Raw genomic sequence first — 72,089 nt, forward strand, 5'->3', positions numbered from 1 at the left:
TAGTTCAAAGAAAAACGATATTTAGAATACTCACCGAAACTAGAAAAACTAAGATGATATCAACAGAGCAATATACACGATCTTGATTGTCCAAGATGACAAGAAGAGAAACGATGTTATCGAAGATAATGGATATCAGAGCGAATGTTGTCGAAAATTACAAAAAATAACTCAAAATAGCTCGAATGATCTAGATGAAAGATATATAAAAGACGAGATGAATAACTTGAAAACGACGATCGTGAAAAATCGAGAAAAAGAAGAAAATCAGATTTGAAAGATCGTTATAAAAGATTAAGGACAAATAAGGAATTCTGAAAAAATAATTTGTCTTAATGGACTTGTTACACGAACCGTAAATAGTTTAGGGTAATTATAATAGGTAGCAATTTTTAGAATAATTATTAAGTATGTAACAATATTTTTAAAAAATTGCAAATATAACAAAGTCTATCGGTGATAGAGTTCTATCAATGATAGAACTCTTAAGGTTTATAAGTGATAGACCAACATTTGTTACATGGTCTATCAGTGATAGACTTTTATCATCGATAGATTTTGACAGATTTTGCTATATTTACAATTTTTTTAAAATGTTGCTATATACTTCATTATTGTGGATATAGTTACTATATTTGCAACTACCCCAATAGTTTACAGTTTTGTTATATTTATGTAAGTTTCCCCAAATAGAATACCAAAATTTTGAATTTTATTTTATTGATAGTTACCGAGCAAAAACATATCAAAATTGGATTCTACTAGTTTTTTTTTTCTTTAATCGATGTTGTTATAGATAAAAACCATGGTACAGTCAATAGGACCAATTAAATCATTAAAATATTTTTAAAATATGGTGGATTCCATGTAATTTTCAAAAGTAATTTGATTTATCACATTTAAACAGTCAATCAGATTACAATATTTGATTACAGATTTTATAGTAGGACTCACATTTATTACAAAATTGTAAACAATAACAAAGGTATAGAACACATTTTTAAGTTGCGGCCAAGGAATTACATTACATTATGCAAATGAGACCTAAGAGTATATTTGAAATAAATGGCAAAAAATTTTATGGTTTTCATACTTTAGTCATATGGCCAAAAGAAGTATAACTCAACTTGTGTGAATGTGTGCGGACGATTCGAATCTCTATCCCTACTGTACTAAAAGAGAAGGAAAAGAAAAGTTTGAATTCATGATTGGTCTCAAAGAAGACGACTTTTTAAGAAATATAAAACTGTAGTTATTTGGAGCTAACCATGAAAATAAGAAAAATATTATCTAGGATTAGTAGAACTAAAATGTACGAATAGTGTAACAAGTGGGACCCCTCTTGCCCTAATTACAAGGTAAAAAATTTAAGACATGATCATTAGGCCAATTAACAAGAAATGATCTAAATAATCACAACATCCTCTCGAAGAAAGAAGAAGAAAAAAAATAACACCATGATTTCAACTTTTCCTTGCCATTCAAAACATTAACAAAAAGAGGAAAAAGAAACGAGTAATAGTTCATTAATGATGGAACATATCCTTCAGAAGGTAGCAAATCATCATTTATCACTTATTTGTAGACACTGAATTAAAATGACATGTTATCAATTTAAGCTTTGATAAGTGGTCCACTATATCACTGGCAAAGAAAAAGGAAAAAGAAGCAAATTATAGGCACATGGAAACCATCAAAATACAACACTGCAAAAGATGAAAAAGGGACCCAAATGACGAAGACAATCTTTACTATTACAAGTTTTGGATACAAAAATCTCAAATATGGGAAGAGAACAAATATAACATATCAAATAGTAAAGCCAAGCTAGCTTTCTTTCACTCTAGACTAAGGAAATGAAATGGCCAACAACCAGAACACAGTATACCATCCCACCGGGGATGGGCAGGTGATAAATCCCGCTAAGTTGCCTAGAGGATACTTGAATGACAGCCAGCCTCCTGATGAAGGGGGATCCAAGGCAGAGTATGTCTGTTATAAAGCTACCATCATTGATTTCGGGTAAATGAGACTCACAGTTACTGACCTCCTAGGTCAATTACAGCCTTACAGGACATTCTTTCTATACATCATTTGAAACCCTGTAACTAACTATAAGAAAACTTGAGGAGGGGGCAGCAAGCTCCTAAAGCGACAAAGATTCAGATAGAAAGCAGCCTATAAGTCGGGTATGATGTAAATCAAGCAAAGGTTTCTGATAGCTTTGAAAAACCGAGTTTTCTGAGACGACTTGATAGAGGGCGGCTAGCCCAAGCTCTATCAGGGTTATTGCACTTTACATCCACAATTGCAACTGCTCTAAGTCCTTTCCTTTCTGGTTTCTCTCTATAGCTATTTCCATCAGTATAAACATCATTAGAGCTAAGCATTGGCATTCGATGGACATCCCTCGAACCAGTTTTAGTAGCATTATGAGAGTTCCCAAAGCTTCTGTTATTAACACTATTATATCTTCTATCGCTTACCTCTACAAACGATTTACTTTGACCTAGTCTCTTAGGAATGGAAGTAGCAGAAGAAACAGTGATAGTAGTAGTAGTAGCAGATGAAGATTTGTTTTTCGAAGTTACCGGCTTCTTGGAGGCTGATCTCATTGACTCTAATTCCCTCATCATTAGAGAGCTAATAGTTCCGGTGGCTCCAACCTTAATGGATCCTCCACCACCTTTGATGGGTTGCAATTTCTGAACCATGTTTTTTGTCAGATAAGCAAGTTTCTCCAAAGAAGGAAGAGGAAGATCTTCAATACTTGCCGCTGAATAAAAGGAAAAAAAATCAAGAAATCTAACAGTTCGTTATCATATCATCACCTGACAAAAGTAGAAAATTAGAATTGATTGTAATACGGGGTGCCGGCAGATTGGAGTAGATTATTTTTAGTGGATAAATTAATATTATTATTATTATTTTGGTAAGAAGCGGATAAATAAATATTAAAAACTAAGCATGAATCCTGTCCTCTTTTTGAAAATCTGAAATATCAATTTCATAATCAATCTACCCAGAATCATACGGGGAGAAGGAGACTCTTGAACGAGTTCATGTGACAGAATGGAATGGTTAAACTGTTTCCTGAAAAGCAAATTACTAACATGAAACAAAATGTAGGAGCCTTAAAAAAATATACAACTAACAATAATTACAGGAAGGGGCTCCAATAGCTTATAAGGAAGAAATGAAAAATCTCAAGAAAGAAAATTTGGGACCAAAAGTTAAACTGGGAACAATTGCAAAACTCTTCAAGTTATTAAAAACAAAATATAGCCATATTTCCCAAACTTAGTTAAATCCTTATTCTCACATTTACATACAACAAACACAAAAAAGGAAAGATCACTAGATAACATTGTAGCTATTAATCCACCCCCCGAGGATATGCCAAGCAAAGAACTTTTGCCTACTTATGAATGAAAATTTTCCTTAGTTTTGTGAACAAGGGAGAAGAATAATGGAACGGGTGGTGTGCAACTGACCGGATAAAGATTTGACAAGGAAAAAATTCACAAAAGACCAGACAAGCTTATGCTTGAAAGATAGATCTGAACAGACTCCCTGAATGGAAGACAATAGAATAAAGCTTAAATAGCTTACGATCAAATAAGGTCCTTTCTTTTAACAAAAACAAGGTCCTTTCTAAAATGGATATCATGTGAGCAAAGGCATCCTATGTATTGATGAAATCGGAAATGAGGGAGTTCTTTTGCAAGGAAATATGGTAGAAGTCAGAAAAGCATTCACCAAGGGTCTATTTCTAATTCATTGAATCTCTATAGATAAATATGAGCCATGTCTCCTTCGAGAAACTCAAAAGATTAAAAAATTTAAGAAAATGGTGCAAATAATGGGGGATAATTTTTTACAAATTTCTGAACTTCCTAACCACAATCTTATACCACAAAGCGCCAGTTTCAAGGAACATCACTATAGCTTGAATTCTGAAAGGACGGTGTTATTGCTTACTCTCATGTTTCCTATATCTTCACCCCCTACCCCACACAGTTGATAAGATTCAGTTTAGATTAGAAGTTATCCACAAACATTGTAAAGCAAACAAAAGGAAATCCCACTTCAATTATAAATCTCAAAAGGCATTCAAATCAACATTAAAAAATATATCTGCTTCAACATCACATCAACAACAAGAGTAAGTCACCTCCAATCAAAGAAGACATAATCAAAAAGGGTACTCAAAGGCACTCAAACGATGTGCCAAAGAAGAAAGAAGCAAATCATCAATCACTTCAGACGAGCTAAAGAAATTCCAAAAGAACCCACCAAAAGCAAAAAATGAAAACCCAAAAAGAACCATCATTCATTGATCAACAGAAGATGAAAAATCAAAAGACAAAACAACTGACTAATCAAGAGAGTGAGAGAGAAATAGATCATACCCACAAGAGAAAATCAACAAAATCTGCAGCCAAGAAGGGACGAGAAACGAAGCGACCCACAAAAGAGGGAAGATCAAAAGGGGAAAATGGGGTTTCAAATTTGGGAATCCTTCAGTGAGTGGATTGAATGGAAACAAAATCTGAAGCTCCAAAGAAGAAGTTTGAATGAAAGGTAAAATTAGATCTCAAGTTGTAAATTTCCTGTCTTATTGACAATCTCCAGCAGACAATCAAACGTGAACCTCACTGCAATTTTCGCCTCCAAAAAAGTTCGGCCATCGCCCTCTTCTCATCAATCACACTATACTTTCACTGACAAATTTTATTTCGCCAAATCCATTTCATTTTTAATATTTTTTTTCAAGTCAAACTTAATAAAATGCTATTTTGCTTCCAATTTATTTTTTCACGTCTAATTTTACTTAATATATTTTTTCCTGTGATTTTTTGATTTAATTTTGTTATCAAAAGTTAACCAAGATATTTATAAATATAATAAAATATTACATATCTTTCTAAAAATATAAAAAAGCAGAAAAATATTTATAAATATAATAAAATATTAGGGATCTTTTCAAAAATATAAAAAAACGGCAAAATATTTACATTTCGAAAACGAAAAAGATCTAGATGCTCATTGTGTAAAATACCAAAAATGTCTCGTGAACAACGCACGCCTAATATATTTGTGATCGTTTAGATTTGGTTATTGTTTGGTACGCGATCGTTTAGATTTGATTATTATTTGGTACACGATTGATTGTTTAGATATGACTACAATGTATCTTTTCAAATCCATCATTTAATTTTGTTACACGTTCGTTTAATTTGTTTACGTTTAAATTTGATTACACAATCATTTATATTTCTATAAACGATGATTTATTTTTTTTACACAATCGCTTACTTTTTTTACACAATCGTTTACATTGGCTGCTCCAATCCAAATGAATTTCTCCAATCCAAATGAATTTCTCTAATCCAAATGAATTTTTTCAATATTCTTTATACACGATCTTTTATTTTTTACATGATCTTTTACTTTTTAAAAAGATTGTTTACTTTTTATAGGATAGGTTACATTTGGCTACTCCAATTTTTTTTTTCAAGATTCTTTATACACGATCTTTTTGATTTTTTTTTACACAGTTATTTAGATTTGGTTAACCAAATGTAAACGACGTAAAAAAGGAAAACAAGAAAGATGATAGAAAGAAATCGCAGCGAAAAAGAGAGGAAAAGTAGAAAGAAAAAATAAGAGGAAAATAAGGAAAACAGATTAAACGACGTAAATAAAGAATTGAAAAATAAGAAATATGATGGAAATAAATCACAGAAAAAAAATGAAGGAAAAAGGACGACGAAAGAACTCGCAGGAGCAGTAAGATGAAAGAAATGGCACGAGGATGATGATTTCATCGCGAGTAAAAGAAAAAAGAGGAAGGAAGAAGGACGACGAAAAAAATGGCATGAGCAATATGAAAGAAATGGCACGAGGAGGATGATTTCATCGCGAGGAAAAGAACAAAGATGGAAGGGCGAACCCAGAATATTTAAAAAATGACTAATTTTATGGGTTTTGTTAGATGGGCAATAAATAATTTGGTATTTTCTTACATTTACGAAAGTTTCCCAAAATATTATTGATAGATACTTGTAGATATTGATAGACTAATGAGTCTTTCAAAAAATATTAAAATATTTACGATCTATAAAACAATTTCGAAAATAGAAGAAAACAATCCACCACAAGAAATACAAACGATAGTTTAGATTTGACTATATGTTTAACACAATTGTTTAGATTTGAGACTACGATGATCTTGAGCAATATGTAAAAATGGAGATGTTATCAACTGCTATTTTTTTCCAAAAAAATTTGTCATATAATACCATTTTTCTTAAATAAAATTAAATTGTTTAAATTTTGTTATATCTATATATTTTTAAGGGACTTTTGCAAATATGACAATTATAGTATCATAAATTAGGCCCATAGCAAATCATTTTTACATTTACAAAAATAGCAGAACTGAAGCTCAGCCCGCATTTTAAAATTACGAAATTACGAAGTTACCCTTCAGTCATTACTGATACACCAATATATACGGTTGATACACCAATATATACGGTTGATACACCAATATATACGGTTGATACACCAATATATACGGTTGATACACCAATATATACCGTTGATACACCAATATATACCGTTGATACACCTGATTTGATGTACTGCTTGTACATTTTTTTTTACTCTCTAATACTTCACTGATACATATTATTAGTTTCAAACAATTGATATGTTGTTGATACACTTGAAACACTAAGAATGATACACTTTATATATCGTTGATACACTTGTTATTGTTTCCTGATAAACTCGATAGATTTAATACACTTAATCACTTGCTAAACTTTATTGATACATATTATTAGTTTGATACACTTGATATGCAGTTGCTCAACTGTTGATATATTCAATAAATTAAATACACTTTGATGCACTAAAAATGATACACTTTATATATCATTGATACACGTTATATATCGTTGATAAACTTGTTATTGTTTGCTGATACACTTGATAGATTTAATACACTTAATCACTTGCTAAACTTTGTTGATACATATTATTAGTTTGAAACACTTGATATGTTGTTGATACACTTGCTTAACTATTGATACACTTAATCAATTAAATACACTTGATGCGCTAAGAATGATACACTTTATATATCGTTGATACACTTGTTTGTTTGCTAATACATTTGATAGATGTAATACACTTAATCACTTGCAAAACTTCATTGATACATATTATTAGTTTGAAACACTTGATATATTGTTGATACACTTGCGAAACTGTTGATACACTCAATTAATTAAATACACCTGATGCACTAAGCATGATACACTTTATGTATTGTCGATAGTTGTTATGGTATGTTTACAATCTTAATAACATGTTGAACATCTTTATCGCCTATAGTCAACAAATTAAAATTGAAAGTTCAATACATGACTCAACCTGAATTTCAGTATGAATCAAGTTCACAAAAGAATCAAATGATGATATCGCTCCATCAACCAAAACACAATTTGTTTTGTAATCCACGTAGTAATGTTGCTCATCCCATTGACCACTTTGAAAAACAATTACTGCCAATTTAACCATAACTACAATGAACTGCAACAATTTTAGAAAAATAAAAACCACGTAGTAAGTATATCAGTCAACTAATACATATAATATAAATATATCATACTGTTGATATAAAAAACTGATACAAATTAAAAAAAAAAAGAACCGAACGTAACTAAATAAAACCAAACTTATCTACAAAGTTCCTTTCGATAAAAGATATTATGAACAAATAAAAGAGATGAGGAAGAACTAATCGTGACCCTAATTTTAATAAATAATATATGAGCAATTTACAGAAATAATATTAGGGCTTCAAAAAAGGGGAAGAAATACATACATAATTCTTGTTTTCCCTGAAGAAAAAATGAGGAGAATAGGAGAAGGAGACGAGGAGAATATGATAAAAAAAAAAAAGAGAAGCCGACAAAGAGGGAGAAATCTAAAAGAACGAAACTGAAGAGAGAAGAGAAGGACGGTGGAGAAGAACGTTGGAGAAGAGGCAGAAGAAGACGAGGAGAAGAGAAGTAGGTGAATATGAGAAATGGTGAAGAAGAATGATAGAGGAGAAGAAGAAAACGAAAAATGAAGGAGAGCAATAAAAAAAACGAAAGAGGAAGAGAAAGTATCAAAGAAAGACAATTTTGGAATAATAACAAGAATAAAATAAGAAATATCAACCAAAATTAAAAAGTTGCTATATTTGCAAAATTAAAAATGTTAGTGCTAATATTGCTAAATTGGATTTTTATTGTGCCACCCAATACGATTTCCCTATTTTTAATAGTTTTATCCTCTAAAGTCATTTTTTTTAATTAATTTTCTTTTATCAAAATTATAAAATAATAACGGTAAAAAACCAGTGTGTGTCAATATCTTTTTACAAAATCTATAGCGAAAATGAGAGTAGATACAATTCCTTTTAAAAACAAAAGAAAATCAATGATAAACTTGTAATGAAGAATTGATTTAGGATTTATTGTAAATACAAAAACTAAAATTAAACAATTAAAAATATAAAAACTGAAATCAAAACAAACCTTAGATACGAAAATAATTTTTAACCTAAAAGAATTATTTTTCTTCTTTAGTATATAAAATATTTTCTGTCAATTTAGAACTGATTTAAAACTTATATCTAAGTTAAATTTTTATATTATACTTGTTTGTTTGCATCTTTGATTGTATTCATTTTTGCGTAGCTAACGAAATTTTCAAAACCATAATTTATCATATGTAAAATTATTGTTATTTTATTTTTAAAATATAATTTAAAAATTCATTTAATACAATCTCTATGGCTTATGATCTCTTACCTTTCTTCTTCCAAGAAAGTAACATTTGTCGATACAAATACTTTATCCTCTTTAAGATCATAAAAAAGACCACCTCTTTTTTTATTTGGAATAGCCTACAAATAAGCACACTCTTAAACGTGACTTCAACTTCTTTGGATTTTTGTTCAACACGTGTATTGGACATCTCCAAACCAAATGTTGTAAACTAATGTTATGACATTTTCAAAGTTCAAGAAGTGTTTTAGAAACAATGTTTTAAGAAACAACGTTCAAAATGTAAACATCAACCTGTATAGCATATTTCCAAAAAAAAAAGAGAAAAACACTTGGTAGTGGAGCATAACTCAACATTGGCCTAACCATGTTCTATTTCTCCTTTCTAATATACCCTTTTATTGCATTGTATCAATTGTTGAGAGTTGAAATGAGATTCCATGTTCTATCAAATAATCTTGGAATCTCACAACCTTATCATCTTACTTAACAAGTTTTCAACTTCATTCTTATTGGCTCCTTAAACTTTTCAAGAGCTTCATACTTATATTGCATTAGTAAAGATAATTATACCTTAAATAAACATCTATAAAAGAGATGAAATATTCATATCCTCTATCTTTAGCATTCATCATACCACAAAGGTTTGAATGTATAAATTCTAGAGTTTCTTTAGCTCTATAACATTTTTCAGTAAAATGTCTTGTTGACCTTTTGACCCTTAATTACAAATTAATTCATTAACAAGTGTTTTGATGACAAAAAACTTGAATTAATTCAATAATATTTTTTAGTGTTTTAAAATGTCCATGTATAGTCTCAAAATTACAAACCGAACACAATTTTAGTTGCCCAAATATGAGCTCAAACGAAAAAGTTATAGTCGAAACAAACTTGAAAAAGCAACGATGTGACGACTTAATTCATCAAATTTTAAAGAGGGAAACTTTAGATTGATATTGTTGTTTTAGAAACTACTTATAAAAATATGGTTAATTCACATATATGTAACAAAATAAAAAAATATTTACGGTCCGTGTAACAAAAAATAAAAACCCATGAAATCAGTAAAATATTTTCATAATTTTTAGATTTGTCCTTGAATATTACGGACAATTTGCCACTCCTCTTCCTTCTTCTTTTTTGCAATTTATTCATCTTCTGTTTTATATTTCTTCATCTTCTCTTCCAGATTTTCTTTCTTAAAATGATTTATTCTTCTGTTAAAATCTTCTATTTCATCTTCACCATTTTCGGCAAGATTCTATGAAGCTACTTCATTTTCCTCATCAAGATCGTTTAAATATCATTTTGATATGATCTAAATGATCGTTTGTTCTTGTCAACACAATCATTTAAATTTAAAGCCTTTTATCCAACATTTAAAATGAACTACACGATCGTGTTGACATGATCTAAATGATCGCTTACCATAGTTAACACAATTGTTTGATTTGAAGTTTTTAATGATCATTTATATTGGACTATACAATCTTTTACCATAATCAACACGATCAACATGATCATTTTGGTCAACACGATCGTTTACACTTGAAACATTTTTCCCCATCGTTAATAAGAACTACACTATCATGTATCTTGACCTAAACAATATTATAGATCATTCGTTTAGACTGTAGTACTCGATCGTTTAGAAAAAGATTACCAGCGCATGTGTGGCGATTAATCGTGTGTCGATTGATGTATTTTTGATATTTTCCACTGTATGTTTGTAGATTTTTTCCATTATCAGAATTGTTTGATATAGTGTAAATATTTTACCAGTTTTTTATATTTTCTAGAAAAACCCCAAAAGTATTGTGATTGTAAAAGTATCTATAGAAATGATTGGAATAAGTAATTTCTTTTTCCAATTTTTAGATGACAAATTTGTTTTTTGGTTTTTTTTTATTTTTAAATGGTCGAACGCCAATCACCAACTTGTTTTTTTTTTTTTTCAGTCACATTTTTAGATGCATCAAACCAATTTGTTGATAATCTAACAACTATCTAAATGACTTTAAATATTCAAATGTCTATTCATATGGCATTTAGATATTTTTGTTCATGAATATGAACAACATCTATTAATGAGAGATATAATTTGAATGGATACATTCTCGAGCCTCTCTCGCAATATAAGGAGCAAACAAAAAAGAAGTTAAATCAACCCAAACACCCCATTGACATTCGATACACTACTACTCGCTAAAAAATGAGAAATTGAATTACAAGACCGGGAAATAAATTAGATTCCTTTAAAATGAATAACTTTAAGCTACTCACTGTCACACCTGTTCGAGATAACGTAGAGTGACCAATTTTTAAAACAAAATATGAGTTGTCGCCAATCTTTTTTTTTTTGTGTGATTGAGTGCTAAAATAAAATAGAAAATAAAGAAATTTTAAATTTTTATTAAAAAGAAGATGGTTTACGAAAAATAGAATTGAGTTCGAGAGTTATTTGCGGAAGGGGAAGCTATTAGCACCCCTTAACACTCGTTAAAAATGATGATCAATTTTTTCTTTCTTTTTTCCTTCAAAACTTAATTTGAAAATGTCATTTAAAAAAATTACAGTTTCTTAAACACAATGTCTTGCTTTATCCTCATTACTTTAATATTCGAAGCAACGATCCCCTAAAATAAGTGGAAGAAAATCATCAATTAGACTATGCTAAGAAAGCATTTTTTTCTCACCTCAAGAAAACAAGAAATTTGTGCAATTTCTCAAAATCAATAGTCTTCTAATAAATTTTTTCGAGATCAAATCTCGGACTCCAAAAAATTTGATCCCTAACCTTAAGAGTTCTAGAAAATTGAACTCTTAAATTTTCTAGATTCCGTCGTAAGATTTTGTTTAAGAAAACAAGTATAGATTATTAGAAAATATTGATTATGAAACTTTATGAAATCATAAATAAAAAAATTATAACTTAAAAAGAAAAATTTTCTATATGATTTAAAGAAAAAAGAGTTTTGTGAAAGTTTTAAAACTTAGAAAAATTTAAATATGAAAGAATTTTAAAATATTGAAAATTTTAATTAGAAAGATTTATAAACTTTAAATAGAAATCAAAATGGGGCTTAATAGAAAAATTAGATAAGTAAAAACAAGAGTAAAAAAATATCATAATAAATTAAGCAAACATAAAATAACATATTGAGATTTTAATAACAATCTCGAACTTCTAAAGAATCGATTTCCTCACCTCAAGAATTCTAGAAAATGGAACTCTCAAATTTTCTAGATTTCGCTCTAGAATGTTTTTTTAAGAAAATTAATTGAAAATATTAAAAAAAAAACAAACCATTATTAGCAAGAATATATTAAATGGACAATAAGGAAACACACAAACATTTAAATAAACATATATACAAGGATAAAAATGTAAAATAAACAGTAAAATAAAATCGAAACAAAAAAATTACTAGAAACAAGAAAGTAAGAACAAATAATCATTAAAAAAAATGACAAATAAGATATGAAACAATACATTTGTTTCATAACAAAAAAATTATTAAAAAAGTAAGAGAAAATGTGGAAATAAAATAATAAAGAAATAATTATAAGAGAAGAAAAATGGAGAACTAAAAACAAGAAAAATAAAGAAATATAAAGAAAAATTATATTAAATAACATATAAAAATAAAAACATACTAAAAAAACAATAATCAATGGTATGAAAAGAAAAAAAGAATTAAATAAAAATTCTAATTATAAAGAAATTAAGAATAAATATATAAAGAATAGAGTTTAAAAATAAATTAACAAAGGAAATAAATAATAATAATAAAAAAGATAAAGTACCGTAACGCTTAAAGCACCGCAACACTAGGAAAGTTCCTTGTGCCCCATTGATGCGCAACACATGTTTCAGCATGGGAGATGGACCTTCAAGTGAAGAGCGCTTTGACACTTCCGTAGAGCGTCATGATGCTTGCTTTCTTTGAAATATTGTTGAAAATTTCTTTTTGGACAAGTTTGATTTCTCTATTTATATGGATGCTCTTAAACCCTCAACATTTGAAGTTCACCACACAATTCAAACCTAAAAAGAGTGTGTTCTTGCCCTAAAAATTTAGAGATTGTGAGGATTATTTTGATGGAATGTTGTTCGAGTGGAGATTGATGTGTCCCATCAAAGAAGGAGCGTACGAGAGTGTCTTATATGTTTCTTACTTTTCTTTTAGCTTTATGATTTCAATTTTATATGAAAATATGTCTTCGAACGTCATGAGTTGCTAGACTCATTAGTTTTTAGGGTGTTGGTTGAATTCCTTATAAATTTAGGTTGATGTTTAGTTTTATTAATGGATAAGATTGTAGAACTTTATAATTGAATATGCTTTATCCTTATTAATTGACTCTAAGTACGTTTTGGGGTAGAAAAGATAGGATAGTTTTAGGGTGTGGTTGAATTTCAAGATTGTTTTTCAGTACATATGTCCCTAAACTACTTTTTTAACTCATATTTGGACGTAAGAAAAACCAAACCTTATACTTGAATAATTTTTGTTAGTGGTCGAATTCAAAATATCAATCCATCCATTTAACCTTGTAGCTCATGAGGCTAGGAGCCTAGATCCTCCACTTTCATTCCCTCGAAGTCTAATTGTTGTAAATAGATTATTATCCAAAGAATTGTACGAAGTTTGTACAAATATTTAGGAACATGAACGTGGTGTCCACTTTCTAAGTGATTCCATTGTGCTTCTTCTTTCTCAATTAACACCCTCATTATTCACAACTCCATTTCTCAAGGAAGGAACAATGCTATGACTTCTTATGGCTATAATGGGCCTCGTAGAATTATCCAAATTCCTAGAAACAAAATCCTGGAATCTTGCAGAATAAAAAGGGATGGAGAAACAGTTAAAACAGTCATACAGGTCTCGTTTTGCTTTCAATTCGCAAAAAGCTTCGTGATTTTAGCCCTCATTTCAACTTTGATTGCTGACCCACAAGACTTGTTTCTTACTTCTTCCCCACCCTCCTTCCATTTCTGTCTCTCTCAAGCTTTCCACCTTCCTTCTTCAGCTGCATTTTTGTTCCTTGACCTTCATTGAAGCTCTGAATCCTGTCTCCGCCGTTGGGTTTGTCCAGAATGAGTTCTCAAGCACCCAAATCGTCGAGACCTTCAAAACCCCCAAATCAATCGCCACCCACATCCAGATCCTCGGCTTCTTCTCTATCTTCCCATCTCGCCATGGTTGAACTCAAACAAAGGATTCTTACCGCTCTCTCTAAGCTTGCCGATCGAGACACCCAACAGATCGCCATTGACGACCTGGAGAAAATTATCCAGTCCATTTCCCCGGAAGCCATTCCTATGCTCCTCAATTGCCTCTACGACTCCTCTGCTGACCCAAAACCCGCTGTGAAGAAAGAGTCATTGCGGCTTCTAACTGTTGTTTGTGCTTCCCATAGTGATTCTACTTCAACCCATTTAACTAAAATTATAGCCCACATCATAAGAAGGGTTAAGGATTCTGATTCTGGGGTGAAGGATTCGTGTAGAGATGCCATTGGTGCATTGTCGGCGCAGTACTTGAAAGGGGATAATTCTGGCGGTGGTGACAATGGAGGTCTTGGGTCTGTGGTAGCATTGTTTGTTAAGCCACTGTTTGAGGCAATGGGAGAACAGAACAAGGGCGTTCAATCTGGGGCTGCATTGTGTATGGCTAAGATGGTGGAGTGTGCGGCCAGCCCACCCATCATGGCCTTTCAGAAGCTTTGTCCCAGGATCTGTAAGTTGCTCAACAATCCAAACTTTTTGGCAAAGGCTTCACTCCTCCCTGTGGTATCCAATTTATCACAGGTTCGTTTTACTCTGTGTTTGTTCTTGCTATTTCAATTTATTTTTCATCATGGTATGGCTATGGAATGTAAGTTTAGATCCACGAATAACTAATGACATTTAGCGGATTATGAAACACTCGAAGGATCTCTGAAATCCAGCATTTCTTCCGAAATCCTCGGTGTTGAAGAGAGAGCATGAAAACTTCGTTATTAGGCCTTTTTTTTTTTTTTTTTTTTTTTTTTTTTTTTTTATCTTCTTTAGATTTCAGGCGAGTCTTTTTTATGGTAAGAACTGTACTCAAAGCCCATAGTTATCTTGTTTGGCTGAAGATGATAGGTGCAAAAGGAAGTTGTCTAGGTGAAGCGAGTTCTACTATAAAATTTTGAGAAGTATAATTGTATATTGTAATTATAAAAACATGATATAGAAATTTGGGTGTAAATCTGCCTCTTTCTGTGACAATGTAGGAAGAATAAGAGGATGGTTTGGTCGAATGCCCAGTTGCTTACTTGAATACATAAAAAGACTGTGGGACAGATAACAAATTGGTGAATTGCTCTTTAGAAACCAAGTTGAGTTCAGTATCAACATCTGATACATCGTTGTGAACAGACGATCAAACTATCAATATGTTTAAGAGAGAAAAAGAAAAGATGAAAATATTTTCAAGAATAGAAGAAGACAATGCCAATCCTCTAACTAAAGAGGCATAATAAAATTACTTGAAAAGATGTACATATGACAGATTGTTTAGTTTTCATTTGAAACCAATAACAATTTATAACCAGACCAAGATTCGTGGAACTTGTTTTAGGTTGGTGCTATTGGACAACAGAGTTTGGAAAATTTGCTACCAAGTATTCATGAGTTACTTGGGAGCAGTGACTGGGGAACACGCAAGGCAGCAGCTGATGCACTAAGTGCATTAGCATTGCATTCAAGCAATTTCATCACAGATGGAGGTGCTTCCACTTTGGCAGTACTCGAGGCTTGCCGTTTTGACAAGGTAGTCTTTTGCTTTCATATTTCCTTTACGAAGCATCTCATTTGCCCTGCTCCTGTTTTTGTCTATGTGTGTGTTTCCTAGCAGCACATTCGAGAACTTAGATAAGAATCTTGGTGCAAGATGAATTACCGACTTTTTACTTATAAACTTGCTAGGCTACTTGCCCACTTCAAACAGTTGGCCTTCAATGGTAATGCCATTGCCATCTGTGTACGTTTAATCAAACTAGCAGAGGAGAATCTAAGATTGAACTAGGTGAATGTAAAGGGTTTAAGGAAATTCAGGTATCAATGAATAGAAGAAAGAAGGTTTATGAAACCGTTTCTAACATACTATAATGGATTAAATTTCTTTTTTTCTTTTGGATGAGAAACAGGAATATATATATATCTATATATATATAAATATATCTATATATATATATATTTATATATATATATATATTCATATAATCAACAAAAGAGGACAGCCTGAGAGCGAGGTTGAGACAACCCCCCACAATCACAACTATAAGAGATCCTTCCAGTTGTTTAAAATCACTGAAAAGCTGTAATTACAAAAGAATTTGGTGTAATTGTTGCACCACCACGAAGCTGTATGCTGAGCACGGTCCAAAAAGAATCAAAGGAAAAGGTTTATCTTCAATATTTCTACTATTTCTTTCTTTCCAAATGCACCACAAAAGGCCCGCGAGGCACATTTCCAAATAATATTTCCTCCGGCACCAAAGAATTCCCATTAATCCAACTCAGCATCCAGCCATCGATTTTTCTTTGAAATGTGGCAATCAATCCCAAGGATACCAAATAAGAGAGATCACCCTTTATAAGCAAATTCGCAATGAAGGAAATTATGCTACCAAATGGAGAACTAAGAATAAGAAAAGGGTTTCAAAACTCTAGTCTTGGAAGTCTAAAAGAATTTTATTGGTTTCTTCGTGCAACATAGCAGCCTTGTTGGTTTTTTTTTTTAAAATGGAAACAAGCCTTTTTTTTGTTATTAATAAATGAGACTTAGGCTCAAAGTACAAGAGTGTTAGATTTAGAGCAAGAGAATGAAAAAGAATTTAGTCAACGACTACAACAAAAGCTAAAGTTAGGAAAAAAAAAAAGAAATGACAAGCTAATAAGTGAATACCAACCGAAAAATTTAAGCTAATTAGAACCGGACCAAAGTAATCGAAATACAAAGCAAAACGAAGATCTCTCTTATAAGGAACCTATTGAAAGCGATAAACCAACGAAACACCAACTTATGTGGAAACCCAAGTACCAAGAGAAAAACCACAATATTTTTGTTCTTATTATTTTATAATAATTACAATAGGTACAAGAGGGGAGAATAAATAGAATAACACAATGAGATAAGAAAGGAAAGATATTTAGGTAAATCTCCCATAATCTCCCTGTGGGCCAAGCCCACTAACTCTAACACTCCCCCTCAAGTTGAGATGTAAATATCAGTGAGGCCCAACTTAAGAAGCCCCATGGTGAGAACATCAACAACCGTTGGCTTGAAAGAATGTACGGAATGCATATGCTCCTATTGTCAAGTCTTCCTTTGATGAAATGTCGATCTATCTCAACATGTTTGGTTCTATCATGTTGAACTGGATTGTTAGCAATGCTAATGATGGCTTTGTTATCACATAATAGCTTCGTTGGTGTCTCACACTCATGATGAGGATTAGACAAGACTTTTTGGAGCCAAATTTTCTCACATATCCTCAAACTCATAGCCCAGTATTCGGCCTCAGCACTGCTTCTAGCCATGAAACTTTGTTTCTTACTTCTCCAAGTTACAAGAATGCTCCATACAAAAGCACAGGAAGCAGAGGTAGATTTCCTGTCAACAATAGATCCTGCCAAGTTTGAGTTAGAATAGGCCTCAATGATTTTTATGTCTGTCTTTCTGAACATTAACCCTTTACCAAGTGTCGTTTTCAAGTATCTTAGGATTCTATCGACAACTTCCATGTGCTCCTCATTGGGAGCCTGTATAAACTGGCTGACAACACTAACAACAAAGGAAATATCAAGACAAGTATTAGATAAGTAAATCAATTTAACCACATGGTGTTGATATTGTTCTTTATCAACTAGAGCTTGATCACCAGAGTTTCTTGAATTCAATAGGAGTATCAGCAGGACGACATCCCAACATACCTGTCTCGGTCAGCAAATCAAGGGTGTATTTTCTTTGAGATATGGAGATGTCTTCTTTAGATTTGACCACTCCCCTTCCTAGGAAATATATTTCCTTAATCCTTGATTTCAAATTCATCACCCATTTCCTACTTTAGTTGATCGATTTCTGCCTGATCTTCTCTAGATAAAACAATGTCATCAACATACACTATCAAAACTGCAATTTTTCCAATCTTGGAAACCTTTGTAAACAAAGTATGATCAGAATGCCCTTGACTGTACCATTGGGAGTTGACAAAGGTAGTGAACTTGTCAAACCATGCTTTAGGCGACTGTTTCAGACCATATTAGGATTCTGAAGTTTGCATACCTGTTGACCAAATTGGGCTTCAAATCTAGGCGAGGGCTCATATAGACTTCCTCCGCAAGGTCTCCATTTAGACAAGCATTCTTAACATCTAGCTAGTATAGAGGTCAATCTTTGTTTACAGCAACATATAACAGGACTCTAACAGTATTCAACTTAGCAACTGGAGAAAAAGTTTATAAATATTCAATCCCCATATGTTTGAGTAAATTCTTTTGCAATTAACCTTGCCTTGTGTTTGTCAAGTGTTCCATATGCTTTGTATTTGAGAGTGAACACCCATTTGCATCCCATAATTTTATGTCCCTTGGGACAAGTTTTATTCTTTTCAAGTGCTTTCAACTCTTCCATGACAACATTCTTTCATTCAGAACACTTTAAATTAGTGTGTATATTTTTCAGTATGATGGTAGAATCAAAGTTTGCTGTGAAAGCTCTGGACTGTGAAGAGAAATTATCATAGGAGACATAGTTACAAATAGAATATTTAGCACAAGACTTGGTACCTTTCCTCAGCACTTCCTCATTGCTAATGCTGAAAGGAGAGTCGAAAGAAGACTTGCCCTTCTTGCTGGAGTGAATGAGAGGGGTTTTGCTTGGAGAGCTCCTAAAAAATTTTACCTTCGAATTAGGCATAAAGAATTAAGAGTACTTAAGCTGGATAGGTGAGGATGATGAGAAGCTGACTTAGATGAATAGGCTAGGGCTTGAGTTTGGGTGCAACTTACTTTCAATAAATCTGGATTAGCTTCTAAAGACAGCTTGTAGCTACTGGAATGTGCTGATGATTGAGAATGGGTACGTTTTTTCTCTAGCAAATCAGGTACTTGATCTTCAATTACTGGGCTTTTAAGGATCGCTTTGCTGAAATCTTCATTTGGTTTTTTCTTTCGGATGAGTGAGGGAAGAACTTAGGACATTTCTTTCTTTTCGAATTTTCTTTGGAATATGACTTTGCTGAGGAATAAAGAGAAGAAGAGAGGAAATTGAAGATGAAGGGTTGAGATGATTTTGTTGAGGATTTGCCGTTGACAAGGGGAGTAAAAATTCTCGCTTTAAAAAAATACCAGGCGAATTAGTTTGAGAGATTAACTTTTTGTTCAAAGGGTTTGAGGAGAGTGGATCATCAAAAGGACAGGTTGGTTGAAGTGACTTTCTAGCTAGAAAAGAAGGCACAGGTGAAAGTTTCTCTTTCTTCATTAAAAGATCCTCTTCAAATTCCTCTGTCTTGTTCCTTTCAAAACTGAAATTCTTAATCTCTCTCCTCCTTAAATGTGGCTCTTCATATCCCGTAGACGTGTTCACACTACTTTCCTTGGATTCCAAATTTAAATTTACCGTTGCTTCAATGGAGGTAATCGATACTGGTGCTTGCAAGGCAAAATTCTGGCGAGCACCTTGTTTCAAAGATTTAAAGAGGTTTCTTGTACATGAAGGAAGTTTTTGGATTGATCTTAGATATTCCACCCCCTTTGGGAAGAATGAATATTCAACGTCTCCTTCATCTTTCAAAGCTTGATTTAATCTCATCAAGTCAAGTGGGTTTAAAGAATCCTCTAATGATAAACGACCCTTGGTTAATGGAGGGGGCTCGATCATTTCAAAATCACCAAAGTCTAGGAAAAAAATCCCTCGGTTGAAGTCTGTTATTTCAAATGTTGCTGGTATGAAGCCACAATGGTTTCTTTTTACTTGAATCTTTGCTTCGGAAACATCTCTAAATTGAGCGTTTCAGTAGCAATATTTTCCAGACCTCCAAAATGATCTCCTATAACTTTGAACGTTTGGTTGCTCCAATAATCATGAGGGAGGTTTTTTATTTTAATCCATTCTCTGTAGCCTTCATTAATAGATGGTCAGCTGTGTTTACTTTTGCTCCATGTCTCAAAATTTAAATGAAAAGTACCCATTACTTGCCATAACTTTTCTTTTTCAAGGAACTCTTCTAGAGAACCTTCATCCAATTTAATCAAAGTATTCTCTGTGAACAATGGATTGATGATTATTTTTGAATGAAAAGGATCTTCCAAGGTTTTTCTAATTTCCTTCCAATCATCAAACGCAAATAATCTTGAAATAATCTATAGATTATTGAAGTCTTCTTTTAAAAACTTCCGATTTTTTATCACCCAATACTGAGTTGCACTCTAAAATTCTGAGGTCGGAACAGAAGAAGGATTGTTCTGTTTAACCAACTTCTAGGTAGAGGATCCATTAAGCTTCACCATTTTAGCATAACTTGCCCTTAGTGACTCAAAGGGAAGCTGCGAGGAGGTTTGGAGATGTTTTCTGTACCAAATCAAATAATCATTCTTCATCAAGAAACTTTCCAACATTTTGTGAAAGTATTTCCATCCCCGTCGAGAGGTCCCTGAAAAAATATGGATGAAGGACTGTTCTCTGTTCCTCTTCCAGGCTTCACATCTCATCACCTAACCTGCTTTTGACAAAAAATTTAAGAGCCTTGTACTTCCAAACTCATCAAAACCATTTCGAAAAAGAAAACCATTCTCAGGGCCATGCAAGAATTAAAAAATAGCCTTCAAGAACCATCTAAGTTGAGTGTTTGACAACGTCAAGATCTTCCGGGATTCCACGTCTTCAATATGAAAATATTCCTAGTTGAACCCAATATGAAAATATTCCTTGTTGAACCAAATACAGTAAAGGGCATTCACTACTTTGCAGCCTTCTACTTCCATTATTTCCAAAACCAAACTGCCACTTAAGCAGGGATGGAGGAGAAAAACAGGCTCTAGGGGCACACTGGAGAAGAAGAATAGAATGCCGGAAGAGAAAAAGGGCCAGAGTGTGGTTAGGGACTAAAGGAAGGAAGGAAGGAAGGGGAGAGGAGAGAGAAGATAGAATTTTCATTCCTGATTTTCTGTCTCGATTATATCTTCTTTAGCTGCCTTGTTAGGTTAAGCTTTGACTTTAAGACTTCCCTTTTTAGACGGGATACTTGAAGTTCATTTTCTCCTGCTGTAAGCTTTATATGAGTTCATGTCAAACCTTTCTGGCTGATGAGAGAATTGAAGCAGTTGAAGCTCTTGAGCATCTGTTAGTGGCTGCTTGATTGCTGTTTATAAAGATAAAGTTGAATTATTTGGATGGGAAATTGTATTGCATAGCAAATTAAATATAGGATTTAGCATCCATGTCATCACCTTTTCAAATATTGCAAATATGACTATTTTGAGAACTCAAACCACGTTGCTTATATATATAAAAAATCGAGTCTTTAATTTTTTCTTATTCCAAACTTACCCCTCAACTAAATTTAGGGTTTATTCTCCTCATTTTCTTCTTCCTCACTCATCCTCATCACTTTGGCCCTTTTTCTTTTCAACTACGTGGACCTTGACGTTACAACGCCCAACAAATTAGACAACGCCTATTACTCTAACCTCCCAAAAAAGATGGGTCTTTTGTCCTTTAATTCGACTCTCTACACCGATTCAAGAACTTCCCAAATTGTCAAAGCATTGGCCTACGAACCCTCCATTTTCTGCTTTCATGGCTAAGCTGGAAAACGTTCAAATTGTTACTGACCTTTTGGAAGGCGAGATTTGAACCAAATGCAATTGTAGAAAATTCTCCTTGATATGCATATTTATTGTTTGCTCTGTTCAATTTCTTTTTTTGTTTTCGGTTGTTGGTAAATTGTTACATTAATATATATTGTGTTTTCTGTAATTTCATGTTAAGGATTGGTATATTATTTGCAGTGTTCTGGTTTTTTGGAATCAGATACCTTTTATTGATGGGCTTTATGATGTTTATTATGAAGTTGTAATAAGAGTTCTAGTCTTCTGTTAGGTTTCCCAAAAGAACACTAAAATAACCCAACTTATTGGCAGAAAAACAGAGTATCCTCTGTAGGTTTATTTATTTATATTGCCAAATACAGTCATAAGCTTAAAACAAGAAAGAACTTCAAGGAAAAGAAATAACAAATAGCATACCAACATGTAGCCTACCCTAGGGTAACTTTGGCTACAGCAGCCGCCCTCCCAAGTTTATACCAAAATAAAACCTACCTCCCCAATCCCCAAAAGATGCTATATATAAGTATTTTCTAACATTCTCTCTCCCTGGGTCCCACACGCACGATCCCTCATTTTTTTCCTTTTTCCTCATTCCTGTCCAGCTGAATTACTTTTCTGTCCCTCCTCTTATATGTATGCAATATGGGAGGTCTTACAATACCCCTTGGTTCCACATTCACCTTGTCCTCAAGGTGGAAAGAAGGGAATTGTTGATTCATTTGATAAACCGATTCCTACGTAGCATCACTCTCCTGTAGGCCTTGCCATTTGATTAACCACTCGTTAGCCCCTAACTCCTTATTCCAACGGATTCCAAGGACATTTTCTGGCTGTAGCTGTAATTCAAAGTTTTCTGTCAACATGGGGTGCTGGTGCTGGACTACTTGCTGTGCCCCCAGCTTTGGTTTGAGCTGCGAAATGTGGAATACATTGTGTATTGCTGCCTCTGGGGGAAGGTCCAGCCGGTAAGCCACAGCTCCAATTTCTTCAATGATCTTATAAGGCCCATAATATCTAGGAGCCAATTTTTCTGATTTCTTCCGTGTCAAGGAGCGTTGTCTATAAGGTTTAAGTTTGAGATATACCTCCTCTCCCACCTTTAGCTTAAGTTCCCTTCTCTTTAGATCAGCAAACTTCTTCATGCGGTTTTGAGCTAATGTCAAATTTTCCTTTAAGGCATTAAGAGCTGAATCACGTTCTTTCAGCATTAATTCCACTTCATTGTTAGTGGTTTTCTTGTCCCCGTAGGATAGCAAAGGGGGTGGGGAACGACCATAAACTGCCTCAAAAGGAGTAGTTTTTGTAGATGCGTGGAAGGTAGTGTTGTACCATAATTCTGCCCACGGTATGAACTGATCCCACTTGTGTGGCTGCTCATTGCAAAAGCATCTCAAGTAAGTCTCTAAGCATTGATTCACTCTTTCAGTTCGTCCATCCGTCTGTGGGTGGAATGCTGTACTTCTTTTCAGTAAGGTCCCCATGGATGCGAATAGTTCCCTCCAAAAATTGCTGAGGAAGATCTTGTCTCTATCAGATATGATAGAATTTGGAGTCCCATGGCGCCTAACTATCTTGTCAATGAAGGTTAGGGCTACCTGTTTCGCCGAGAAGGGGTGTTTAAGAGTGATGAAGTAGGCATACTTAGTTAGACGATCCACCACTACCATAATTACATTCATGCCTCCTGCCTTAGGTAATCCTTCAATAAAGTCCATCGTCCAATCTTCCAGGATTTTGTCCGGAATAGGTAGGGGTTGAAGAACACCAGCCGGTTTAGTAGCTTCATATTTGTTCCGCTGACATACTTCACACTGATCCACATATTTTTTGATATCATTCTTCATCCCCTGCCAATAAAGTTCCCCACTCATCCTCTTGTACGTTCGTAGGAACCCCGAATGGCCTCCTAGCACTGAATCATGGAAGGTGTGCAGCAATCTTGGAATAAGGGAGGAAGTTCGGGGTAGTACAAGTCTTCCTTTGTAGAGTACTCTACCATTCTTCCACTCGAATTTTCCTCCCACTTCTTGTTCCTTCTTCAGCTTTGCCACAATTTTCTGTAGCTCTTCATCCTTGTCAACTTCCTCACACACAACACTGATGTCGACAATACCCGAAGTTGTCATCTCATGAAGCTCTATCCTTGGTTCCACTCTTGAGAGAGCATCTGTTGCTTTGTTGAGTTGGCCCGGTTGATAGAGTATTTCAAAATCATACCCTAGGAGTTTGGTTAGCCATTTCTGGAATTGGGGCTGCACTTCCCTCTGTTCTAGCAGAAACTTCAAAGCCTTCTGGTCTGAGAGGATAGAAAACTTCCTTCCCAATAGGTAATGCCTCCACCTTTGTACAGATAATACCACAGCCATCAATTCTCTTTCATATATCGACTTTGCCTGGGCTCTTTGCGAGAGCTTCTGACTATAAAAGGCTATGGGATGCCCTCTTTGCGATAAAACTGCTCCCAAGCCGCTGCCTGAAGCGTCAGTTTCTATGGTAAAGGGCAGACTCCAATCGGGTAGTGCTAAGACTGGTATAGTTGTCATCGCCACCTTCAGCCTGACGAATGCTGTTTCAGCTTCTTCATTCCATTTAAAGGCATTTTTCTGGAGTAGCTTAGTGAAGGGGGTCGCAATGTTGCTGTAACCCTTAACAAACCTTCGGTAATAACCAGTCAGCCCCAGGAATCCTCTTAGTTCAGTGACATCTGAAGGTCTTGGCCAATTTACCATACTTCTAATTTTGTCTTCATCTGCCTCTACCCCTGTCTTGGATATTTGGTGTCCCAAATATTGGATTCTAGAATGAGCAAACACACATTTCTTGTGATTGGCATAGAGTTGATTATCCCTTAACACAGCAAAAACCATTCCTAGGTGTTTCTCATGTTCAGTGATGTCACTGCTATATACTAAAATATCATCAAAAAATACCAACACGCAACGTCTAAGAAAAGGCTTGAAAACCTGATTCATCAGTGATTGAAACGTTGCTGGTGCGTTTGTGAGACCGAAAGGCATCACTAGGAATTCATAATGGCCTTCATGGGTGCGAAACGCTGTCTTCTCTATATCTTCTTCCTTCATTCTAATTTGGTAGTAACCCGATTTGAGGTCCAGTTTAGAGAAAACCGTAGCTCCATATAGCTCATCCAATAGTTCTTCAATCACCGGGATAGGAAACTTATCTGAGATTGTAGCTTGATTCAACTTCCGGTAATCAACACAAAACCGCCACCCCCCATCTTTCTTTTTAACCAGGAGAACAGGGCTGGAATATGGGCTTCGGCTTGGGTGGATGATACCATCTTGCAGCATTTCAGCCACTAACTTCTCTATCTCCCCTTTTTGGATATGTCCATATTTATATGGTCTTACATTGATCGGCTTTTGGTTGGGCAGTGTCAAGATCCTGTGGTCGATATCTCTCTTTGGAGGGAGACCCTTTGGTGTGGTAAAGATATCTATGTACTGTTGTAGTAAGAACCGAATCATAGGGATATCAGCTTCATCTCCTTCCTCTTTCTCATCAGTCTTGTAGGTATCATCAGTTTCTACTTCCATGTTTGCCCATTCCAATAGAAATCCTTGATCCTCCTCTTGCCATGTCTTTTCCAGTGTCCTTAGTGAACATTCGGCCCTGATGAGGGAAGGATCTCCTTTCAATATGATCTGTCTACCTCCGTTCCAAAAGCTCATCGTCAAGGAAGGCCAGTGGATCTTCATAGTACCTGTGGTGTCCAGCCACTGCATCCCTAAGACAGCATCGACCGAGCCCAGTTCTACCGCTAGGAAATCTGCTATGATGGTAATTTCGTCAAGTTTCACTTCCACTCTTCGACATATCCCCTTTCCCTTACAGCGTGTTCCATTTCCTATGGTGTAACCGAACTGAGTGTGTGGTTCCATTCCCAGCTTTAAATCTACTGCCAAGGATTGATGGATGAAATTATGGGTTGCCCCGCTATCAATTAGTATCACTATCTCCTTCTGCCTTATCCATCCCTTAAGTTTCATCGTTCCCTTTGAGGAAAAACGAGTCATGGTCTTCAGTTCAATTGCAGCCTCTTCGGTAAGTTCCAAAGTCTTCAGCTCTACGGTTCCCTCGATTACTTCCTCGTGGCTGTCTCCTTCTTCATCCTCTTCTTCTTCATTCATGATGAAGAACATCAGTTCTCTTTTCTCCTTGGTTTTGCATCGGTGACCAGGAGAATACTTGTCATTGCATCTGAAGCACAATCCACGGTCTAGTCTTGCTCTAAATTCTGCATCCGAGAGCCTCTTCACCGGTGGTTCCCCTTTCTTGAAGTTACCTTTAATAGGTATGGTGATCTGTTTCATTTGGAAATCGGTCTTCCTTGGTGGTGGCTTGTCCACATCTCCCAGCTTCTTGACTTTAGATGATCCTCCTTCCTCCCACTCTGTCATTCCTAACTCCATCTTGGACAACTTTAAAGCTAAATTTCGATCATTTACTAGCTGTGCTTCCCTCATACAATCCTCAAGTGTTTGGGATGTCTATTGATTACCTCGGCTTGTAGGGAAGGTTCCAAACCAGTGACAAACGCATCAACCAACACACTTTCTGCCATGTAGGGTAGTGGGGCTGAATAGGTCACGAATTTTTTGACATACTCATTATAGGATCCGTCTTGTTGAATCCTAATCAATCTTGCCCCTAAACTCTTTTGTCCCGAGTCTCGAAAAAACTCAAACATCCTACTCTTCAGATCTTCCCATGACTCCACCTTCTTCCTGTTGTGACTCCAACGGTACCAATCCACCTCGTCCTGGCCAAAACTTACCACAGCTACCTTGACTTTTTCACTCTCAGGCAGGTTGTTTATCTCAAAAAAATGTTCAGCCCTGTACACCCATGACTCAGGGTTTTCTCCAAGGAACATCGACATCTCCAATTTTTTGTACTTGCTCCGGTCAGTTACTGTTCCATTGATCTCTGTTATCGGCTCGGTTTCATCCATCTTCCCCTTTAACTTCATCACTGAACCGTCTGATGTGGTACCTGATTCTTCTTTTTTTTTGTAACTACGATTTTCCTTCATTTCGTCAGCCAATCGATCTACCGCCTTCTTCATTTCCAGCAGCATCTCTTTCATACTCAGGAGTTCCTTTTCAGTACCCTCGACTCTTTCTTCCATCTGTCTTTGAGCCATTTGTCTCGTGATCACCCCCAGTTTCTAGAGGCTCTGATACCAAATGTTAGGTTTCCCAAAAGAACACTAAAATAACCCAACTTATTGGCAGAAAAACAGAGTATCCTCTGTAGGTTTATTTATTTATATTGCCAAATACAGTCATAAGCTTAAAACAAGAAAGAACTTCAAGGAAAAGAAATAACAAATAGCATACCAACATGTAGCCTACCCTAGGGTAACTTTGGCTACAGCAGCCGCCCTCCCAAGTTTATACCAAAATAAAACCTACCTCCCCAATCCCCAAAAGATGCTATATATAAGTATTTTCCAACATTCTCTCTCCCTGGGTCCCACACGCACGATCCCTCATTTTTTTCCTTTTTCCTCCTTCCTGTCCAGCTGAATTACTTTTCTGTCCCTCCTCTTATATGTATGCAATATGGGAGGTCTTACATCTTCATAGAAAGTACTGCCGACTATGTCATAATGAATACAAGGTAATTGGATGACAGTGAGTAGTACAAATAAAATAACAGGAAAAATTCTAATCGTCAAAACAACTAAATATTTTTTATAAAAAAATTAAGAATATCAAAAGGGTAAAACTATTTGATTTAAATTGCACATATTTACTTTGCCATTGATCCTTTCACAACCCAAAGGTAGCAGAAGCAAAAGCAACAAGCCGAAGGTATGTGCAAGGAGAGATGTTATCAAAAGTGAAACTTTGTGATTTTGATTTTGATTTTGATTGTCATGTGATTGCTATCCAATTTCTATTTGATTGGCATGTGATTTTATTTGATGGCATGATATCAAGTATGTTGTGATTTTTTTCTGATTGCTATTTGATTTTTCATGTTATTTTCATTAGATATTAGGTATTGGACTTATGGTTTAGGGTTTAGGTATTTTGAAGTACTTTGTCATATAATTATCTTTCTGTTTGATGGTCATGTGGTTTTTATTAGATATTTTGAATTACTTTGTGATTTCTATCTTATTGTTATGGGATTGATACTTTATTTTGTAATTTTTATTAAAAACTATAAGTGATGAAAAAAATATAAAATAATTATATGACAATAAGAAATGAGTTTTTAAGTGATGAAAAAAATATAAAATAATTATATGACAATAAGAAATGACTATCTATTATAGTAAGTAAACATGAAGATTTTACACTTAAAATATCCAATTTTCAAGTCAAACCTTAAGAATGGTGATTTGTTATTCGGTGTTGGTAAAAGAAAACTGAAGTCACATGAAGTTAAGGAAACAGATAAATATATATATGATCTATATCAAATAGCAAGCAGACAACCATTAGATAACAAATAAATATACAATAGCAATTAGATAATGTTAGAAATAGTGGGTTTGGGTCATCTTGAAAGCCTAAGGATAGTTTAGATTTACTTTGCCGTAATTTTTTGTTGTTTTAACTAGACTCGTGTTGCCTATAAATATTTTTATACCTTTATTTTCATTAGAAAATAATGAGAAATATTAGCATTATAGTTTTTCTCCCTGTACTAGGGTTTCCACGTAAATTTGTGTTTGTTCTACGTCTCTACTTTTAATAGATAACAATCAATATCAATAGCAATTAGACATGTCAAAGAATAGAAACTAATTAGATGGCAATCAGAAGACAATCCCACAATATAAAAAATTACTCTAACAAAAAAATGCAATCAAGCAACGATTAAAAAGTACTCAAATGAGTAATATCTCAAAAAGCTAACTAAAATTGAAAAAAAATGTAGGAGATAATCAGATGACAATCAAATGATTGTCTTAGAAGGCTAACTAAAATAATCAGAAGTTAATTAAATGACTACTATTTAGGCTAACTAAAATTGAAAAAAAAAAGTAGAAGGTAATCATATGATAATCATAAAGTAAATAAATGACTATCTATCAAGATCAACTAAAATTGAAAAAAAAAGTAGATCATATTGTAACCATATGACAATCATATTATCAACGAGCAATAAATTTCATGTGCAAGTCCATGTAGACCTTTTAGTTTCAATTGCTTTTAAAGTAGGTTGGGCGGCCGTTTTGCTATTTTTGCAAAAAATTAAACATTGGGCCCTGGCCTAATTTTTTCAAATATTTTTTACAATCAAATTGCCTCTATTTGGATTGTATCATGGCCTGTCTTTTAGGGTGTTTGAAAGCATGACTATTATGATAGAACTCATTGTTTGTAAAAGAATTATTTACAGATCTCTTTAGGTTTCACGTTTTGGATGGTTTTTTGCCATGGCAGTGGTTGTAGGAACTTGAAATATTTCAAGGTTTTGGTTTTGAGTCTCAAGTCAAAAACCTTAACTAATAATATTATTATTTAAAAAACAAAGAGAGAGGGAAAAAAAAAAACACCCTGAAAAGAATCCCCATGCAGTTGTAAGGTTGGGTCTGATACCACCACGGATAAGAAATTGAAAAAAAATTATCATGCAGAATTGAAAGCCAAACATATCTTGCACTCTAGCATGAGCATGACGTATGCTACGTTGAGTCATTTGTTCTAATGGTGTTGGGTCATTATCTTCTCAATGAAATGTGGACCAGTGCAAATGGAGCTGGATTCGGACTCTGCAGTGATGTTCACATTTTGATGTTACCGATTTCAATAATTAGTTTGAAGCTTACTTTCTTCTTTAATGTTTAAGCTTGAAAATGATATGATGGATAATATTAATAGGACAAGGTTTGTGATCTTCATTGGACGGATGGCTTTTCCTGAATCTCATTGATTTATGTACAAGTGAAGAGAAATGACGGATTTGCATTTGCAGATTAGAGTATTTATCATGTTATATTAATGGCGTTTTACAGATAAAACCCGTTCGTGACAGCATGACAGAGGCACTACAACTATGGAAAAAACTTGCTGGTAAAACAGATGGTGCTGCAGAAAGTCAAAATGCATCTCAAGGTCTAGTGGGTTGTCTTTCCCCTTTTACTTTCTTCTAGAGGTTGGAGGATTACCTCAATTTATTCTGCTGCCAACTCCTGTTCCATTTCAATATGATGTTCTTGCTTTATATGTTTCAGACGGTGAAAACCATGAACCAGCGGAGTTGTCTCAAACGTCTGACTTGACAAGTGCAAATTCCCCTCAGGGAGGGAGGTCACTAGACAAAGATAAATCCGAGGAACCTATCCCTGTATTGAATTCAGCTTCAAAAACCAAATGTGGTAGTATTTCAGATAAAGCAGCTGTAATATTGAAGAAGAAAGTACCTGCTTTAACTGACAAAGAGTTGAACCCGGAATTCTTTCAGAAACTCGAAACTAGGGGGTCTGGGGATTTGCCTGTGGAGGTGGTTCTTCCTCGCAGACATGCCAGTTCTTCAAACACGAACGATGAGAAATCAGAGCCAGATAATTCAAATGCTGGGGGAAGATCAACTCGTGTTGAAAACACCAACACAGATGATTTTCAAAGAGCATTCAATAAGTTTCGAGACTCCGAAAGAGGTCAAATGGCTAAGATGCGGGATAATGATGATTTTGAGCGAGATAAATGGCACGAGGGGAAAATAAATGGAAGAGACTCCCGAACAAGAGCATACAATGTGAATGAGCAAAATGACATATCTCAGCGGGAATCTTCTGGTGCTCGTTCGGACTTCTCCAAAATGGATGCCCAATCGGAAAGTGCCTTCATAAATAACAAAGGAAGTTGGTCCGCTATCCAGAGGCAGCTATTGCAGTTGGAGAGGCAACAGGCGCATTTGATGAACATGTTGCAGGTACATGCTCATTATATGCTGTGTGGGGTTCTCGCGATTTAATTTTAAAATGTAATTTCGTACTTCCTATGTCTCAGGATTTCATGGGAGGCTCTCATGATAGCATGATAACTTTGGAAAACAGAGTCCGTGGACTCGAGAGAGTTGTTGAAGACATGGCACGTGATTTATCCGTGTCATCAGGTAGGAGAGGGAACTTTCCTCTAGGATTTGAAGGATCGTCTAATAGGCATCTAGGCAAGTATAGCGGATTTTCAGACTATCCGGTTGCCAAGTTTGGACGAAACAATGATGGAAGAGTTTCTTTTGGAGAGAGGTTTGTTCAATCAGAAGGAATTGGTGCAAACATGAGAGGAAGGAGTGCTGCATGGAGGCCTGATATGAATGAATCATGGGATTATCCTGCTTACATGTCGAGAAATGGGCAGATGGGATCTAAGAGATCTCTAGATGCCAGCATGGACAATAGGTCATCTAAATCAGAACAGGAAAGCGACCAAGGTGGTAACAGAAGAGCATGGGATAAGGGTGCTGGACCTTTAAGACTTGGTGAGGGGCCATCTGCAAGAAGTGTTTGGCAAGCATCAAAAGACGAAGCAACCTTAGAAGCCATTCGGGTAGCTGGGGAAGACAACGGAATATCTAGGACTCCGAAAGTGGCCATTCCTGAATTGACTGCGGAAGCATTGGTAGAGGACAATGCTGGTCAAGAACGGGATCCAGTATGGACTTCTTGGACTAATGCAATGGATGCCCTTCAGGCAGGTGATATGGACACGGCTTATGCTGAAGTTCTTTCTACTGGAGATGACATCTTGCTCATAAAGCTAATGGAAAGAACTGGTCCTGCAGTCGACCAGCTCTCAAATGAGATAGTCATTGAGATTTTCCGTGCTGTGGGACAATTTCTACTCGAACAGAACTTGTTTGACATATGTTTATCTTGGATTCAACAGGTATGGCTTTTACTCGACTGCAATAGCTGTTATTCAACACTCTTCACCCTCTTTTTTATGACCTGTATATATTTAGAATGCTGAACTGAAACTATGGAAACCTGGTTTGTTCTTAATTAGTCCAATTTGTTTGTGAGATCATATGGGAAATGCCTTCTGATTTGTAACGCTTGAAATGGTGTTTCAGTTGGTAGAAATTGTTTTGGACAATGGACCTGACTGTGTGGGGATTCCTATGGAAGTGAAGAAAGAACTATTGATAAATTTTCATGAAGCTTCTTCAACAATGGATCCACCTGATGATTGGGAAGGTGCTTCACCTGACCAACTTTTGTCACAGTTGGCCTCTGCTTGGAGAATTGATATTGGACAACTCCAATAGATATTATTTATAAACTCTTTTGCTGAATGGATGAACTAAATTCTTTTGTATAAGCAATAGTTTTCTTCCCATTCAAATGAATTGAAAATGGGATATATATTGGTTTGTTTAGGAAATGGTTCACATTTTTCTTCTCTTGGGTTTTCTGTTTTTTTGCTCAATCCTTTTAAGTTTAATAGAAGCAGAGGGATTTGAATGACAAACTTGTTGGCCACGGATACATCCATATGCCAATGAACATAGCTTTGAATTATTATTAAAAAAAAAAGAGAAATTGCTCTTAAAAAAATAAAAAAAAATCTATTTTTTTTTTTGTAAAATCATGAATAATAATATAGATGCAAAAAGACAAGTATAACAAATAATAAATAAAAAATGAATTAGATAAAAAAATCTTCAATCATGTTACTACAATAAAATTAGGATAAAATATATAAAAAAAAACTCCTAAACTTTGTGATTTGTGTCAAAATTATCCCTAAACTTTTAAATAATGTCTTTAAGCTTTTAAGAAGAATTTAAAAACACCATTACAATTAATTTTTGATGGAAATTGTTAATATTTTTCAAAAAAAAAAATTGTTAATTATTGAAAAGTTGCATAAATATTAGAAAAAATTTCATAAATATAACAATCATTTTTTAAATATTTCAAGTTTACCCTTCCGTCTTTCTTCTTTTTTTTGCTGACATTTTTTTTCTATAGTCTTTCTTTTTTCTCTACGATTTCTTTTCATCGTTTTTTTCTTTTCCTCTTTTTTTATGTCGTTTAGATTTGGGTGATTTCTTTCTATCGTTTTTCTTCTTTTTTTCTTCTTTTTTTTGTTGCGATTTCTTTATATCGTCTTTCTTCTTTTCCTCCTCTTTTTACGTCGTTTGGATTAGGGTAACAAAATCTAAAAGATCGTATATAAAAGATTAGGGTAACAAAATCTAAAAGATCGTATATAAAGAATCTTGAAAAAAATCGTTTAGATTGAAGTAGTCAAATCTAAACGATCATGTAAAAAAAAAAATCGTGTACCAAAATAATTAAAAAAAATTGTTTAGCCAAATCTAAACGATTGTGTACGAAATAATCTTGAAAAATAAACGATCGTGTAAACAAATCTAAAGGATCGTGTACCAAAAGGATCTTGAAAAAATCCATTTAGCAAAATCTAAACGATCGTGTACCAAAATTTGAAAAAAAATCGTTTAGATTTGGCAAGAAGAACAAAGAAAAATTTGAAAAAGAATCTTAGATAAATTTTTAAAAAATGTAGGTGTGGTATTTTGTTAATCTAATTCTCAAATAAAACAAAAAAAAAAGGGATAAAATGAAAAATCTTAAAAAGAAAAAAAAAAGATTGTAAATGACAAAATTGTTGAAATATCTACAAAATATATTAAAATTTCAGATTTTATCAATGATAGCCACGAATAGATATTGATAGACTACCAATGATATGAAAACTAACATTTGAAAATTAGGAACTCAATTGCTGAATTCCTAAAAATATTCTACAAACCCCAATCAATTTGACAACAATCCAAGGGAAAAGATTATATTTAGATTGCTCTTTTATCAAAAACCAAAAGATAAGGAGAACTACTTCCTTACTCTACGTTCAAACACTTCAAAAGCAAGGTGATCAAATTTACCTGAATGTTCTTCACATGCAACCCTAAATCAAGAATTGCAAAAGAATGGTGATGAACCTCTGTCATCTACCAAAGAATTTTCATTGATTGAAAACTCTTAAATCTCAAAACTTCCAAAACTAACGTGTTGTATTTTGATCCCCTTCTTTAAACCCAACATAGTGCACTAATAGTGTTGGATTTTATGTCATAAAACTCATAGATAGTAAACGTAATATGTTGACCGTTATTAATAAAGTGTTATTATTATAATTTCAATAAAGCGTTATTGATTATATTATTAGTTCTGTCTTAATAACTTAAATCCAATAAATTAACATACTAAGCTATTTGATGAGTCTTGAACACTATGTAGATATATAGATCAATGTTTGAGATACAACTTAAAGGGTTTATAGTATAGGGATAAGATTGAGTACCTTATCTTGGTAACAATATGGATACAACTCATTTTTTATTTGATACAAACAAAATGATCCTACGCATTTGTGTAGGTGTCATGCGAGTGAGGGTGTCTTGTGCAATGAGTTTGCAGAATATCGGACCACGAAATAGTAACAGATGTTACTTCGTTAACTAGTTAGGTTTTTATTTCATTAGGATGATCTAAGTAACTTAATCTTAATCATGAGTGTATTATGAACTGTTCGCGAGGGATTGTCCTTTGATTTTTACGGGTGAGAGTGGTCAGATTACCGACTCAATATGCTTATCATTTTGGGGACAAGATCGAATGGGGAGTTGAAAACATAATCACACAAGATGAAATTTACTCCTTCCCGACTTTAGGGTAAGTAGATGAGTGTTCACTTAAATGGTGTCTTTAGGATTTGAGCAAATGACCCTATCCTTCTTTATGGCACGAGAGAGGTTTCTATTTAGTGGTTAGACCATAAATAGGTTGTTCATTAGAGGAGCACTGATATTTAAGGACTAGAAGTAACCTAGAAAGGTAAAACGCTAATTTGACCTAGCTGATGTTACGAACACTTGCGAATGATTAACTTACTGTTATTCGTCTAAATCCGTGGACACAGAAATATATCTACAGTGAGAAGAGTTTAGCTGTGAGTCTTAAGTGGAGTGTATACACAATTAACGGATATTAATTAGCGTGGTTAATCTTATATCGTTGTAGTTTCTGATCTGTAGATCCATTAGGTCCCATTCCTAGTTCGTAAAGTGTAATGATGTTTATTTATATTGATTGTAATCTAAAATGTTCAAATTGAATTTGGCAATTAATATAATGTATGGTGATACATTGTAACATATAGTTTATATTTTAATCTAAACTTTATTATATAAATTTAATTTTGGATATGATTCAAAATTAATTTATGGGAGAATAAAATATTTGAATGAGTTCAAATATTAATTTAATGTGAATTAGATTCATATTAAAACTAAAATTTAATGTGTATATGATACTAGTAAAACTATAGGTTACGAGAGAAATTTATATTTGAATATGATTCAAATTTAGATTAAATTAAATATAATATATTTAATATAGAAATTAATTAATTGAAGAATTAATTAATAGTTTAGTTTAATTTGATTTAATTAAATTAAAACTTAGGTTATGTGAGAGATATTCATTTAAATATGATTTAAATGAATTATTAAGTAAATATGATTTTAATAATTTAACTATTTAATTAATTATTTAATATTAATATTAACGTTAATTTAATTTATTAAATTAATAGGGAACGTGAGTTTCTAATACTCTACCTCTACCTTTCTGTATTCTCTTAGAAGAAAATTCTCCCTAAAAATTTCTCTTCCAATTTTGGTTCCCACAAATCAAAATCTTAATTCAGAGAATAAGGAGGTCTCCAAGTGGTAGTGCCCCAAATTTGGGATTTGATAGATATAGAGTCGTCAATGAGAGTAAGTTTTCTTCTATGTAATTTTTGTATTTATTTTGAAAGCATACTTAGCCTTATAGTAATTTAGTTTCTGTATTTTTTTGCCAATGTAATGGTATTTTTAGGTTCCTGAATTAAATTTGAGCTATGGTTCTGTTTAATTATTCCGTTGCGTAGAACTCTTATCCTTTAAAAAAGAACTTAAAAAGTCCATTCTACTCCTTACTCAAAAGAACTAAAAACCCAAATTAACATATTATTGGCCTAAAACTCGTAAATGATAAATGGAATCCATTGACCGTTATTAATAAATTGTTATTATTATAATTTCAATAGGCACTATTGATTATATTATTAGTTTTGTCTTAATAACCTAAATCCAATAAACTAACATCCTAAGTTTTTTGATGAGTCTTGAATAGTATGTAGAGACATACATAGATCAATGTTCGCGATACAACTTAAAGGGTCATAGTATAGGCATAAGGTTGGGTATCTTATATTTGTAACACTATGGATACTATTCACTTTCTATTTGATGCAAACACAATGATCCAACACGTTCGTGTAGATGACATGCAAGTGAGGGTATCCTATGCAATGAGTTTGCATAAAACCGGACCATGAAATAGTAATTAGTATATGTAACTCAGTTAACTTGTTGGGTTTCTATTTCTTCAGGATGACTTAGGTAACTTAGTCTTAATTGTGAGTGTATTATGAACTCCTATTCGTGAGGGATTATTCTTTAATTTGTATAGGTGAGAGTGGCCAGACTGCTGACTTAATATGCTTATAATTTTGGGGACAAGACCAAGTGAGAGCTAGAAACATAATCACACAAGATGGAATTCACTCATTCCCAACTTTAGGGTAAGTAGATGAGTGTTCTCTTATATGGTGTCTTCGGGACTTGAACAAAAGGTTCTACCCTCTCCATGACACAGTAATTTGGTTAAAGAGTTTATGTTTAGTGGTTGGACAATAAACAAGTTGTTCATTAGAGCTAAAGCTTTCAAAAAATTGAAAGATCCTTTTCTAGGCGTTTTAACAAAAGTTAAAAACCATTAAAAAATAAAATAAAATAAAATAAAATAAAATAAAATAAAATAAAATAAAATAAAATAAAAGTTCTATTATTCAAATTCAATAGAAATAAGAACTCCAATGTTGCTATCTCTCAACCTAAAATATGAAGCAAAGCTTCAAATATCTGAGAGTAAAGTAAATAAGCGGCGATAAGAGTTATAGTTGACGAGAGGAACAAATTCATAGAATACCAATTATTTCCCACTCAACGCCAAACATATATACAAAAATAAAAGTTTCTTTGCCAAAAAGGAATCAAAATTTTTCGAAAACGAAGCCATTTCTAAACATTGAAAATAAGAGTTTTTGAGAATGAATAAGGGTGTTTTGAGACTTAAGCTTACAGTGTTTTGAACTTGAAAAATATTTTCATAGTTGGAAGTTACTTGTTAGTTGGAGGGTCTAGAGTTGGATTCAGGGATTTAATGTCGCGTTTTACTCATAGTCTATATCTCTAGGTCAGAGTTATTCAATAAAAGGTACAAACTCTTATCCTTGCGTAGTTACTAAATCCTCGTTGAGTATAAGTTTTCCTTTCACTTGTCCAAGTGTAAGTAAAACAATAGGTTTCCAGGGTACGCTAACGTCGAACACAAGGAATTAATATCAAACCTTAGTAATAAAGATCATTTCTTCATCTAGGCAGTATACAATATCTATATAGTATAAAGTAAAGGTGTATCTAAGTACTAATCCTAATATTTACACTAGAGCTTTTGTAAAAGGTGGTAAAAATGGTGAGAAGATAGGAAATGAACTAAATTGTATTAAGAAGGTGTGAGGGAATGTCTCCGCGTTGTTAGGCGATTAAGCCATGTGGTAACCCTTGATGTAATAGGGATCAAGTAATTAGCTTCTAAATTAATGTGAACACCTCTCAGTGCCTTAAATGCCACACTTGCTCACCTCTCGGGATGCAAATGATAAAGCTTAGTTAAGCGATAGCTCTCTAGAAGTGATTACTTATAAGACTTATATTACCTCTTTTTAAGGGTGGCAACCTCTCAGCACCAAGTCACCACACTTGTTCTCCTTTCGAGACACAAATGATGAAGGTTTAATCGCTAAGGTGGAGTTTTTCTCTAGACTCTTCCTTGCGCGCGTTAGTTATATCCTTGCTACTTACTCTCTCAAGTAGTTGGCAATAGACGTTGGCCAAACGGTGAATATAACTCAACTAACGCGATAAACCTTATAAGCTAGGCTTCTTATCAAGAACTTATCACAAGCCTAAACTACTTATAACACTTTGACAAATGAATAGTAAAGGAATGATAGATTGAAAGGGGATTAATGTGCAGTGTATTAATGAATGTAGGCCTTAGGCCACTGTACAATATAAACAACATACATTACAATGAAATACAGAAATGGAAAGTACAGAAATGAGAGATATTACAAGTTAGGGGGAAGGAAATGGTAATCTTTCTCTAGTTTTCTCTCGAAGCTCTCACTTTCAAGATTGACCGAAGAAGAAGGAAAACTTTTACAGAGGGCGGAAAGGCCCATCGGTGCTAATAGAGCTCTCTAGGGTTTGGTCTATTCAGGTCGGACACCTTTCTTCGTGTAGAAAGAAGCTTTATATAGGCTACTTTCGATGAGAAACTTCTATTCTTCTAATCATGTCAGTGCCAATTGCAGAGTTTGACAAGTCACATCAACTCCAACTACTATTCTTGTCTTCTAGTGAATCTTCTTCACGTGTTGATGTGGTTCCTCGCCCAGGGATGTTTGGTCACAAGCAAAGCTTCTTATCACGTTGGATGCGCTCTGTTGCGATTCACTAACTTTCTTCTTTTCTTTACAATCATGTGTTAAATCACTGGAAAATAGGGTAAAATAGGCGTGGAGACTTGTACAAGTTGTATTCTCTTATATTTATGGATTTGCATTAGAAACTATGCTTTTTAACACATTATCATGCGCTTTAGTTTCATTGTTCTACCTAAAAGACCATAATAACTTGTATTTCTACAAGCTATTAGACCCCTAAATTTAGAACAATGCTTGTCCTCAAGCATCACTTTGTATTATTGCTTGTCCCCAAGCACAATCCACGTCCAAGACTTACCTGCCTCTTCACATCTTTAAACTTCTCATAATGTGAGCTAGTCTTATTCACCATTCAGGGTTTACTCTCATCGTGTACTTCTCACTATGAAAATATTTCCAGATTCAGCACGAGTCAAAATACCCTTGTTCATTCCCTATAAAATCTTATTTTCAATTTTTAGAAATGACTAAAATTTTTGAAGAGTTTTGAATCCAAAGAAAACTATTTATTTACTTATTTCGTTGGGACTTTGTGTTGAGTGGAAAATCATAGGCACTCTATGAGTCCATTCCTCTTCTTAACTATAACTCTTACTACAACTTATTACTTGACTCCCAAATTTTTATTTTGAAGCTTTGCTTCTTATTTTTTGTGAGAGGAGGCAACATTGGAGTTGTTATTTCAATTGAATAAAAGAATGAAAGAATTTTTTGAAAATTTCATATTTTTGGCTTTGTTTTAATTTATGTTAAAACACCTTATTTTAAAAGCATTTCAAGATTTTCAAAAAGTTTCAAAAGGTTTAGCTCAGATCTTGCATATTCGTAAATTTGGAATGCACCAAGGTCCTCATTGTTGAAAAATGAATGATTAGATTTGTCTTAGAAAAATCTTATAACAGGGGTTTAAGGTAAAGCTTGATCGCCTAGTGAACTGTCTAAAAATATTTACTAAGTAAGTTTCCTTAACAAGTTAAGCGCTTAAAAACAAACGAAACTTTGTTTCGCATAGTTTATATCATTGAAGCACGAAGAAAAATTAAAGCACTTAAACATGGTGAGTTAAGCTTGCGACAAGAAAAACTAAATGCATAATAATGACATAAAAAATTGTACTTGTATTGCAAATAAGACAACTAGAAAAAATTACAATTTTCACAAGTACATAAATGGAAATTTCAAAAGAAGACGGCAAAATATAAACACCCCCAAATTTATGGTTGATGTGGTTTTCAAGGTTCTTTCACTTTGCGTACTTCTGGATCATTCCAGGTGAGGGGTCTTGCTATTTTAGGTAGATTGTGTTGTAGAGGTAGCGCAATGATGACCTGTACTGAATGTCATTCCCCCAGGCGGCTTGCTCGATCATTTTGAGTATCAATTCATTCTGCATTTTAAGCTCTTCATTTTGTGTCTTGAGCTCTTGATTCTGCGGTTTGAGCTCTTGTATTCTCGCCTTGTGTTCGTCAATTTGAGTTTGATGATGATTGTTGCTTATCAACTTTAAGCTCGAAGTCTTGCAACTGTTTTTGATTCCCAAATGCATTTCTTGTAGGTTGGATTGACACTGAATCACATCTTCAAATCCTTTTTGCATTGGTTTACAGACGTTTTCATTAATAAACTTGAAGAAGTAGTCAACATTCTCATCATCATATTCATCTTCCTTTACTACCTTCTTTTACTAATGTCTTACACTGCATTGGTGCATTGGAAGTTTGCTTAAGTGTTGTGGCCTTGCCAGCTACCTCAGAGGTTGTTTCCTTCCTTTTTCAGAGTGGGTCATCAACTACCTTCTCCAAGAACTCTTTTCTAGGAGACACCACATTGGTTAGTGTTCACGTCTTTAGGTCCTTTGAATGCATCATCAAGAAAAGCTAAGGGGTCGCAAAGGGAGTCTTGGGGAAAATCTGGGTGTTTTGGCTGTAGGGTCAAGCAAGGTTACGACAAGAGTTGGAGGACTGTCTTTTTGTCGCTCTGAGGAAGTAAAAGGTTGGATTTCACAGGATGGGGCTAGGCGGTTTAGTATTGGATTTTGAGGAAGTTGACTTTAGATTTTTTGGGGAAGATTATGGTGTTTTGGACTTTGAAGGAGGTGGCGGCGGCGTTTCAGATAGTGTACATATTATTTTGACCTTGGTTTTAGATTTGGACTTTGGGGGCAAGATGGTTCTTGTGGGCTTTTGGTCTTGGGGAACAATTGTTAATGCGAGAAATGAAGGGTCCTAATATTCTTAGCCTTTGTGGTTTTGACTTTCTTTAATCCAGAGGCCTATTCCTCGCGTTATTTCTTGCATTTTAGTGGGGTTTTCTCTTCTTCCCTCTCTTCTTCTCCTTCTGCTTCCACTTCATCAACTACCTTGGTTTACATTTTTTGTTTGATCTTTAGACGTCTAGTTTCTATGGATAGCAATTATGTGGCGAAGGGTTGATGTGTTACATGTTCTGTCCTTCACCGTGATTTGAGAGAGCTTTTCCAATTCCAGACATGTTCAGTGCAGAGTTATTCTATTAAGTACGGGAAGTACTTTACTTTGCGAGGATGCTTAACCCATGCAACCATGTGCTCGCAAAAGATCTCACCTACATTTACTAGGATCTCCTTCATAATATAGTAGAGAAGCATAATCTTGTCTAGGGAGATGGTGCTGTCTTGGTGTGTTGGCATGATTTTCTTTTTAATGAACATCAACCAAACACTAATTGTATTGTTCAAGTTGTGTGGGAAGAGTTGGTACTTCTCAGTTGACGTTATATCCCACTTTGTTCTTGGTCAGGCAACCTTTTCCAATGCATCTTGCTTGTTGAGATCCATTAGTTCTTTGAAAATAGCATGCCCAATCACGTTGTCTTCTAACCCATACAACGCGTTGATTCCGTCTGGCCGAAAGTCTACTTTCTTCCCCTTTACTATCGTGCAGTGTTTCACAGTGTTGATGTATCCTTTGTAGAATAAGTTCATACATCTAGCCTGATCGCAAGCACCCCTCCGAAGAAGTTTCTCCAACCATATGCTTTGATGGGTGACACGAGAAAGTTAGGCAAATAACCTTTGAAAGGGTAGAGCCCCTTCTCTACGATGAATTGTTTGCTTATTTCTAATGCGGTAGGGGCTTCTTTCTTCTCACTTTGTTGGCTCTCTTCTTTTTATTCTTACCTTCTTTATCTTTGGAGGTTTTACCACCTCTTCATCCTTAAAAGGACTTAATTCTTCCACTTCTCTCTCAAATTCCTTGCAGTACTCTTCAGTGGTTTTCTTCGTCTTGCCCTTCTCCGTGGAGAGGGCTACCTTTTCAACTTTGTTGAGGAGCTCTTCCTGCTCCCTTAACTTTGTTTCTTTCTTTTCATCCACTAAGGCCTTGCGCCTTGACCTTAATTTTCAACAGCCCAGATTTGACCTTTTCGTGCTTTTCTTGGGCTTTCTTCGCAACCCTCTCAAACTTAGTGGGTGCAATTAGCGAGAAGGTGGTTTATTTGTGTTTCTCGCATTGTTCCTTTGTTTCCTCCTTTTCTCACCTCACTTTCTCTTCTCTTTCTTTTTCTTCTCTTTCATTTCTCTTCTTCTCTTCTTGCTCTTTCCTCAACTTTTCTTTCTCTTCCTTCTCTATATTTTCCCTTCTCGCCATTTCCTCTTTTTCCTTTTATTTTTCTCACTTCTCTTTCTCCCTTTTTTCCTTCTTTTTCTTCTTCACCCTTTCTCTTCTCATTTTCTCTTAATGAGCCATTACTAACTGAGCATCAATATTATCCTCAGAAAGATGTACCTCGATTTCATTGATTTTCAATGATTTCAATGATCCTTCTTCTTGCTTTTCTTCCTCAATCTCATGCGTCAAATTGCGATTTGTGCTAGTCATTCCTTCAAAATCTCTTGTCATGGGGTTGAGCTCTGCTTGGTCCGACACGAGGCTATCGGAGCATACTTTTTCAACCTCTTCATGAGATTTTCTTGGTTTGAGTGATTAATATTTCTTAAGAGCTTCGGCTAGAGCTTTCTTTCCAAACATTTTGATAAGGAAAAAGGGGGACATAGACAGAAAGTAAAAGATGGGGAAAGGAAAAATTTACTTGATTCGCTGGAAGGGATGATCGGCAAGTACTTGGAGAGCTTTGGAGCTTTAAATGTTTCGTGCGGCAAAAAAGTTGTGCTTAGGGTTACCATGATGGTTCGTTATGCATTTTAATGATGATAAGGCGTTCTGACACAAATTTTTGGGTTCACAAGGTAGCAGCGTAGTCATTAGTTACACGGTCGTTTAGATTTGGTCGTTTAGATTTGGTTACACAATCGTTTAGATCTGGCTACCCTAAATCTAAACGATTTTTTTTCAAAATTTGGTATATGATTGTTTAGAGTTGGCTAAACGATTTTTTTTTAAGATTCTTCTGGTATAGAATCGTTTAGATTTGTTTATATAATTGTTTATTTTTTTTTCAAGATTCTTTGTTACACGATCGTTTAGATTTGACTAAATGATTTTTTTTAATTCTTTTGGTATATGATCGTTTAGATTTGGCTACTCTAATCTAAATGATTTTTTTTTAAGATTCTTTATACACGATCTTTTAGATTTGCTTACCCTAATCTAAACGATATAAAAAAAGAGAAAGAGAAGAAAGACGATGGAAAGAAATTGCAGTGAAAAAAAAAAAGAGAAAAAGAAGAAAGACGATGTAAAAAAATTAGATTTGATTACTCAACTAAACGACGTTAAAAAAGAAGAGGAAAAAAGAAAAACGATAGAAAGAAATCACAGATAGGAGGAGAAGAAAGACGAAAGGGTAAACTTGAAATATTTAAAAAATGACTAACTATATAAGCTTTGTTATACGTGCATTTATAAAAATTTGTCTTGTATCATATGTACAAATTGAAAAGTAAACATCATAAGTACGGATGATTATAATTTGACTAAACTATCTACGGATACTTTAATAAACTACAACACAATTGCATATACTATATAGATTCAAAAAGAATTTGTTCAAAGAAAGAAAGAAAGAAAGAAAGTTCTTGAGAGAAGGGATTAAATCGCGATAAATCGAGGATATTGCCAAAGTGGGATGTCCATTAGAGATAGTAGGAGAGAAGATCATTATTCACGAAAAATCGCAAAATACTGACGATATCGACGATATATATTGATTTACTGAAAAATATTCATAAAGATATTTGCATATGTGGGCATATCGGGATATTTCCTTAAATTTGATGACAAAATGTGGATTTCTTTACTTATTGTCATGGATGTTATTGTAACGCCCCGAATTTTCGAGGTAAATTTTATCACTTTGTGGTGATACGAAATTTTTTAAATTTAATGTTTTGTAAATTGCTATAATAATAATATGGTATTAATTATATTATTATTATTATTAATTATTCTTATTATAAATTATTTTGTTATTTTTACTATTATTTAATAATATTATTATTATTATTTAATATTATTATTATATTATTAATATTTAATATTAATATTATATTATTATTAATTATTATTAGTATTATTTATTTTGTTTAATATATATATATAATAACATTTTTTTTAAAAACCCTACCCGCGCGCGACGACACACACACACCCCCCCGCCGCTTCGACTTCACCTTCTTCTTCCTTCACCCAGCCAGCACCGCCGCCGCCTCCCACCATCCTCTTCCGTCACGCACGCCTCCGCCTTCGTCCGCGTCTCCTCGTCTTCTTCCGTCGAGCCGCGTCCCACGTCAAAGGTTCACCTGCAATCGACGCCGTCGGTCGATTGTTGTCGTTGAGCCCCCCCGCGACAACCGAACTTCTTACCGCTCCTCCGTTCGACACCGGATCTGTCTCTAACGCCAATCGTCGCCTCCGGCGCTTCCTTCCCCTCATCCAGTGTGCCCGACGCAGACAGAACACCAAGGGGCTGCCTTCTACCGCCGTCGTTGTCGGAAAGAGAAAGGAGTTGAACCCGAGCCGCGAAGTGAAGCCGACCCGAGCCACGAATCCGAATCGAGCGAGCCGCGAGCCGCGAGCTGCGAACCGAGCCGCGAGCCGAGCCGCAATCCGAGTTGAGCCGAGCCGCGAGCCGAGCCGTAAGCTGAGTTGAGCTGAGGGTGAGCCAAGCCGAGTTGAGCCGAGGGTGAGCCAAGCCGAGCCGAGCCACCTAAGCCATATTTTTCTCCCTCCACTTCGGGTCACGGTGAGTCTTCGGTAAGGATCATTTTGGTAATTTACCCAATGTTACTATAATCGTTTCGAGTTTGAATATTGGAGTAAGACTGGGTCCCATCTTTCGTTCCTTGAAGGTAATAGGGGTTTGGCGCTCAAGTTCACGGTCCCACGGCAAGTTAATTTGGAGATAGCTTTCCTTTCCTCGGGTAAGTCAACGGATGTTGCTTAGGACCATTTAAAATGACTTCTACTAGTATCCTCGTTTAAGACCCTTGTGTTTTCGTTTAGGTGGATCCGTTGCCCGTGGACTCGATCGGGGGGCATAACCAAGTATCAGGTAAGGGTTTTCCTACTACTGGACCTCGGATCGAGGCTGGAAACGTAGTAATCCACAGGGGATTACACGTTAGTAACTGTACTGAATAAATGTATGTGTGTTTGACTTTTAAGTATCGTTGCTATGCTCTTGTCTGATGTAAAGGTAACGCGACCGCTAGTTGTAGCTTGTGTGCCATCGGGTGTAAGGAGTTGTTACGGATAGACACCGATGCCGGATGTTCGGTATATTGTAGTTATGTTAATGGGCTACGTTGTGGATTGGAATGGTATGTCGATGGACCTTAAAGTTTTACGGTTAGGTACGTGGTAGTCTTTTGTCTGGACTTTGGTCATGGAGTTTGGTCGTGGAAGGACGGTGAGTCCGATTTGGATTGACTAGTTGACTGGATCTAGGGATATCACATGAGGTGTGAAGCGAAAACGCATATAGCAACTGAGGATGTAGTTGTTAAACCTATACTATCTGACTGGCGAAGCCTATGGCGAAATTATAATATGAATGTTGTTGGGGTATGACTGTTGTAGACGGTTTAGTATGGACTGAGGGGTAACGGTTAGCTTCATCTATGGGGTAGTGTACCTTACGGATATGTGCACCCTTCGGGAGCACTAGACTGATATGTGCATCCTTCGGGAGCACTAGACTGATACGTGCATCCTTCGGGAGCACTAGATTGATATGTGCATCCCTTGGGATCACTAGACTAATAGGTGTATCTTTCGGGATCACTAGACTGATACGTGCATCCTTCGGGATCACGAGACTGATATGTGCGTTCTACGGAACCACTAGACTGTTATGTAGGGTACCCCTGAATAGGAAGTTAACTGTTGTTCCCTAACGGGCCCAGTAGTGGGTCCCTTACTGGGTATATTTATACTAACCCTTTCTCCTCTTTAATTTTCAGGTAAGGGTACAGCGAGGGGCAGACCGACGAGGGGCAAGAAGGATGCGTGAAGGCCATATGGACGCGTCTGGTTTTCTTTATGCTTCTGCTGATGTATTTTGTTAGAATATTTGGTTTTGTGATTTTGAGTTGATGACTTGAGTATTTTATTTGAAACTTTCGTGACTGTGATTTAAAATAGGGCCCGAAACTGTTTTTGTAATATTTCTAACGTTTTAATGAATCGTAACCGGTCCGTTATGAATTTTTGTGTTTTGTGGTTGAGTCTTAGTACTGAGTAGTGACCTCAGCTTAGTCCGGAAAGTGGGGTCGTTACAGTTATTGTGGATATTATAACTGTTTATCAACTTTTCCGAATATCGACATGTTTCAATTCAATTTTTAATCTAATACTTAGACTTACCTTCATAAAAGAATTTGAATTTGAAAAAATATTAAAATTTTTAATCAAATTTTCCATCGTAAATATTTGGCTGGTTTGTTAGATTTTTGAATTTTTTCTTAATGAAGAAACCAAAAAATTTATATATATAAACCCTGTAAAAACAACTTTTAGACACATTTTATAAAAATACTTTTTATAAACAAATTTTTCCTAAACAATTCAAACTTAGCCCCTTGAGTGGAGAATTTTAATTCACACAACACAAGGCCCCCTACCCATGACCATGGAGTTGCTAACCAGAAATTGGAGCAATAGGAAAAAGTTATATTGGCATAAGATCCACACATTATCATGGTGCAAATCTTTCATTTTCAGAAATTAATGAAGATGTGAATCTTTTCCTTTTGTATGATTATGCAAAGGTCCAAGAAAAGAAGGATGTGATGGCTTTGGCAAGGATTTTATTTTTGCCCTACAAAATGTTTAAAGGGTGTTTCATCTTTTATTCTTTTTAACAACTTTTTGGCAGTCGCATCATCCATCTATTGAAGTTTTAAATCTAAAATTTTGGAAGAAACCTAAATTCAAACTAAACCCAAAATCTTAGATGGAAGAAGTTTTTTTTTTTCCCTTTTTTCTTTTTATTTCTTCAAGAGAATGAATGACTTTAAATGTATTTTCACTCATTCGCATTCTTCTCTCATTTTCACTCCATTCCTTAATAAATGTGGCAATTATAAATTTAAAGTTGCGTGGGTATCTAATTTAATTTCTAGAAGTGTCTCACAAATCTAAAATTGCAACATTTCCACTGACAATATACATTTGCCCATATGCTCCTTTCCTAGTCATTGGTCAAGAAGCTTTTAACAGTATTTCTTACAAAAGTAAATATATTATGCAATTAAAAGACACACCTTATGATCAAAATCCACCATCTTGAACACATCCCACAATTGAAATGTTGCTCTTCGTAGCTCTTCAAGATATGTTGTAGTATTGCAGAAAAACAAAAACCAGAAGTCAGTGCCATAGAAACAAAAAATCCTCCAATCCACTGCAGATCAACTTTTTCTTTCATTCCACCACAACAAAGATAGAATTTACAAAACCAATTCACACTCATAGGGCTTGATAGCTAAGTTGAACAAACTAAATTCCTAGTAACCCAAAATCAGGTTGCGAATGCACTATTTACTGAATATTTCTTATCCTCTACCTGAACTTATGCCCTTCTGTTTCTCCAGTCTCTCAATTCTCTTTTCCAATTCCAGTATCTGAAGTTCAAAGATTCTTTCATCAACGTCCATTGTTGCATTGCCACAATCTCCTTGCATTCCATCAGTATTGACATTCATTATTGAAATTGTTTCTTCCCAATCTGAACTATCTTCTGTGAAAGTAGACAATTTTCTTTTTCTATTGGTTTCATTGAGATGAACTTCATCTGAAGTAGTTTCACTGTTCCACCCATTGACTCTGTGCCTACTCTCTGAAGGACGGTTATCATCAAATTCCTTTGAATCTTTAGCCATCTTTTGGGGAGTTACAAAATGATCGGTGGCAACAGAATCTTGGAACCTTTTTGCGGGAGACAATTCCCTAGTGATCGAAGCAAGGGATCTGAAACGAGCAGAACATGGAGTCGAACAATCAGGACTTCCTGAATCAAATGATTTAGCTGAGGTATAGGAACCACCCCCACCTTTCACTTCCTCTATGGATGGTGATGACCTCCTTCCCAAGCTTACAGCTTCTCTGGTGGGAAAATCAGATTCAGAAATTTGTTCGAGTAAAACATCAAAGTTTTTGTTCCGCTTCACGGATTCACTCTCGTCTTCGGTCTCTACAACCTCATCTTTTATGGAGGACCGAGACACAATCTTACTGTCCTTTGACCTTGCTGTAACATTTGGAGTATGGTAATCCTTAGAGCTTATTTCACCCCCGCCTGGAGGCATTTGAAAAGTATCTAAGCTTCTTCTCAAAACGCTAGGCAGTTTTCCTCCACAACTGAACTCAGAATTCTTCCACCAGTTGGAGTACTTTAGTGAAACACTGGGTTTAAAGAACCTGGGAGGAACAAAGAAACAAACATCTTTGGGGCCAAAGACCAATCCAGAGAATTCACCAGGTAAATCCTGATCGATACCGAACTGCATCGCTACACGATGAGGCATATAACTCTCTCGACAATCTAATCCAACTAAGTAACACATTGTTATACATATGAGATAACATTGCAAATTCTGGTCAGAGTTGTTCCCACTGTCAATTTCTAAATGCTCTTCAGCTCTGTAATAAGATGAATGATTCCAGTTGGTTATATCAGCAGCATAAGGCCTCCATTCAAAGCATTGCCCTGATAAGAAGATGGTTTCAACAAAAGATTTATCCATTTTGCAGATGAATTTGTACCAGCGGGCAGCTCTTGGCTCCCCAGGATTGAGTACATTTGGGGATGTCCGAACTAGCGGAGGAAAATGCTCAAATGCCCACAACAAGACAAGTCGAAATGGAGCGATGACAGTTATTTCACCATCATTAGAAGCAGAAAGTGCTTTATCCTTCAGCAAACTCAAGTTCTTATACAAGCCTGCAAGGACTGCGGGGGCTAAAGCCATTTGGGTCCCTCCAACCAAATGGGCTGCAATAGGAAATACACCATTTGAAACGGTGTCTTTAGTAGGTAAGGGGAAGACATACCTTGACAACCAGTATGAGAGAAAACCCGCATGCTCAACCTCAATGTCATTGTCATTATCCATAAAGTGCTTCATCCAAGCTCCATGACTAGTTTTTCTAGACTTACCTTTTGAAATTGCAGACTTCCTCTTTCTCATGGCGTCCACCACCATGATCAACTCCTCTGCAGTCACACGCTTCTTAATGGGTTCCCCAAGAACAGAGAAACCCCCAAGAATCATCACATCTTCCAATGTAATTGTGGCTTCCCCCCATGGAAACACAAAAGTATTCATCTCAGAACACCAAAACTCAACCAAACCCAATATTATATCCTTATTGCGCCTTATATCACAGCAAGAACCCATGATGGCATCGTAAATTCCAATTTGTTTCCACATGACAGAGTGTTGAACCACCAGCTTTTCGACCCATTTGTCCCAGTTCATTTGGGGACAAGCCCATCTTTGGAAGTTAACCCTGTTGGGCCACCGTTTTTGTCCGCTAAACATTTCTTCAAACAGTAAGTGGGAACGACGAGAAACCCTCTCCGCCTCGTCAGCGGTGGTGGCGCATGGCTTCAAAAATCTAGCAACCCTCTCAGTTTGCCTCCCGTGTTCAGAAATCACCAGACCATACTTTTCTTGGCACACGTAGTGCGCCATTTGTGATTGAATGGTAAACGTAAAGACGGGGACAAGAAGAAAGGGAGGAACTGGAGTTTGAATGGTGGCATAGTTTGCTTCTTGTAGAGGAATAGATGTAAAGAGATTTTTGGGCTCTGTCCGGAATTCCAATCGAAACAAATCTAACCAATTGACAGGGAATAGACTTTGCTACACCATAAGCTAAGCTATATCATATGCACCCTTTTTTTCTCAGATACAAATATAAATATAAAACGTAACTCTAATACTTTCTAGTATAAAAAATTTTGGGCAAATTACAAAAATAGTGTTTTTTTTTTGCAAATTTATTACAAAAGTAATGTGGTTTTGATACTGCTGTTTTTGAATGAGAGATTAAAAAATAAATAAATAAAGGAAGACTCTCCCCTCCAATTTTATTAAAAAAAAAAAAAAGAAAAAAGTTAAAACAGAGATAAGATGGAGCATTGAATGCTGGATATTTATTTAAAAAATAAATAATGGAAGGAAGGGGGCCAGTCTTCCAAGAGTCACCCTCCAACAACGCATGCATGGATTGTCACTTCCAAAAACTTTCTCACGAAGGAGATCGTTCTTCTCCTTTAAATCTTCTTCTCCTCAGCTTACCTTACCTCTCACCAATCTTCTCCACCTCGGCCTTCTTTCCATCTTTCGCAAACCCTCTTATCCTTCAAATTACCTCTGCATTTTCCTTCCCATTTTCCCTCAAATCCTCGTCATTTTTTCATCTTGGCCATTCTTCTCCCCTCCATTCTCCATCATTTTCTCATCGATATCAAATTTATTATTTGTATGTAAATTTCATTTTTTTCTAATTTATTTATATAAACTTTACCTATATTATTGTGTTATATTATTAAATTTTGTGGTTATTGAAAAAGATTTCGTTATTGTTGTTAAAAAATAACTATCCAGGTATATTTTCTTCTAACCAAATACATTATATATATATATATATATATATATATATATATATATATATATATATATATATATATATATATATATATATATATATATATATATGAGAAATAATATATCATATTCTCATTTTATTATGATGTTTGTTTGGTCCTTAAGTACTATATTTGCGTAGATACTCTTACTGTTTGTTATTTGTCATAGTTTCATTGTTGACTGACAACGCAAAATTGTACAAGGGAATGATTTGTGAAAACAATGAAACACTACAACATATGGTCAAGTGCTTTGCTATTAAGAGTCACGTACCATATGAAGTGGTAGAGTTAACACCGACAAAGTGTGTCATCCGATGTAAGAAGTCGGATGAAGGTTGCAGATGGAGACTTCGTGCAATAATGAACAAATCTCATGGTTTATTTGAGATCACAGAGTTATCTGACCAACATACATGCTTTTACTCAAAACTTAGTCAAAGTCATGTGTAGTTGGGTTCTTAAATGCTTGAACGAGAGTTTTTTAAATCTGTCAGAGAAAAACCATCAATAAGTTTTGCATCACTACAATCCATGATCAAGGAAAAGTTTAGCTACCATGTTTCTTGCCGTAGGGTTTGGGATGGTAAAAGAAAAGTAGGGGTCAAAGTGTTTGGCAGTTGGGATGAGTCGTACAAATTATTACCTAGATGGTTGTTCATGGTGAAACATACCAATCCTGGAGCACTCGTGGAATGGAGGGTATAGACCACACCTACTGAAGGTCATGTCATATTATAATCGATATTTTGGACATTTGATCATTGTATAGAAACCTTTAGAAGATGTAGGCCACTTATTCAAATCGATGACACTCACCTATATGACAAGTATTGGGGAAAGTTTTTAATTGCTACATCTGTTGATTCAAATGACCATCTTTTACCATTAGCATTTGCTGTTGTGGAAGAGGAGTCTGCAGATTCATGGGGATGGTTTTTACGACATCTAAAAAAAATTGTGACCCACGATGAGGTATGTTTGGTTTTCGATCGACATGCCGGTGTGATATCGACAATAAATTTTGGAGAATTGGTGGATATGACCGAATTGTCATCATAAATTCTGTTTACACTAGGTCATCAACAATTCACACCATTAAAGAATTACGCTTACCATGCCGAGTGTCAATTCCAAATCCAAAAGTTTGATAAAGCAATTCAGGATATAATGACAATAAACAGCAGCTGTATGAGTGCATCCGAGCGGTACTATTCATATAACAAATGACAAGCCTTCGGTATTCTATACTCACATTTTATGGCTGTTTGTTCATGTTTAACATGAACTACGAAGACTTTATTGAGGACTATTATAAAATATCAACTTACGTTGCATGCTACGCTTCTCGGTTTCAACCTGTACCGTGTGAAGATTACTGAGTCACACCGATAAGTATGTCTGTCTTACATCTAAATCCATTGTTGTTAAGAAAATCAGGTAGACCAAAGAGTTCACGTTATTACAACAAGATGCACTACAAGAATTTTTGGCTCTGGCGACAATTTTTTCTAGCAATGAAAAAAAATGTGGGCAAAGATATGATGTGCCGACATAAATTTATTTGCGTGGGCACATCTTCATTTTTGCCAACAAAAATATTTACATGGGCAAAAGGTTGTGTATTGTGTGGACACATCGTAGTTTTTGCCAACGAAAATATATACGTTGGCAAAAGGTTGTGTGGGGTATAGGAAAAACTTTTAATTTAAATTTCTGGCGACGTTTATTGTAGTTTATGGACATGTTTTGTGTGTGGATAGATATTTTAAATTTTTACCGACGTAATTTACGTGGCAAAAAACCCCATATTTTTTTACATAGTTTTGGCGACGCAAAAGCTATACATATGGCGACGCAAAAGTTATACATATGTGTTATCTTAAATACATATGTTATTTATTTTTACTTGTTTTCATATTAAATTAATTTGAAACAAGTAGTTAAGATTTAACATGTTCTTATTCATTTTAATGTACCTTTTTCAGGTTTATGTAGTTTGAAGATGCGGGGAAGATATTATTTTTTTTTGAAGACTTTCTAATTGAGTTAACCATTTTTTGTGTATTTAATATATTTTTTTGATCATTTTGGTATTCCAAAATGAACTTTAATATAGCTCAGGTTTATACATTTTGTTATTACAACTAAAGAATTATGGTTTATATATTTTGTTATCGCAACTAAAGAATTATTTTTTGTCATATTTTGACAAAATATTAATGGTTGGAAATATTTTTATTTTTAAATTGTTGCAATGTTTGATATATTTTGTTATAGTCAGGAAATTCATTCTACATTTGAAAATTAATTTAGAAGCATACAATATTAATAATAAATATGAAAAAAATTAAATTCGTTTCTGGCGACGTTTTGACACATATCTACCAACAAATTTAGCGTGGGGAGAAAATTTCTTTTTGACAACAAAAATCTTTTCGTTGGCAGAAAAAGTTTTTGCCCACAAAACTACGTGGTTAGAAAGTTTATTTTTGTCCACGACATTATTATCGTGGGTATAAATACCTTTCTGTCGACGTTTTTCTCGTGGTCAGAAAATATATTTTTGCTCACCTCAAGTTGATCGTGGGTAAAAATACATTTCTCTTGACGTTTATTTTGTAGCTAGAAAATCTATTTATGCCGACGTGATGATAATCATGAGCAAAAATACATTTGTATAGTGCTTCTAGGAAAAATACATGGGTAAAACTCCTTATTGCAAGAGCCTAAACTGCATAGTGCTTTTAACCCACAAGAGCTTAAAAGGAGAATGGCAAAAAGAAAAAAAAAAACTTAAGTTGAACTACATTATGACTTGATCGCTATATTATAAAGGGTACGTAGGCAACTTAAGGTCAACTTTAAGTTCAGTTCAGTAACAAAAAAAAAAAAAACTCAAGTTGAACTACATTATGACACGATCCCTATAAAGATACGTAGCCAACTTAAAATAAATCTTAAGTTTAGTTGCACATAAACAAGAGTAGTGTCATTACCTCATAAATATGGCACTAGACAATTAATAGTGTGTTTTCTCATTAAAGAATATCAACTTAAAGTTGAACTTGCTTTATTGGGGGCAATATAACAAATCAAGAGACGTTGCACTAGGAGCAAAATACTGCAAAGTTAGATGCTTATAGGGGCATTACTCTCTTGAAGTTCAACACTTCATCTTCAAGTTTAGATCAAGTTCCACAAAATCAAATTCTAAGACTTTATTGATGTTTCTTCAAATTCAAGCTCAAAGATTTCATCAAGGCTCGTTCAAGTGCAAGACCGGAGACTTCACCAATGCTTCATCGATTTCGAGGATTGCATTATTACTTTTCTATGTCCAAGTTTGAAATTTTCATCGATGCATCCTCATATTCAAGCTCAAAGGCTTCATCAACGCTTCCTCATATTCAAGCTCGAAAGGTTCATCGATGCTTCCTCATATTCAAGCTTGAAGGCTTCATCAACGCTTTCACATATTCAAGCTTGAAGGCTTTATCGACGCTTGCTCATATTCAAGCTTGAAGGCTTCATCGATGCTTTCTCATATGTAAATTCAAAAGTTTCGTCTTTTTCAAGCAAAAAAAAAAAAAAAATGAACCTTCATCATTGTTTCTTCAAGCTCAAGTTTGAAGACTTTAGGCTTCATCGATGTAGATGCGGCTCTACCTTCTCTCAAAAATATCAATGCAGCAAACTCTACCTCATCTCAAATATGTTGTAGTCGAGAAGATCATCATTTCAAATATGTTGCAGCCGAGAAGATCGTTATCTCAAATATGTTGCAATCGAGAAGATCGTCATCACAAATATGTTGTAGCTAAGAAGATCTCCATCTCCAATAGATTGCAGTTGAGAAGATCATCATCTTAATATGTTACATCCGAGAAAATCGTCATCTCAAATATGTTGTAGCTGAGAAGATCTTCATCTCCAATATGTTGCAGTTGAGAAGATCTTTATCTCCAATATGTTACAGTCGAGAAGGTTGTCATCTCAAATATGTTGCAGTCGAGAGAAAATTGTCATCTCAAATATTTTGTAGTTGAGAAGGTCGTCATCTCCAATATGTTGTAGGAAAGAAAGTCGTCATCTACAATCTGTTACATTGAGAGGATCATTATCTTCAATATCGGCCATCAAAGGGATTATTCATCTCCAATGTGTTGCAGCTTCGAGCATGATGATGATGATACATCTCGACCTCAAACTCTTTAAATAATGATAGTGCAACTTCAAGAGGATAATGATGGTGCATCTCTACCTCTGCCACTCTAAGATGACAAAGACGGTGCAACTTTATTTCCACTTCTCTAAAGCTGATGCAATGAAGCAGCTCTACCTTCGTCTCTCTAAGATGACGATGATGGTGCAACTTTACCTCTCCAAAATGATGACGATGAAAGAGCTCTGCCTTCACCTCTCCAAGATGATGATGATTGTTCAGCTCTGCCTCTACTCTTTCCATGATGGCGACAACGGTGCAGCTTCTTCTCCACCTTTCTAAGATGATGATGATGGTGTAGCTCGACCTCTTTAAAATGATAACGATGAAGGAACTCTACCTTTGCCTCTCCAAGATGATGATGATGACTGTGTAGTTCTGCCTCTACTCTTTGTTAAGGTGACAACGATGATACAACTTTGCCTCCACCTCTCTAGAAATGACGATATTGGTGTAGCACCGCTTTCGCCTCTCCAAAGATGATATTGACGATGAAGCTTTGCCTCCATCTCTCCAAAATGACGACGATGGTGCAACTCTATCTCTGCCTATCCAAGAAGACGACGACACTGCAACTTTGCCTGGCATATCGAAGAAGATGACAATGGTGTAGCTCCACCTTTGCCTCTCTAAAATGACAATGATGGTGCAATTTCAGTTCTGCTTCTCCAAAGATGACGTTGACGATAATGCAACTCTGCCTCCGTCTCACTAAAATGACGGTGATGGTGCAACTCCAACTCTGCCTCTCTAAGATGAAGATGATGCAGTTTTTCCTTTTCAGAATAACGATAGAGTTGAGCGAATGTGCTCGATTGTTCCTACTAGGGAGGTGGATCTGACGACAAATGCCCAATCGTCCCCTAGTAGAAGTTGGATCTCTAATGGTGAAATAGAGCAAAGATGCTTAATCTTTCTTACTAGGATGGTGGATCTGACAGTAAATGCCCGATCGTCCCCTAGTAGAAGTCGAATTATTGACGGCAAAGCAGAATGAAGATGTCCGATCGTTTCTACTAGAATAGTGGATCTGACGATAAATGCCAGATCGTCCCTTAGTAGAAGTTGGATCGCTGACAGCAAAGTAGAATGAAGATGTCTGATCGTTCCTACTAGAATGCTGGATTTGGCGACAAATGCCCGATTGTCCCTTAGTAGAAGTTGGATCATTGACGGTGAAGCAGAACGAAAATGTCTGATCATTCCTATTAGGGTGGTGGATCTGACGATAAATACTCGTCGCCCTCTAGTAGAAATTGGATCGCTGATGGCGAAGAAAAACGAAGATACTGAATCGTTCCTATTAGGGCGATGAATCAGATGGCAAATGCCTGATCGTCTCCTAGTAGAAGTTGGATCGCTGATGTTGAAGCTGAACGAAGATTCCCGATTGTTTCTACTAGGTCGGTGGATCTGATGGCAAATGCCTCTTCGTCCACTAGTAGAAATTGGATGGCTGACAGCAAAGCATAACCAATATGCCCGATCGTTTTTACTAGGGCGATGGATCTGATGGAAAATGCCCGATCGTCTCCTAGTAGAAGTTGGATCTCTGGTGGCAAAGCAGAATAAAGATGTCTGATCGTTCCTACTAGGATAACGGGACTGACAACAAATGTCCGATCGTCTTCTAGTAAAAGGTGGATCGTTGAAGACGAAGCAGAACGAAGATGTCCGGTCGTTCCTACTAGAGCGGTGGATCTAATGGAAAATGCCAGATCATCCCTTAGTAAAAGTTGGATCGCTGACGGAAAAGTAGAACGAAGATGTCCGATCGTTCCTACTAGGATGGTGGATCTGACGGTAAATGATTGATCGACCTCTAGCAGAAGTTGGATCGCTGACGACGAAGAAGAACGAAGATGTCTGATCGTTTCTATTAGGGTAGTGGATCTGACGACAAATGTCTGATCGTCCCTTAGTAGAAGTTGGATCGTTGAAAAGCGAAGTAGAATGAAGATGTTATGATGATCGAGCATTTGTTCACATGAGATTTTTGGAGAAATTTGATTCGTGGAGTTTAACTTGTGTTGATGTTGTGCTTGTGTTGATTTGATGCGATATGGTTCGATCCGATTTGATTCTCTGATTCTTTCTCGACTAGTTTCGCTCGAGAATTCTCCCAAGAGCTTGAAGACTCCACTCCTGAAGTCGATTGTGGTCAAAGATTGAAGCTCTTTTGAAGATACAAGCTCCTTTGAAGATATAAGCTTTCTTCCAGGACTCCAACTTTAAGAACATCACGTGCTTCGCTTCCTCAAATCTAGCATAAGCTTCCAGCCGAGAGAGAATCAGAGGATTAAAATCTAGCGATCGAACCACATCTCATCAAATCAACTCAAGCAAAACATCAACAGAAATTCAATTCCTCGAATCAAATTTCTCCGAAAATCTAGTCTGAACACATACATTTTCAATAATCTTCAATAACAATAAAATTGATTTTCATAAAACAAATAGAATTTTTGTTGGGAGAAAGAAAAATATTTTTCGTGGGAGAAAGAAAAATAAATGTGTATTAAATTAACAAATAAGAATTTAAATTTTTTAACAAAAATAAAATTTATTTGTTTTATGAAATAATTATTTTTAAAAAGATATTATTTTAAAATGAAAATAAAATTGTGTGAAAAATGAAAAAAGAAATAATAAAATTGTGTGAAAAATGAAAATGAAAATAAAAATAAAAAGAAAAATGAAAATGGGCCCAAAAAGGAGAAAAAGGAGGAAATGGGCGAGCCCAATGAAAGAGAAAAAAAATTAAAAAACAACACTATGTTATTTTATATAAGTTTGTTGAAAATTTTTCACTCCCTTAACTCATTGCTTGTCACATCACTTCACTTTGGTAATTCGAATTTGAGAATATTCCAATATTTATGCATCTTACCTGCATCTTATATACAATAAGTATTTTTCTAAACTTATTAAACGTTTGACAAACATTTGTTTGTACATATTGATAAGAAGAGTAAGGGATTAAGTGTAAAACTTCGGTTATTTGAAAAAAATGTTAGCAAAAATATGGTTGTTTACACGAGCTTTCTTGACAAACGTGTTTCGTGGAATTAAACTTGTGTTGACGTAAGTTTGATGCAAATGGATTCTCATGTACTTCCGCTTCAGGAGCTAGGGAGTCTTCTGATCGTTTGGAGAATTCTCTTTATGCTCTATGAAATCTAAATTTATGAACCTTTAAATGAAGGAAAACTCTGGTGGACTTTGTGGCCTTGGGTTTGATTGGTCCTTGGTCCTAGCTATTGGGTCCAACTATATTGGATTTGCACCTTATTTATCATTTAGACTATTAAAGTGGAAGGGGAAGAAATAGCAAACTTAGGGAGGGCTCCTTGATTTTCGACAAAAATTGTGGCTGATTAGTTTTATGGTAAATCACATGCACAACACACGCTTAATATTTTCAATATACCAGTTTTGACCTTTATATAGTTCAATATATATGTAACTTTCTGCGTACTTTGTATTTTATTCATATACAATATATAAGAGATTGTCAAAAACATGAATATTAATTAATTTAAAAAAAAAAACTTGAGAGAAATCCCTTTATAACAAAATTGAGAGAAATGTGCGCGTTTGAAATTTAAAGTTGCTATTTTATTAGTTTCGATTTGATATAACATAACAAACATTTAGTTTGATATAGGAAAAGAGATTTTCGAGGCGTTCGCAAAAATAACAAAAAAATTTATGATAATAAAGCCCATGTCACTGCATTTTCTAAATTGTAAAAGTAGCAAATTTAAATGTGGATAGCCTTCGGATAGCTCTCTAATATCCGTCTGATATAACTAATTACTTGCCATATTTGTCCTATTTGCAATATGCAACAAAGAGGTGTTATGAGTTGTTTTTTTCTAAATTTTTTTGTCACCTGATGCAAGTTCCCAAGATTTTATTTGTTTTAATTTGTTTTGATAACCTTCAAATATATTTATTTATTAACAAAAAATTATTTGCATTATTTAATCCAAAATATTTCATTAACCTACTTGAAAATATTTTTTTAAAATATAAAAAAGTATAAATTTGGTTTTGTCCACGTTACAAAAAGAAAGTATATAGATTTTGTTTTACAAAATATAAATACATTTAGGTTCTTTTTTTTTTTTACCAAAACGTTCTTTCATGTGCCTAAAAAATTTGTTTGAGCAAATTGAAGATTTAATTGTTTCCTTTGTTTTATTGTTTATTTCTTTCCCATAATTATCAAAATATATCATCAATGAACTTAAAAAAAAAGTAAATATTTGGTTGTTTCTTTTTTGGAAACTTTTATAAATGTAACAAAACACGAAACTATTTACGGCCCATGTAATAAAACCCATAAAGTTAGCCCTTTTTTAAATATTTCAGGTTTGCTCTTCTATCTTTCTTCTCTTCCTCGAGATTTCTTTCATCATTTTTCTCCTGTGATTTCTTTCATCATCTTTCTTCTTTTCCTTCTTTTTTTTCTTCTACGATTTCTTTCCATCGTATTTTTTTTTCTCTGCTTTTTTTGCTGCGATTTCTTTCCATCATATTTCTTTTTATTCCTATTCTTTTTTCTGTTGCGATTTCTTTTCATCGTCTTTGTTCTTTTTTGATTCTTTTTTACGTTGTTTAATCTTTCCATCGTATTGCTTCTTTTCTTTTTTTTTTTCACTGTGATTTCTTTCCATCCTCTGTCTTCTTTTTCTCTTTTTTTACATCGTTTAAATTTGGGTAACCAAATCTAAATGACCGTATACAAAAAATAGCAAAATCTAAAAGATTGTGTATAAAAACTTTTGAAAAAAAAATTCATTTAGATTGGAGCAGCCAAATGTAAACGATCGTGTAAAAAAAGGTAAACGATTGTGTAAAAAAAAAAGATCGTGTATAAAGAATCTTGAAAAAAATCATTTAGATTGGAGTAGCCAAATGTAAATGATCGTGTGAAAAAAAAGATATTGTATAAAGAATCTTGAGAAAAAAATATTTAGATTGGAGTAGCCAAATGTAAACAATCGTGTAAAAAAAAAAATATTGTATAAAGAATCTTGAAAAAAATTATTTAGATTGGAGTAGCCAAATGTAAACGATCGTGTAAAAAAAGTAAACGATCATGTAGAAAAAATAAAAGATTGTGTATAAAGAATCTTGAAAAAAAAACATTTAGATTGAAGTAGCCAAATGTAAACGATCGTGTAAAAAAAGAGTAAACGATTGTGTAAAAAAATAAATTATCGTTTAGAGAAATCTAAACAATTGTGTACCAAAATTTGAAAAATAATCGTTTAGATTTGGGTCCTCAAATCTAAATGATAAAATTTAAACAATCGTGTAACCAAATTTAAATGTAACCAAATAAAACGATCGTGTAACAAAATTAAACGATAGAATTGAAAATATAAATTGTAGCCTGTAACGACCCGAACTTTTAAACTAAGTTAAGGTCATTACTAAAGAGATAAACATCAAAAGACACCTTTTTGAAAAGAGGATAGCTAAAATCTTTATAAAATTAATATCAAAATGTTCACGAAAAACATAAGATTTTCAAAATTAACAAAAATAATTTAAAAACGTGACCCGTGGGTTCTAACAATTTTAAAGAACTAAAAACAAATAAATAGAATAAAATCTTTAAGTAAAATGGTTAAAATTTAAAAATACTGAAAGACATATAAATGAGTGTGGAAGCTGAACCCGTGGGTTCTTAAGTTCTTTACCTTACCCTGAAATATTAAACATAGGAAAGAGTGAGTATATAAATATAATCAGTAAGGGAACCACTACTAGTCCCGTTTGGTGATCTGTTAACTTTCCGTTATAAACATAATCATAACGTTGTATGTCCAATGAGCACACCTAAGTGAGTGAGACCTTACGAACACCCCTAATCGTGTGAGTGATCCAGAAGGAACACCCCTAGTCGTGCGAGTGATCGCAGGTACACACTCCATAAATATATATATAATACGTAGGTACACCCCTAATCGTGCGAGTGGTCTCGTCGGAACACCCCTAGTCGTGCGAGTGACCCCGCATCACAATATAACTGTCCTCTAACCGTGCATGTGATCCGTAGGTACATTCCTAAATCGTGTGAGTGATCACGTAGGAACACCCCTAGTCGTGCGAGTGACCCCATAGATAGGACCACAATACAAGTGGGGTAAAAAGCTTAACAAACAAAGTTAACAGACACACCACAATCCAAAGCATGTAACATCATCATAAACATCATAACCTGACATGAATATTAATTATAACGTCCTTATTCACGTGATTAATATATCATGAATCATAAACATCATAAACATCATAAACATACCAGTCATCATCGTCAATCATAGCATCAATCATCATCATCAATTTTAATATCAATCATCATCTATAGCATCACATTATGCATCTTAGCTACCATCAATGCATAATTGTAAATACATGCAGTCTCTTAAATTTAGTTCGAAGGTCCAGTAGTAAAATCTCTTACCTGAAGATTAGCTCAAAATATTTCTTTGCTGACAGTAATTCTCAATTAAAGCAGATGAGTGAGGAGGTTGAAAAATTGTCTAAACCTTGATGAGAAAATCCATCAATCGTTCAAGTTTTGCCAAAGGAACCAATCATAACTAAAAATGGTGAGGCGGCTGCGGTAGAAGGTTATCTTAGAGAAGAAGATGAAGAGCCTTTTTCTTTTTTTTTTTCCTTTACTTTTTAACTTAAGCATTCCAATGCTATTTATAAACTTAAATAATAACAATAATATTTATTATTATTATTTCCTTTTCCTTTTAAGATATATATATATATATATATATATATATATATATATATATATAATACCAAATATATACATATATCTTTATTTCCATTATCTTTCATAAATAAATGCCTTAAATGCACAAAATCTTAGGAACTTATAACCCTTAATAATAATAATAATACTTCTTTATTATTATTATTTTTCTCTCACCAAAATCTATAATAAACATATATTTATTTAAACCATCATAAATATATTTTTTTGTCCAATCAAATCAATCATTTCTCTCCTCATGGATTATCTTTTTTTCCAAACAAATATAATTATATTCCCTCATATAATTAACTTCACTTTTTCAAATTATTAATTAAATATATATATCAATATATATATACTCAATTAAATCTAATTTCACCCAAAACCAACTTTTCCCTCCAAAATCTCAAATTAACTTGAATTCTCAATTAATTTAATCAATCAAATCTTTTCCAATAAATCAACTTCCAACATGAATTATCTTAACCCAACCATAACAACTCCACTCCATAAATCAACATTTATGAATAATTTTATCTTCTACAATAATTAATCATCATTTATTTTTCTGCAGAATAATTAATTATCTTCAACAATAATTAATTATTATTTATCTTTGCCTTAAATAATTATATTTCAACAAATATAATTATCTTTTTCTTCAACATAATAATTATATATATATATATATATATATATATATATATATATATATATATATATTTCCATATATACATATAATTATCAAATCTCCAACAAACTTTTTACCCCACAATTTAATTAAATAACATCCATAATTATTTAATTAAATTCAACTTCAACAACACTAAAAATCCACAACTTTACTTAATCCTCTGAACCTACACTTTAATCAAAATCTCAACAAAGAGCACATGCTAAAACCTCTAAATTAATTAAATATTCATCCAACAAATATTTAATTAATTTCAATTCCCACAAAATCAAATGCTTCTTATTAAATGAATTCAAAATAACGCCCAATAAATTAAATATAATTAAACAAAACTAAAATAATTAACTCCAAAATTATCTTATTTTTCGGGGCGTTATATAGCCATATCTAAACGATCGCGTACCAAACAATAACCAAATCTAAATGATCACAAATATATTACGCGCGTGTTGTTGACGGAACATTTTTAGTATTTTACATGGTGGGTCTCTAAGCTTTTTTCGTTTTCGAAATTGTTCTATACAGTGTAAATACTTTGCCACTTTGTTATATAATTTTGTGCTATAGTAGTTAGTAGCTTATATTTTTTTGCCATTGTCTGTCTGTTCTTTGGTCATTAACCTATCTTAGGATTTTTTTTGTAAATGAATTTTCTGCATTCTTTATTACTATCAATCAAAATCTGTTATCTTTTTTCCACAATTTAACAAATTCGAATTATTGGTCCATTAATTGACCAAGTTTGGTTGTATTGATTCTTTTATTGAGTTACAGTGTATTTGTACATACTAGATGATGAGTACTAATATTTCCATGTTTGTTCTACCATATTTGACAGAATTTACACTGTATTTTAGGCTTTTAAACAATATAAGAAATTATTCATTCAATATCCATGATCACATATTCAAATATTAATATATATTTGCTTATATATTCATATACCTTATGTGTAATCCATATATAGAAATTTGCAACTCATGTACTTGGTTTGGTGTATACTTTGCCAATAAAAAAAGCTTAACATTGAAATGTATTTGTTAGTGAACCAACAATAAAAACTATTTCCTAAATAGTGTTATTGAATCATAATTATCAATGTTGTTTAACTAACCAAACTTTATAATAACCAATAGAATTAGGATTTCTCAAACACTATATGTTGGGTATGAATGATGCACTACTACAAATTTGATCTTTTTTTATGTGCAAAGCACGTAAAAAATTGTCAACCTTGATGGTCATTGCCCATTAAGTAGGCAGACATCAAGAAAGCTCGTCTATCAAGGAAACTAATTTTCTTGATGGTCATAACATGTCATAAAAAACCATTTCTTGATGGTATGGGTCATCAAGAAAAGGGAGTTTGATGCTTTTTCCCCATCAAGCATAATGAAAAGCTCATCAAGAAACAGGCCAAACCAAGTCATCAAAAACTTATTCTTGATGGTCTTGACCATCAAGAAAGGAGACTTTGTCGTCTTTTGCCCATCAAGAATATAGAAAAGTCCATCAAGATAACCATTTTCATTGACCTATTTTGCCCATCAGTATTATCCTTATATTAACAATTTTGCACCATCAACAAAACTCTTTTGTTGATGTTTTTTAACCATCAACTATAGCAATTTTTAAAAAAATATATATGGGTCATTACGACCCTCCCATATATGCGACCTCATCTAATCAAACGTTAAATTATAGAAATGTCAAAATATGAAAAATCCACATATATACAACTATACAACAACTTCTACAAAATACCAACAATCACAAATATTATAATTAACATTTAACAAAATCAAAATGTTGTACTAAAATATAGGTTTGAAAATAGGGAAGTATGAAGTTAACATTTACCATTTACTTATTTTATTAAAATATATATATGAAAAATTTAAATTTACCTATGTTGTTAAAATATATATATATGAACAATTCAAAATTTGAAGATAACCGTTCTTTTATATATAACTAAAATGGTAAATATTTTTTATGTAGAAACAAATGGTAGTTAAGATTTTACTTTAATCGATATAATATCAATTTTTTACTAGAAAAATAAAGTTACAAAGTATAAATTAAAATATACTTAACACATAAAAGAAATTGTTGCAACTATGAGTGGTATATACGATATAACATTTTTTAAAATGTTATATTACTAAATAGAGGTATTTTTATTTATTACTATGACATGTTAAAACTTTATAAGTAATTGTTGCAATCGACTCTATTGCAACCATTGTTAAAATTGTTGTAACTTAAAATGTCAAACTTCGAAGAGATATCTAGATATCACTAGCAAACTTGAATTTTTTTGAAAAAAAATTGAAAAAACACACTAGAGTAAACGTGATGGATGGCCCTTACCTCACGTTAAATCTTTTCTTTATGTTTTTTAATTATTATTTAATTATTGATTTATTTATTATATTTTATATTCAAATGTGAGGAATTGGTTCACGTCATAATTTTTTTTTACCAGAGAATTGAAAAAAAATGAAGTGGGTCAAAATTTTCCAACTCCATTAAGAAAAGAAAATTTCTACAAACAAAATTTTTTATAAAAAAATAAAATTATTAAAATAAAAAAATATATGTGGCATAAAAGAAGTGAAACAATTAATATAGATATAAATATGAATATTAATTTTATATTTTCTTTGATACTTGTGGCCCATGAAGAAAGGTTTTCCTTGATGGTCATTGCTCATCAAGGAAATCAACGAAATTCATTCCTTTACCCATAAAAGAAAACCAATTTGTTTTTCCACAATTTCTTCATGGACAATGTCTGTCGAATAATATGATTTTTTTTTTATATATATTGTTTAGCAAGCAATGCTTTTCTTGATGATTTTTTACCGTCAACGAAACACCAACCCAAAAACTCAGGTATTGTACCATTTTTGCATGTGTCTACGAAATAAGAGATCTTTTCTTGACAGACAGGACAGTTAAGATAACCATTACATAAAGAAAAATATTTTTCTTCATGGTCTTTTGCCATGACCATCAAAAAATAAAAATTTATGTGCATCAACAAAAACTAAATTTGTAGCAGCGATGTTATAAAGGATAGACTTGGGACACATACAAAAAGATAAAAAATTTGGTCATTAAGATATAGTACCATTCACAATTTTATGATATCAATCTGTTTATGAAGCTAATTTGTGGAAGTATATATATTGTTCCAAAGTTAAACACAGTAACGTCAAAATGAAATACTTCCAAATACACAAGATGCAAAGGTTTCAAAACTAGAAGCTTCAAAATAATCAAAATATTTGAAATCAAAATTTTGAATTATTTCTAAATAATTCAAGTTAAGACTAAACAAGTTTGCCATGCAAAGACTACTTCGGTGATCATTGGCTTCTTTTCTAACTTCATCTTGCTCCCTCCCTATCTTTTCTTTTTTTTTTTTGCAATTCCACGTTTTTCTAGCGATGATCCAATCATTGTGTCTTCTATTTTCTGTTGTGTACAAATATTGTTGGTATTTTCGTTTTCAAATTCATTGTACATATAGAAGTTAAAAACATATACTTCTTCTTCATTTAATTTGTGAGATCTATTAGGTCTTTGTTTGTTTTCTCCACCACTAATTCCAGCTACCTTTTCTTTTTCATATATTTAATCATCCTTTATATTTATTAGATTAAAAAATCTTGCATAAGGTCTAATATTCTACGTGTTTTATTGGTCACTCCTAAAAAAATTGAGAAATCTTATTTTAGTTTTATAAACTATTGCAAATAATATTACTTTTTCCATTTAACATTATTTCTCTATCCTAGAACCGTCAAGGATATTTCCTAGAAATATATCTTTAATGTCAAATTTATAAAAAATTAGAGTCATTGTTTTAGAAAGGGAAATTAATGTAACCTTAGCTTTAATCTCAAACCAACTGTGAACGAGTACAGACGAACGTTAAACCAACATAATGTTGGATGGACGAATGAAGGGACTAAAGACGAAGGCGGAATGAAGGAACAAAGGACGAAGGCGGAATGAAGGAACAAAGGACGAAGGAAGAATGCGGACTGGACAAAGGTGGAATGCAGAATGAGCGAATGAAAACATCGACTGAACTTAGGGCCGACGACTAAACGAAGGATGAACGATGCTGAACCTAGGGCTGATGACTAAACGAAGGATGAACGCTACTTAACCTACGATCGATGACTGAGCAAAGGATGAATGTGAATTGAACGAACTTCCAACAACTACTATGACTGACCTTTGCTTAGAGGGATGAAGGAAACCAACGGGCAGCTGCTTGAGAGAACCAAGCATAGAGATTTTTTCCTTTTGGTTCAAGTTTGAAAACAAGGGTGTTCACACGAGATTTCCGGAGAAATTTGGTTCGTGGAGTTGAACTTGTGTTGATGTTGTATTTATGTTGATTTGATGCGATGTGGTTCGATCTCTAGAATTTGATCCTCTGATTCTCTCTCGGCTGGATGCTTACGCTTGATTTGAGGAAGCGAAGCACATAATGTTCTTGAAGTTGGAGTCTTGGAAGAATGCTTGTATCTTCGAAGAAGCTTCAATCTTCGAGGGTGTTCTTGAAGTTGAAGACTTGGAAGAAAGCTTGGATCTTCAAAGGAGCTTCAATCTCCGAAGGTATTCTTGAAGTTGGAGACTTAGAAGAAAGCTTGGATCTTCAAAGGAGCTTCAATCTTCGAAGTTGTTCTTGAAGTTGAAGACTTGGAAGAAAGCTTGTATCTTCAAAGGAGCTTCAATTTTTGAGGGTGTTCTTGAAGTTGGAGTCTTGGAAGAAAGTTTGTATCTTCAAAGAACTTCGATCTTCGAGGTTGGTTGACTTCAGGAGTTGAGGAGGCTTCTACCTCTTGGGAGAATCCTCTCTAGACCTTATGGAATCAAAAATTTCCAACCCCACAAATGAAGAGAACTCCTCTATTTATAGAGTTTCCTAGTGGGCTTTTATGGACTTGAGCCTGTTCTGGTCCATGGACCATACCCATGGGCTCACTCACATGGATTTGGGTCATATTTTATTTTAGACTAAATTAAGCTTATTTTTGGGCTCAATTGAATTTTAGCCTAACTAAATAATATTTAATTGAACCAAAATAATTAATTTGACCCAATTGTCATAATAAAGACACGTGACATCATTAGAATTGTCCAATTTGTCTTTAAATTTAATTTGGGACACATGCCAATTTTTAGTTAATCTCAAATATAATTATTTTAGTAAATGATGTGACAATTTGTGATTGGTTCCAAAATTTCTTATTCAACAAAGGGTTAAGAAGAATCCCAAGGATTTCAAGTCTACAGAGGTAGAGAGAAGATTGGGAGATCTAACTAAATTGCAATCTTGGTATTGGGTTTGATTATAGGATTATAGGGTATTTGACTAGTTTTTAATTTTTGTGTGGTTATTCAATTAAATGTTTCTATTTTAGATCAGGAAGAGTTATTTTTGGGATTTTAGATCGGGTAGAGTTATTTTTGGCATTCTATATTTTTCATTTTTAATATATATTTTTTATTTTGCCATTTGTATAATTTTATTTTTATTTTGCTATTTTTTCAAACTAAAGTTTATAATTTTCTATTTATCTCGTTGCCCCTTAATTAAACTTAGTTTTTGTCCTCAAACGAACTTTACGAAAGAGTAAATTAACATGCATGCGAAGAAATTGGATCAAATATCATTCTAAATGCTTTAATTTTGAAGATTAACATGCTATACAATAGTTCATAAAAACAAAATTTATGCCCGCTTTTACCTTTAAAGTTCAAATTCTTGTAGATGGTTCCTATCCTGAACTCAACAAAGGATCATCGCTAAGATCTTTCGTACTAATCTCAACACTTAGAAGTAGATGGTGGAATCTAATCTGTGATAATTTAAGAAAATTTTGAGCGTATGAGAGAACTTGATAAGATGGAAAATTTCAACAAATCTCCAACCAACCAAGAGAGTTTAATAAAAAAAAAACTCTATGCATTTATAGTCAAATTCCATGAAAACAATATTTATATCTTAATTTGACACTTAACATCCAATTAGTTAGTGGATTTGGTGGCTAAATTTTGTAAGACCAACAAGCTAAGCACTTAGCTTAATCATGAAATTCCACTAAATGTGAGATAATGCTACTAATTAATGAAATTCTCCACCAAATGGTGAAAGGTCAACTATTTGATATTTAGTTAGCTTGGTCAAACTTTGACAAAAAAGTCAACATATTGACTGTTTGAAAAGTTTCCTAAATTTAAACTTTGACCTTCTTTTATTTAAATTAAATTAATTCAAAAATTAATTAAACAATTTAATTAATTCGATATAAACTAATCCTAACAATGTGATTGACCTAATTCAAACACTCTTCAAATTTTTTATATTTAAATCTCATTTAAATATTATTTCTCTCTTGTAACATAGCCATTAATGTAAAATATAACATCTTATTCTCTAAATTATCTATAGATATATTTGTTCCACTTGATATAACCATTAACAGTAAGTCAATCCTTCACAAGTTGTTCGTAATTACAGATAAGTCAAAAATAGACTTTATCCCCAAAATTACATCTTGTTCCTTAAGTGTCATCAATTAGTTTATGGTCCAACTAATAAATTGGATCTCTCTCAAGCCAGTGAGAAGGCATAGCCCCTTGTTTAAGACATAGAATAAGCACTTAAGGGAAAAATCTTTATACCCGATCTTACCCTTGAAATGGGAGGCTTGTTGAGCTATCATAGTTGAATTGCTCTCACTTATGAAAATCTAAAGATAATCTCCAATAAATAGGAGTTCATTGTTAGCTCAAGATTAAGATCGAGTTACCTAGGTTACCATATTTGAAATAGTCAATTTTAGATAGTAAATAATATTATAAAGTAATAGGCTTGTTGTTCTATAACCATATTGCATAGGATGTTGCTTGTTTGTATATGTGTGATATGTTTTGTGCTACTGTTGATATGGAATTCTGGTTCTAAGTATGTGACTTGTGAAACCCGTGTTTCGAGAATAAGGATTAAGAGATAGAAGGCTGTAGATGGTTAATGTTAAGCATGATTAGAAGGTTAATGTTAAGTCGGTTAAGTACACGTATAAGCCATAAAGAAGGAGTTGTCAAACTAAAATGAGTTTAATGATGACTAATCTGGTTTAGGATTATTATAAATAGGCCTTAAGAGTTCAAAGGAAGGAATAAGAAAATAAGTGTTGAAGTTCTGCGAAAAGAAAGACCAGACGAGAAGAGAAAAGAGGGAAGGTTAGGCGATAAGAGAGGAGTAGAAGGGGAAAAAGTGTTTTAACCCTTTTGAGTGACTTTCCCAAACAAAAGAGAGAAGTTTTTCTAAGTCTTTCTTTCTTTCAAGTCATGTCATGTCATGTTATGTTTAGTATATTACATGATGTAATCTTACTTATGATTTATATGAAAAACATATCTCTTTGAAAGTAATTCTATGAGTTAAAAAGTATTTCTTATAATGTTTTTATGCAAGTAACCATTAGCTTTATTTCTATTAAGAACTAACTACTATGTGCACATAAGAGTAGAGGTTGCCTTGTGTTGAGTGATCCGCTTGGTAGAAGGATAGGTGAACGTGTTGAGTGGTCTGTGCTTATTGTTTTATGTGCATACATTTGTTCATGGATATGTCATGTTAAAGCTCTAATTGAGAAACTTATTGGACGACTAAAATAAGATGATGCGATAAAAGGAGCAAATCCTATCTATGTGTTGCTTCTTTTCTCATAATATGTGTGTAATACAAGTTTTTCTCTCTACCGGCCAAGTGTAAGCGAAGAGAGGTTTCTTGGTAAGTCCAGGGTCAAACTCTGAGAATTAATGTCCAAACGAATCTATTGTGCAACTAAATTTATGTGGTATAACCTATACAGTGTGAATATAAACAGTATATTTTATCCTAATTATATACACTAAGGTTTAATTGGTGGTGCAAGGTGATCATGGCAATGAAGTGAAATGGAACATGAACTCATATTGCAGGCATGGCATGAAGGAATATTTAATTAACTAATCGCAATTTATTGTGTATTAATATTTTGAGGCGATGCAAAGCATTTATTAACTTCAGAATTAAGGCGAGCATTCTTTTGGCACCTTTGCCATATGTGCTCGCCTCTTGGGATCCAAATACTTAAAGTTAAGCTATGATTTGTATCTAATCAGTTTGTTTGCATTACAAGTAATTTATCCTAATTTAAGGCGAGCAACCTTTTAATGCTTTCGTCACACAAGTTAACTTTTTTGCAACTTACGTGAAGTAGGAACTCGTCAATGAAAGTGTATTGCTACAATCTCTTTGCCATTTGTTTTGTTAAATATGTGCTTTCACTTTTCAGGCGATCACTATCAATGCGATTTTTCTTCTCTCTAATAAAAAATGTCTTGACATTCACGTTTAGTTAAACAAAACTTATAAGATGAACATTCAGATTTTTTAATATTAATAACATATTATGTTGCTCATAAACTAATTAAATGGATTGAGAATGGATATCAAAAGAGAAATGGGAGAGTGGTAGAAGAAATGATTAATATCATAAATATAACTTTAGGCCTTTCGCCTATGAAGTACATTTTACCAATTAATATGTCAAAACTATAAAATGGTATATTGAGATATGTGTCAACCCTCAGAGTATGATTTCTCATACACATTGGCTCTGATTTTTGCCTCTTTGTTGAGAGGAAAATGGCAAGGGAAGAACTCTCTCTTTTTTTGTTCTAAGCTCTCACCTATAACTCAAGAAAGAAAGAGTGGAAGAAAGTGAGCTTACTCTCCAATCCAGAATTTGCAAAAAATTATGAATTAGAGTCTTCTATTTATAGGCAGGGAGTGATGTTGACAGGACATTGCACACCCCATTAATCCTTCTGACTAAAGTTGAACCGGTGTCGCGTAGATGTCCTTTTGTCATTTTTTCTTACATGTGCACTAACCAAATTTGTCTGCTAGTACATCAGATCGTCTAGCTTATTATGAGCTTTGCTGCGTTGGTTGGATGAGTTTCCCCACGTGAATGCTATCGCCAAGCTCTACTTCTTTTGGCCTAAAATCCTACAATAAAACATATAAATTGCAATAAAACAAGGTTAAAGTTCTTTTGTAATATGCAATATATAAGTTAATCAAATCCTTTACTATTTCACATGTTTTCTTTTGTTATGCGATAAGGCCTTATTATTTTACATATAAGGCCACAATAACTGTATTTCTACAAGTTATCACACCCGCAAGTTAAAAATAATGCTTGTCCTCATGCATCATTTCAGAATCCTAGGTGTCATTTCTTTTGCAACCTTCGCTAAGCTTCTCAGAATGCGTTTCTAATTCATCTCGCCTTCTAACATTTCGTTCTTTCCTTGCCTACTCTAAACTTGAAAATATTTCTAGATTCTAAACGTGGCAAGCTTAATTCTCAAAATTTCCTTTTTCATTTCCAAAAAATATTATTTTAATTTTTACGAAATGATTTTTGTTCCAAAACTTCTTGGTTCTTTTCTTTCTCACAAAAAAATCTTATTATTATTTATTTACGTTATGCGTTGAGTGAGAAATCATAGGTAGTCTGTGAGTTCGTTCCTCTCTTCAACTATAACTCTTATCGCCACTTATTTACTTTTCCTCTCAGATTTTTGAAGCTTTGCTTCTTATTTTTGAGGAGAGGCGGCAACATAGGAGTTATTATTTCAATTGAATTTAGAATGAAAGAATAAGTTAGTTTTTATTTTTTCTCATTTTTTTTTTGTGAAAATTAAGTTACAATTACTTGAAAATGAAAAGTTCTTTGATTTTTTGAATGGTTTAGTTCGGACCTCGCACACCACAAAATTTAGAATGCAAAAAGATCCTCATTGCGAAAAAGTGAATGATAAGATGAACTTAGAAAA

General features: G+C 33.9%; 3 protein-coding genes across 6 annotated transcripts; 1 reads left to right on the plus strand and 2 right to left on the minus strand.

Annotated features, from left to right (window-relative positions):
- Window positions 1-1,733: 1,733 nt before the first annotated feature.
- On the minus strand, window positions 1,734-4,753 carry LOC103494914 (uncharacterized). Of its 4 annotated transcripts, none has more exons than XM_051083054.1 (3): window positions 4,413-4,753; window positions 3,035-3,093; window positions 1,734-2,776 (listed from the first exon to the last, which is right to left on the minus strand). In XM_051083054.1, the coding sequence occupies exon 3, from the start codon at window positions 2,712-2,714 to the stop codon at window positions 2,202-2,204; it is 513 nt and encodes a 170-aa protein (XP_050939011.1). In that variant the 5' UTR covers window positions 2,715-2,776; window positions 3,035-3,093; window positions 4,413-4,753; the 3' UTR covers window positions 1,734-2,201. The 4 variants fall into 4 exon arrangements, with proteins under 4 accessions (XP_050939011.1, XP_050939009.1, XP_050939010.1 ...); XM_051083052.1 differs by having other exon boundaries at window positions 3,023-3,093; XM_051083053.1 differs by lacking the exon at window positions 3,035-3,093 and having other exon boundaries at window positions 1,734-2,831.
- Window positions 4,754-13,561: 8,808 nt separating this feature from the next.
- Window positions 13,562-32,117, plus strand: LOC103494913 (microtubule-associated protein TORTIFOLIA1). The gene is made up of 6 exons (XM_008456293.3): window positions 13,562-14,673; window positions 15,470-15,661; window positions 29,726-29,825; window positions 29,945-30,645; window positions 30,723-31,601; window positions 31,789-32,117. The coding sequence occupies exons 1-6, from the start codon at window positions 13,960-13,962 to the stop codon at window positions 31,981-31,983; spliced, it is 2,781 nt and encodes a 926-aa protein (XP_008454515.2). The 5' UTR covers window positions 13,562-13,959; the 3' UTR covers window positions 31,984-32,117.
- Window positions 32,118-46,881: 14,764 nt separating this feature from the next.
- LOC103494912 (uncharacterized) lies at window positions 46,882-49,913 on the minus strand. Its single transcript, XM_008456292.3, has 2 exons — window positions 47,367-49,913; window positions 46,882-47,126 (listed from the first exon to the last, which is right to left on the minus strand). The coding sequence occupies exons 1-2, from the start codon at window positions 49,495-49,497 to the stop codon at window positions 47,044-47,046; spliced, it is 2,214 nt and encodes a 737-aa protein (XP_008454514.2). The 5' UTR covers window positions 49,498-49,913; the 3' UTR covers window positions 46,882-47,043.
- Between the last annotated feature and the right edge of the window lie 22,176 nt (window positions 49,914-72,089).

Source organism: Cucumis melo, chromosome 4, assembly GCF_025177605.1.
Source record: "Cucumis melo cultivar AY chromosome 4, USDA_Cmelo_AY_1.0, whole genome shotgun sequence".
In the NCBI taxonomy this organism is placed as follows: Eukaryota; Viridiplantae; Streptophyta; class Magnoliopsida; order Cucurbitales; family Cucurbitaceae; genus Cucumis; species Cucumis melo.

Coding starts and splice junctions, on each gene's coding strand:
- LOC103494912 (XM_008456292.3), bottom strand. CDS start 49,497: ATGGCGCACTACGTGTGCCAAGAAAAGTATGGTCTGGTGATTTCTGAA. Junction 47,127..47,366: donor ACAGAAGGGCATAAGTTCAG/GTAGAGGATAAG, acceptor CATATCTTGAAG/AGCTACGAAGAGCAACATTT.
- LOC103494913 (XM_008456293.3), top strand. CDS start 13,960: ATGAGTTCTCAAGCACCCAAATCGTCGAGACCTTCAAAACCCCCAAAT. Junction 14,674..15,469: donor TGGTATCCAATTTATCACAG/GTTCGTTTTACT, acceptor AACTTGTTTTAG/GTTGGTGCTATTGGACAACA. Junction 29,826..29,944: donor AAGTCAAAATGCATCTCAAG/GTCTAGTGGGTT, acceptor TATATGTTTCAG/ACGGTGAAAACCATGAACCA.